This window comes from Lithobates pipiens, unplaced genomic scaffold (assembly GCF_037356315.1).
Source record: "Lithobates pipiens isolate NorthernLeopardFrog02 unplaced genomic scaffold, aLitPip1_a1.2 Scaffold_3, whole genome shotgun sequence".
Lineage (NCBI taxonomy): Eukaryota > Metazoa > Chordata > Amphibia > Anura > Ranidae > Lithobates > Lithobates pipiens.
Genome location: NW_027507790.1, coordinates 253,088,660 through 253,159,904, shown reverse-complemented (window position 1 = coordinate 253,159,904; position 71,245 = coordinate 253,088,660). Strand labels below are relative to the sequence as shown.

The 71,245-nt window shown below is 44.4% G+C and overlaps 1 protein-coding gene across 2 annotated transcripts; it reads left to right on the top strand.

Annotated features, from left to right (window-relative positions):
- Positions 1 to 10,820: 10,820 nt before the first annotated feature.
- Positions 10,821 to 51,898, top strand: SMAD7 (SMAD family member 7). 2 transcript variants are annotated; one of them, XM_077463044.1, is made up of 4 exons: positions 10,821 to 11,822; positions 16,345 to 16,398; positions 25,964 to 26,038; positions 47,683 to 51,898. In XM_077463044.1, the coding sequence occupies exons 1-4, from the start codon at positions 11,321 to 11,323 to the stop codon at positions 48,219 to 48,221; spliced, it is 1,170 nt and encodes a 389-aa protein (XP_077319170.1). In that variant the 5' UTR covers positions 10,821 to 11,320; the 3' UTR covers positions 48,222 to 51,898. The 2 variants fall into 2 exon arrangements, with proteins under 2 accessions (XP_077319170.1, XP_077319171.1); XM_077463045.1 differs by lacking the exon at positions 10,821 to 11,822 and adding an exon at positions 12,123 to 12,154.
- Positions 51,899 to 71,245: the final 19,347 nt, after the last annotated feature.

Below are 71,245 nucleotides of genomic sequence, written 5' to 3'. Positions count from 1 at the left end.
CAACTGTCTGTCAAGCACAACATTACAATGCAAATCAGCTGGGCCCCATTGTCTTCCTTGGCCCCTGAGAGCTGGCTGGAGCTATGGAGCTGGGTGCTCAGGGGCCAATAAAGACAGACATGGGGGGGGGGGGGCAGGTCAGCAGACAGCAACACCCCCCCCCCCCCAAAGACCAAACCAGCAATAGAGGACAAGGGTTCTCCGACAAGGGCCGGGCCCTATGGATCGTGCTCGGGGCCACATGCAGACATTAGTAAGCCGGTGTGACGATGACGCTTATCTTTCCTAATAAATGGTCAATCCACCAACAAGGGATATTTTACATATAGGTGGTGTCTGGTACGCAGAGGGTCCCCTGGAGCCCCTCTATGTCTTGGATGAGGCAAGATCTCCCCACCATAATAACCCACGTCCTGTCCTATTGGGAGTTATGGGGGCTCACCATTGTGTGCTCCAAGTCCTGCTCGTACATTCTCTATGCTATAAAATAAATACAAATCCAGCAAAGATGGTGGGAACCCCTCATAATGGGCACAGTGGGTGTACAGACCCAGGAACTCAGCACAGGGATGGTGGGAACCCCCCATAATGGGCACAGCGGGTGTACAGACCCAGGAACTCAGTACAGGGATGGTGGGGACCCCTCATAATGGGCACAGCGGGTGTACAGACCCAGGAACTCAGCACAGGGATGGTGGGAACCCCCCATAATGGGCACAGCGGGTGTACAGACCCAGGAACTCAGCACAGGGATGGTGGAAACCGCTCAAAATGGGCAGAGGAGGTGTACAGACCCGGGAACTAAGCACAGGGATGGTGGGAACCCATCATAATGGGCACAGCAGGTGTACAGACCCGGGAACTCAGCACAGGGATGGTGGGAAGCCTTTATAATGGGCACAGCGGGTGTACAGATCCAGAAACTCAGCACAGGGATGGTGGGAACTCCTCATAATGGGCACAGCAGGTGCACAGACCCGGGAACTCAGCACAGGGATGGTGGGAACCTCTCACAATGGGCACAGGAGGTGTACAGACCCGGGAACTCAGCACAGGGATGGTGGGAACCTCTCATAATGGGCACAGCGGGTGTACAGACCAGAAAAAAAACTCAGCACAGGGATGGTGGGAACCCTTTATAATGGGCACAGCGGGTGTACAGATCCAGAAACTCCACACAGGGATGGTGGGAACTCCTCATAATGGGCACAGCAGGTGTACAGACCCGGGAACTCAGCACAGGGATGGTGGGAACTCCTCATAATGGGCACAGCAGGTGCACAGACCCGGGAACTCAGCACAGGGATGGTGGGAACTCCTCATAATGGGCACAGCAGGTGCACAGACCCGGGAACTCAGCACAGGGATGGTGGGAACCTCTCACAATGGGCACAGGCGGTGTACAGACCCGGGAACTCAGCACAGGGATGGTGGGAACCCCTCATAATGAGCACAGGGGGTGTACAGACCCGGGAACTCAGCACAGGGATGGTGGGAACCCCTCATAATAGGCGCAGCAGATGTACAGACACAGAAACTCAGCACAGGGATGGTGGGAACCCCTCACGATGGACACAAGAACAAACATATCATTTAAAACATGTACAAAAGATTAAGGGCACAATTACATTTTTGTGTTGCATTAATGTGTGTTATGACACGTGTGTTAGGACAGTCCAATGATTTGAATAAAGACTACATGAGGCACCAAAGCGGGCGCATTACTGTGCGCTACAAATCATGTATGTCGGGTGTCAGGTACAATGTACGACAGATCGGAGTCACGATGTGCCGCTCGCTGTATATCGCGGTGTCACGATGTGCCGCTCGCTGTATATCGCGGTGTCACGATGTGCCGCTCGCTGTATATCGCGGTGTCACGATGTGCCGCTCGCTGTATATCGCGGTGTCACGATGTGCCGCTCGCTGTATATCGCGGTGTCACGATGTGCCGCTCGCTGTATATCGCGGTGTCACGATGTGCCGCTCGCTGTATATCGCGGTGTCACGATGTGCCGCTCGCTGTATATCGCGGTGTCACGATGTGCCGCTCGCTGTATATCGCGGTGTCTCGGCCCCTTTAGGTAGTTCTGACCTTATGTCAGCCTCTCTCTCCGGGCTCCATAGATTGCTCTGATCATATATCAGTATGTAGCAGTCAGTATGTTAAAGTCAGTACAATACAGTCAGTATATTAAGTACAATACAGTCAGTACATTAAAGTCAGTATATAGAAGTCAATATATTAAAGTCAGTATGTAGCAGTCAGTAATATGTAGCTGTCGGTGTCCCCGGCTCCATAGGTGGCTCCGATCCTATATGTGCAGTCGGTAGGTTGCAGGCGGTAGGTGGCCCCCATACACGGGACATAAAGGAGCTCTTCCAGTAATCTGATCTCTGGGAACACAATCAGTTTTTTTTTGTTTAAAGCGACAGAGTGTCTAGACACCCACGTGACGGGGCGCGCCACTGCACAGCGGAGGGGGGAGGGGCGGAGAGACACCCGGGAGAGGGGAGGAGACAGCCCGAGGGAGGGGGAGAGACAGCCTGAGAGAGGGGAGGGGGCTGAGAGACAGAGAGGGACAGCTCGGGGGATGGGGTGAGAGGCAGGTCAGGAGAGAGGAGAGGAGAGAGAGAGACTGCACAGGAGAGAAAGAGACTACATAGGGGGAGAGGAGAGAGAGAGAGACTACACAGGGGAGAGGAGAGAGACTACACTGGCGAGAGGAGAGAGACTACACAGAGGAGGGGAGAGAGACTACACAGAGGAGAGAGACTACACAGAGGAGAGGAGAGAGACTACACTGGCGAGAGGAGAGAGACTACACAGAGGAGGGGAGAGAGACTACACAGAGGAGAGAGACTACACAGGGGAGAGGAGAGAGACTACACTGGCGAGAGGAGAGAGACTACACAGAGGAGGGGAGAGAGACTACACAGAGGAGAGAGAGAGACTACACAGAGGAGGGGAGAGAGACTACACAGAGGAGAGAGAGAGACTACACAGAGGAGGGGAGAGAGACTACACAGAGGAGAGGAGAGAGACTACACAGAGGAGGGGAGAGAGAGAGAGAGAGACTACACAGAGGAGAGGAGAGAGAGAGACTACACAGAGGAGAGAGAGAGAGAGACTACACAGAGGAGAGAGAGAGAGAGACTACACAGAGGAGAGGAGAGAGAGACTACACAGAGGAGAGAGAGAGAGACTACACAGAGGAGAGGAGAGAGAGACTACACAGAGGAGAGAGAGAGAGACTACACAGAGGAGAGGAGAGAGAGAGACTACACAGAGGAGAGAGAGAGAGACTACACAGAGGAGAGAGAGAGAGAGACTACACAGAGGAGAGGAGAGAGAGACTACACAGAGGAGAGAGAGAGAGACTACACAGAGGAGAGGAGAGAGAGACTACACAGAGGAGAGAGAGAGAGACTACACAGAGGAGGGGAGAGAGAGAGACTACACAGAGGAGAGGAGAGAGAGAGACTACACAGAGGAGAGAGAGACTACACAGAGGAGGGGAGAGAGAGAGACTACACAGAGGAGAGGAGAGAGACTACACAGAGGAGAGAGACTACACAGAGGAGGGGAGAGAGACAGAGAGACTACACAGAGGAGGGGAGAGAGAGAGACTACACAGAGGAGAGAGAGAGAGACTACACAGAGGAGGGGAGAGAGACAGAGAGACTACACAGAGGAGGGGAGAGAGAGAGACTACACAGAGGAGAGGAGAGAGACTACACAGGGGAGAGGAGAGAGAGAGAGAGAGAGACTACACAGGGGAGAGGAGAGAGAGAGACTACACAGAGGAGAGGAGAGAGAGAGAGAGACTGCACAGAGGAGGGGAGAGAGAGTACACAGGGGAGAGGAGAGAGAGAGACTACACAGGGGAGAAGAGAGAGAGAGAAACTACACAGGGGAGAGGAGAGAGAGACTACACAGGGGAGAGGAGAGAGAGACTACACAGGGGAGAGGAGATAAAGAGAGACTACAAAGGGGAGAGGAGAGAGAGAGACTACACAGGGGAGAGGAGAGAGAGAGACTACACGGAGGAGGGGAGAGAGACTACACAGGGGAGAGGAGAGAGAGACTACACAGGAGAGAGAGAGACTACACAGGGGAGAGGAGAGAGAGACTGCACAGGAGATAAAGAGAGACTACAAAGGGGAGAGGAGAGAGAGAGAAACTACACAGAGGAGGGGAGAGAGACTACACAGGCGAGAGGAGAGAGGGAGACTACACAGGGGAGAGGAGAGAGAGAGACTACACAGGGGAGAGGAGAGAGAGAGACTACACAGGGGAGAGGAGAGAGAGACTACACAGGGGAGAGGAGAGAGGGAGACTACACAGGGGAGAGGAGAGAGAGACTACACAGGGGAGAGGAGAGAGAGACTACACAGGGGAGAGGAGAGAGAGACTACACGGGGGAGAGGAGAGAGACTACACAGGGGAGAGGAGAGAGAGACTACACAGGGGAGAGGAGAGAGAGAAACTACACAGAGGAGGGGAGAGGAGAGAGACTACACAGGGGAGAGGAGAGGAGATCACTGATGAACTGGCTGCCATGAGAGTGCCTGGGAAGTACAGGCAGACATGCAGTCTCTCCTGTAGTCCGGTGGAAATACAAAGAGACAGTCAGTGTGAGGACACACAGTCAGTCAGTGCAAGTCACAGAGACTGTCTATGAAAAGACAGAGTGGGCAGACACCAGAGCCTGCCATAGAAAGGGGACATGATGACTGTGGGCAAAGCCTGGAGAGGGGCATATGTGGCCGGGGCAGACCATAGAGGTGGAAGATATAGAGGGAGTAGAATGGCACAGAGGGCATGGTGACTGTCAGAGAAATCAAAGAAAAGGAAAATACTAAGACAGATAGTAATAGATATACCTAAAGTGAGTCTGGCATGGATAGGCTGGTACACACCCACCTAACAACTGTCCCTGAGCCACCCCCACATCAAATCATTTTCTGCAGCCATTACCTTTTGTACCACCCCCTCCCTTTAGAATGTAAGCTCTATGAGCAGGGCCCTCCTGTACCTATTGTATTGTACTGTAATTGTGTTGTTCCCCCCCCCCATACATTGTAAAGCTCTGCATAAACTGTTGGCGCTATATAAATCGTATATAATAATAATGATAAATAATACACAAAGATGGCATGTTGGTATGGTGTGGGGGAAGTATATAGTTTGGCATAGATAGGCATGCATGCTGGTAAAATGTGGAAAGGGGGAGGAGAGGTTATATAGCCTGACACAGATAATCAGGCATGCTAGTATAGTGTGGGGGAAGTGTACAGCTTGGCACTGATAAGCAGGCATGTTGGTATGGTGTAGATTACATTTATAGCCTGGCACAGATAAGCAGGTATGTTAGTATAGTATGGGGGAAGTTTATAGCCTAGCATAGATAAGTAGGCATACTGCTATAGTATGGGGAGAATGTGTAGCCTGGCACAGATAATTAGGCATGTTAGTTTAGTATGGGGGGGGGGGGAGGGGTATGTAGCCTGGCACAGATAAGCAGGCATGCTGGTTAAGGATGAGGGAATTGTATAGTCTGGTACAGATAAGCAGGCATGCTAGTATAGTATGGAGGAAATGTATAGGCTGTATAGCAAGCATTCTGGTATAGTATGGTGAAATGTATAGCCTGGTACAGATAAGCAGACATGCTAGTATAGTATGGGGAGGTTCATAGCCGGGCATAGATAAGCAAGCATGCTGGTATAGTATGGGGGGAATGTATAGCCTGGCACAGATAAGCAGGCGTGCTGATTTAGTATGAGGGAAATATATTGTCTGGCACAGATAAGCAGGCATCCTGGTTAAGGATGGGGAAATGTATAGCCTGGCACAGATAAGCAGGTATGCTGATATAGTATAGGGGGGATTGTATAGCCTGGCACAGATAAGAAGGCATGCTGGTATAGTATGGGGGAAATATCGAGCCTGGCACAGATAAGCAGGCATGCTGGTTAAGGATGGGGGAATTGTATAGCACAGATAAGAAGGCATGCTGGTATAGTTTAGGGGAATGTATAGCCCAGCACAGATAAGCAGACGTGCTGATTTAGTATGAGGGAAATATATTGCCTGGCACAGATAAGCAGGCATGCTGGTTAAGGATGGGAGAATTGTATAGCCTGGCACAGATAAGCAGGCATGCTGATACAGTTTAGGGGAATGTATAGCCCAGCACAGATAAGCAGAAGTGCTGGTATAGTATGGGGGAAATGTATAGCCTGGCACAGATAAGCAGGTATACTGGTATAGTATGGAGGAATGTAAAGCCAGACACAGATAAGCAGGCATGCTGGTATTGTATGGGGGAAGTTCATAGCCTGGCACAGATAAGCAGGCATGCTGGTATAGTATGAGGGAAATATATAGCCTTGCACAGATAAGCAGGTATGCTGATATAGTATGGGGGGATTGTATAGCCTGGCACAGATAAGAAGGCATGCTGGTATAGTATGGGGGAAATATCGAGCCTGGCACAGATAAGCAGGCTTGCTGGTTAAGGATGGGAGAATTGTATAGCCTGGCACAGATAAGCAGGCATGCTGATACAGTTTAGGGGAATGTATAGCCCAGCACAGATAAGCAGAAGTGCTGGTATAGTATGGAGGAAATGTATAGCCTGGCACAGATAAGCAGGTATACTGGTATAGTATGGAGGAATGTAAAGCCTGACACAGATAAGCAGGCATGCTGGTATTGTATGGGGGAAGTTCATAGCCTGGCACAGATAAGCAGGCATGCTGGTATAGTATGAGGGAAATATATAGCCTTGCACAGATAAGCAGGTATGCTGATATAGTATGGGGGGATTGTATAGCCTGGCACAGATAAGAAGGCATGCTGGTATAGTATGGGGGAAATATCGAGCCTGGCACAGATAAGCAGGCATGCTGGTTAAGGATGGGGGAATTGTATAGCACAGATAAGAAGGCATGCTGGTATAGTTTAGGGGAATGTATACCCTGGCACCGATAAGCAGGCATGCTGGTAACGCAAGAGCATGGCCCTCCTAACCCTGCTGTTCAATTGTATCGCAACTGTAATGTCTCCCTTTATAATGTAAAGCGATGTGCAAACTGTTGGTGCTATATAAATCCTGTATAATAATAGTAGTATGGTGGGAATATATAGCATGGCACAAAAAAAAAACAGGCATACAGGTAAAGTGTGGGGGAAAGTTACAGCCTGGCACATATGGCACAGGTAAGCAGGCATTATGTTACAAAAAGCAAGAAAGATCCTAACTAAAGTACAGACAGACAGGCAAGAGGATATAGGATGGCATATTCAGGCACATGTGATAACATAGGACTCAGCTTACCCTGGCACATATTGAACAGAGAGACACAAGGCATAGCCTGGCACAGGTGGAAAAGACAAGCTGATCTAGGCAAAGAAAGTGCAATCTTGGTATAGGAAAGCATAAACAGAAGGCGATCAGTTGGTATGCAGTACATACTGCAGACACTGGCATGTGTGGCAAAGTCAGCTGGTAAACACAGATGAAAGGTATACAGTAGACTGGCACATGTGATAACATCAGCTGGTACAAACAGAAGAGAGGATTACAATGGCAGAGGAAGGGTGGCATAGACAGGGTAATGGGGGTTTATTTACTAAAGCTGGATAGTGCAAAATCAGGCTCACTTCTGCATTGAAACCAATCAGCTTCCAGGTTGTATTGCCAAAGCTTAATTGAACCTGACTTTACCCTCTCCAGCTTTAGTAAATAACCCCCATAGTGACACAGACAGGGTAATGGGACATATAGTGACCTAGACAGAGTAGGGACATGTAGTGAGACAGACAGGGTAAAGAGATGCATTGTGTTAAAGTGATACAGAGTACGGAACATATAATGACACAGACGTGCATGTAGAAATATAGAGACACCAACATAAAGGGTAAGGGACATATAGTGACACTGACTGGGTAAAAACATGTAGTCCAGGTAAGGGACATATAGTGACATTAATATACAGGGTAAGGTACACATAGTGACACTGACATAGAGGGTAAGGGACATATAGTGACACTGACATCCAAGGGACATATAGTGACATGGGTGGGTTAAGGGACATATAGTGACACAGACAGGGTAAGGACATGTTGCCTAGGTAAGGGACATATAGTGACACTGATGAGGTAAGGGACATACATTGCGACACAGGCAGAGCAGAGGGATACATAGTGACACAAACAGGATAGGGACATATAGGGGGAGATTTACTATATTTAGAGACATACACAGGGTAGGGGACATACAGTGACATAGTCTGGATAGGGGACATATAGTGATATAGTCTGGATAGGGGACATATAGTGACATACACAGGGTAGGGTACATATAGTGACATAGTCTGGATAGGGGACATATAGTGACATACACAGGGTAGGGGACATATAGTGACATAGTCTGGATAGGGGACATATAGTGACATGCACAGGGTAGGGGACATATAGTGACATACACGGGGTAGGTGACATATAGTGACATACACAGGGTAGGGGACATATAGTGACATAGTCTGGATAGGGGACATATAGTGACATGCACAGGATAGGGGACATATAGTGACATACACGGGGTAGGGGACATATAAGTGACATACACAGGGTAGGGGACATATAGTGACATACACAGGGTAGGGGACATATAGTGACATACACAGGGTAGGGGACATACAGTGACATAGTCTGGATTGGGGATCTATACTAACAGAAACAAGATAAAGATATACATTGTGGCAAGTCTGGGCGGGGGACACAAAGGGGGTTATTTACAAAAGGCAAATCCTCTTTGCACTGAAAGTGCCCTTGGAAATGCAGTCATTCTAAATCTAAGGGGTAGATCCGAAATGAGGGGAAGCTCTGCTGATTTTATCATCCAATCATGTGCAAGCTAAATTGTTGTTTTTTTCTTTTTCATTTTCCTTGCATGTCCCCCTTGGATCTACAGCGACTGCACTTCCAAGTGCACTTGCAGTGCAAAGTGGATTTTCCTTTAGTAAATAACCCCCGTAGTGACACAGTGGTATAGTAAACTGATACATTGTGACACAGACAGGATAAAGGACAATTATAATGGCACAGGCAGGACAGGTGACACATAGTGACACAATCAGGGTAGGGGACATATAGAGACACAATATAATGACACAGTCCCGGTAATGATCTCTGTAGGGAGACAGTCCCGGTGACAGTTCCGGTGTTCTGTCAAAAACTGTCCGGCCATCGGATAGTGTCCACCCCGTACTGCACAGGCGCAGCGCTTGCGCAGTACGGAGGAGAAGGAGCTTCACTCGCCATGCTTCGGGCACGGCCTCGCCTCGCTCGCCAATTTTTTATTCTAACTCTATGTCCACTTGGATGGTGGGGTAGAACCTGGACTCAGTGCTCAGGCACCGTTCATCTTCAGAGAACTTTGGCGTCTCCTTGTCCTCCGTACTGCGCAAGCACAGTACAGGGAGGACACTATCCGATGGGGGACAGTATTCGACAGGACACCGACACATCTCTATGGGGAGAAGTCCCGGTAATAGTCCCGGTAATGATATGTATACGGAGACAGTCCCGGTATTAGTCCCGGTAATGATCTCTATGGGGAGACAATCCTGGTATTAGTCCCGGTAATGATCTCTATGGGGAGAAGTCCCGGTACTGATCTGTATGGGGAGAAGTCCCGGTATTAGTCCCGGTAATGATCTATAGGGAGAGAAGTTCCGGTATTAGTCCCGGTACTGATCTCTATGGGGAGAAGTGCCGGTATTAGTCCCGGTACTGATCTGTATAGGGAGAAGTCCCAGTAATGATCTCTATGGGGAGAAGTCCCGGTATTAGTCCTGGTAATGATCTCTATGGGGAGACAGTCCCGGTAATGATCTCTATGAGGAGAAGTCCCGGTAATAGTCCCGGTACTGATCAGTATGGGGAGAAGTCCCGGTAATAGTCCCGGTACTGATCTCTATGGGGAGAAGTCCCGGTATTAGTCCCGGTACTGATCTCTATGAGGAGAAGTCCCGGTATTAGTCCCAGTACTGATCTCTATGGGGAGACAGTCCCGGTACTGATCTCTATTTGGAGAAGTCCCAGCATTAGTCCCGGTACTGATCTTTATGGGGAGAAGTCCCGGTATTAGTCCTGGTACTGATCTCTATGGGAAGAAGTCCCGGTATTAGTCCTGGTACTGATCTCTATGGGAAGAAGTCCCGGTATTAGTCCCGGTACTGATCTCTATGGGGAGACAGTCCCGGTAATTGTCCCGGTACTGATCAGTATGGGGAGAAGTCCCGGCATTAGTCCCGGTACTGATCTCTGGGGAGACAGTCCCGGTAATTGTCCCGGTACTGATCAGTATGGGGAGAAGTGCCGGCATTAGTCCCGGTACTGATCTCTATGGGGAGACAGTCCCGGTAATTGTCCCGGTACTGATCAGTATGGGGAGAAGTGCCGGCATTAGTCCCGGTACTGATCTCTATGGGGAGACAGTCCCGGTAATTGTCCCGGTACTGATCAGTATGGGGAGAAGTCCCGGCATTAGTCCCGGTACTGATCTCTATGGGGAGACAGTCCCGGTAATTGTCCCGGTACTGATCAGTATGGGGAGAAGTCCCGGCATTAGTCCCGGTACTGATCTCTATGGGGAGACTCGGGCCAGCAGTGACAGTCAGGTGAAGTGACAGTGTGTAGCCGCTCTCAGTCCCCGCCCCCTGTCTGCCAGCCCCGCCCTCCATTTCCATAACACAGCGGAGGCCCCGCCCCCGGTCGGTAGGCCGGTCGGGGGAGGGGAGGAGGGAGTCTGCAGAGCCGCTTTATTTTTCTGCTCTTCTCCCCCCGGACAGGCGGATGAAGGTTCTTCTTGTGGATTAAGGAGAAGGAGAAGAAGCGGAGGACAGTGCTCGCCCCCCGGATATTATTATTATTATTGTTGTTATTGGTGGTCTGACCCCCGTGCCTCTCTCTCTCTCCCCCCCGGTGGCACCGTGTATGGTCGGATGGTGTCGGTCGGTGTCGCCGGGTGTCGGATGTTGTTGGTGTCGGGAGTTGTGTGATCGCAGCCCTGGCATGCGGTGCCGCCGTCGGCCGATCTGATCGGATCTGTGGCCCCCCGTCCCCCGGGATCCCCCCCTCTCCCCATAAAGACTGGCGCATGTTCCAGGGCGCCTTGGCTTGTCGGACCCCCGGTGCCCCCCGGGCTGCTGCTGCTTGTCTCTGGCCGGCCTCGGATCCAGGCTCCTTCATGATTTGCGGGCGTCATGCACGTTCTTTAGCCGGGAAGCCCTGCTGTCGTCCCGCATGTTCAGGACCAAACGATCGGTGCTCGTCCGGCGACTCTGGAGGAGCCGAGCGCCCGGAGATCCGGGGGAAGGAGCCGGGGAAGGAGGAGGAGGGGAGAGCCGGGCACCGGCGCCGCTCCATGGGGGCTGCTGTATGGGCAAGACGGGCAACAAGGGGCCCCGGGGGGCTCCGATGGGCTCCGACGCCGAACTGAAGGCGATCACCCACTCCGTGCTCAAGAGGCTGAAGGAGCGCCAGCTGGAGGGCTTACTGCAGGCGGTGGAGTCCCGGGGAGGGACCCGGAGTCCTTGTCTACTGCTACCGGCCGCCAAGCTCGACTCCTCCCGGCTCTGCCAGCAACCCTTCACCCTTCCCCTCCTCATCGCCAAGGTGTTCCGGTGGCCCGACCTCCGCCACTCCGCCGACCTCAAGAGACTTACCGTGTGTGACTCGTACGGCAAGAACAACCCCGACATCGTCTGCTGCAACCCGCACCACCTCAGCAGGCTCTGCGAGCTAGGTACACCCCACCTTAGGTCTACTTACCTCTGTAACCCCCCCCCATCTGTCTACCTCTGCACCCCCTAAATAGGTCTTCTTACCTCTGAACTCCCCCCCACACTTAGGTCTACTTCTGCACCCCCCATCTGTCTACTTACCCCTGCACCCCCCACTTAGGTCTACTTGCCTCTGCACCCCCTAAATGGGTCTAGTTACCTCTGAACCACCCCCCCTTAGGTCTACTTCTGCACCCCGAATTATGTATACTTACCTCTGCACCTCTACTTACCTCTGCACTCCAACATTTCTATGTCTGCAACCCGCACCACCTCAGCAGGCTCTGCGAGCTAGGTACACCCCAACATAGGTCTACTTACCTCTGCACCCCCCCCCCCATCTGTCTACTTTCTACTAACCTTTGCACTCCCCTTCTGTCTACTTGCCTCGGCACCCCCAACCATTCTATGTCTGCAAACTGACCTGTTCCACGCTGCACACCCCAACATTTGCCCGCACCCCGACATTTGGATCTCTCTGCTTTCCGTCCTCCTGCCCTAAACCCAACCCCAACATGTGTATGCCTGCACCCCGAAATGCGGATCTGTCGCCCCCCCTTTTGTATGCCTGCACCCCAACATTTTGGATCTGTCGGCTTTCCTCAACCCTGTACAGTGTGCCCTGTCCTACACGCTGCACCCCGAAATCTGGATCTGTCTGCTTCCCTCCCCCCATATACAATACATCCTGTCTTAGAGTGTGCATCCCGACATTTGTATGTCTACATCCCAACATCTGGATCTGTCCGATTACCCCTATAAGTTGTGTCCTGCCCTAGGATGTGCACCCCGACATCCTGTCCCAAACTCCGCACCCCAGAATCTGGGTGTCCCCCCCCCCCACATACAATGTCATAAGACTGTGTGCTCTAACATCTGTCTGCCCCCCAACATGTCCTGTCGTAGACTCTGCACCCCAACATCTGTTGGCCACCCCCATACAATGTGTCTTAGATTTTGGGATGCAGCCTATGTCTGCTCCCCACATATATGTTCTGCTCAACATCTGTATACCCCCCATTAAATGTGCTATGTGGACTGTGCACCCCAACATTTTTTTTTCTATCTGTACCCACCCCCCTTCATTATTGGACTCTGCCCTGTACAGTGTGTCCATATATAGTTTCCGAACCCCAGTATACCATGTGCCATATAGGCTCTGCACCCCAACATCTGCCCCTCAGTAGACCATGTGCCATTATATAGGCTATGCACCCCAACATATGTGTCATACCCTAACCCGATAATCTCACCCCTGTATACCAGGTACCTTTTTTTTTTTTTTTGTGCTCTGCACCTCAATGTGCTAGTTCATAGGTACCCTTACTAAGCTCAGCGCTTTTTTTGCGCCCCAATGTGTACTGCATGCCCCCCACCAGAATAATCTCAGTAGGACAGAGATGGCAATGCCAAGCCTGTCCCTCTGTGCCCTGTCATACATCGATGCCCCACAATATACTAGGCGTCCACTACGCATCCTCTACACCCCTTAAAAATGCGGTGTGCCCTGAGTTATAATCTGAAGGATTGTGTATGCCATGTACCCCCGAAGAGACCCCCTGTTCCCTTCACACACACTCTGCATTCTATAACGTACACCCCAAATATAGGAAACCCTCATTCATTTGCCCTGAATAATGAACTGCCTATCCGGATATCCTATATCTCTATTACTATATCATGTTCAAACTTCACCCAATGTACTCCCATCTCCAGACCGTTTCCCCTATGAACTGTACCCCAATAATATCTGTGTTATATGTGCAACTTTCACCCCCATGTGTGTGTCTTCATCCTCTATCTCTCGACTTGTTCTCTAAACTGTACCCCAATAATATTTGTTCTAACCATAGCATATCTGTGCAAGGTCCAACCATGCCTGATTCTTCTCCCTGCATCTCTAGAATGGTTGTCTATTAACTGTACCCCTATAATGTGCACCGTTCACCCCATGCCTGGTTCTTCTCCCTGCATCTCTGAAATGGTTCTCTATGGGCTGTACCCCTCCAAATATGTTTTATAACCATATTCTACCTGCACAAGCTTCACCCCCATGCCTGATTCTTCTCCCTGCATCTCTAGAACGGTTCTCTATTAACTATACCCCTATAATGTGCACCGTTCACCCCATGCCTGATTCTTCTCCCTGCATCTCTAGACTGGTTCTCTATGGACTGTACCCCTCCAAATATGTTTTATAATCATATTATACTCGCACAAGCTTCACCCCCCATGCCTGATTCTTCTCCCTGCATCTTTAGAATGGTTCTCTATTAACTGTACCCCAATATTGTGCATCGTTCACCCCATGTCTGTGTGTTCCCCATCCTCAGTCTTCTCTATGGACTGTACCCAAATTAATGTATGTTGAGCCTTCATTCTGTAATCCCTGTGCAGTTTGTCTATTGCTTTGATACATGTATGGACACCCCACTGGCGCCTATTCTCTTGTCTTTCTGGTAATGCCCCTTGATCCTTTCTGTGGGTAGGTGCCAGGATGGCTCCATGTCCTCTGTTGGCATTGCTTGGGTTGGCTTTTAGGGTGGCTGGCAAAGGAGGTTTTTTTAGTGACATGTGAACTGTTGCCCAGATGTTCATGTAATGGCAGTACTGGAGCCTCTGAGTCTCCCTCTGATTATCTTGCTCTATGTCTAGAGATTGTTAGCAGAATATAATGGTGCTTTTACAGGCATGTGTTAACTCTACAGGTCCCATTAGCTAACTTCCCAGTTTTATGAGCCTGTGGTATTTATTGGAGGAGCAGTCTGTGTGTTAAGCCTCTGCTAGTCACCCAGGACTTTTAGAGGGACTCTTGTCAACTCCTCAGACGCCCTGAGATGTGATAGCCCAGCCAGAGCTGGTGACATGCCTAAAAAAATGCCATTGGTCAGGGTTACAGCTGGCTCCTAGCTAAACCTAAAACCCAACAACTAAAACACATACGTTTGTATCACCCGACAATTGCATTTATTGCATCAACCTCATTACTGCTGTCAGATGACTCAAAGAAGTGTCACCAGTGGCAGGCTGCAAAGAGTTAATGACTCCATTGTCCTCCCTTTTTTTTTTTTTTTTTCTTTGGGTTTTTACTTTGTCACTTGGCTGTTTCTTTCTTATGACACATTTGCATTAAATGCCTTTTGTGTGTATCCGGCCCTCCTAGTAAACTGACTAGTTTGTTTCCAGGCTGCAATGAAGTGAAGTTGGATTGTATGAAAGTCTTTTATTTATTTTTGCATCCAATGCTGGAGGGGGCAACTTTGAGGGGAATAAAAAAAGTATCTGGTGTTTACAAGCAAAAAAACAAAATAAAACCACCCCTCTATATGTTTTGCTTGCAAACACCAGATGCCTTTTTATTATTTTTTTGTGTCTATGTATTTTAGGTCTGTTTGCAAAATAAATTATCAGCAAAGATGCAGCAGATAAGATAAAATAAATACATAAAGAATGACTGATTTAAAGCAAAATATTAGCAAATAATGTAAAGTTGCATCAGGGTGCAATGCAAAAATAATGCTAATAATAAATGGGGGGGAAATAAAAATAAAGAACCGTTGCAACAGATTGCAAGACAGAATAATAATTGTGCAAAGTGTGTATGTGTAATATGTATATATGTATATGTGTGTATGTATATATGTGTATGTGTGTGTATATATGTGTGTATATATATATATATATATATATATATATATATATATATATATATATATATATATATATGTATATATGTGTGTGTGTGTGTATTTTTTTGCATTATTGTACAATTTTTGTGTTTTTTTTCCTATCTTTTGATATTTGATATCTCTCAAAAAAAAAAGCAAATTTGCACAATAATGCAATGCAAAAAGTATTTTAAAGTGAAGAGTGCAATATAAAAAAAATATAACATGTTTTTTTATTTTTTGCAAAATAATTAGGCGAAAAGTGTAAGAGTGCAAAGCAATGAAAACATAAATATTTAAAAAGCAGGGGTGCAGCAGAGTGCATTGGACAAAAACATATTTAAAAGTACAAAAAAATTAATAAAGCAAAGGTGCAGTGCACTGGGGAAAAAAGTATTTAAGTGTAAAAAAACAAAACTAACAAATTTTACTTATCTATATCAAAGTTGCAGTTGAATGCAAAGTTTTTGGGGCAGTTGGGGGTCTTTGTAATGGTAGGGTGGTCAGTGTGTGTGTGTGTGTGAAATGTGGAACTGGTTGGGTTTATCAGGCTGTGCTGGCTTGCAGCAGACTCAGATCCCTGATCAGACAGCCAGAGGAGTTGATAGCAGGGAGCCTGGCGCCAGCTGTCCCTCTTTTGTTTATCAGACTGCTTAGTATCAAGGCAGTCGCCGCCCGCTGCCCCCTACTTCCAACCCCCAGAGCTTACACAAACAGTTTAGCTAAAAGAATGCCGCCCGCTGTTATCACAAGTCTCTATCTCCTTTTCTTTCTTTTTTTTTTTCTCATGGCTTTTTCTTTATTTTCTCTTTTGCAGAGTCCCCCCCACCTCCCTACTCCAGATACCCAATGGATATTCTCAAAACTTCTGGTGAGTTCTTCAAACTTTTTTTTTTTTTCTCTCTCTCCTTGAGTAAAAGTATCGTGCCTGCCTGTGATGTGTGTCACTGACAGCTCCCAGGACAGCCAATGTGTTCTAGCATGGGGAGCTCTGGACATCATGCATTTTCTCTGTGAGTTTTAGGTTACATTGAATTGAAGTCATGTGTTTTAATTATTGCTTATGGCTTATTATTTTCTTTGATCTAGGTTTTAACTTGTAACGTTTATCCCATGGATTTTTTTTTTCTTTTTTTTGGGGTTGTATTTTATGGACATATTTTTAATGAACATGTTAATGTTTGCATCATATTTAATATAAACGTTGTGGGGGAAAAAAAAAAATTATATATATATATATATATATATATATATATATATATATATATATATATATATATATATATATATATATATATATATATATATACACATACATATACATATACATTTTTTTTTTTTTTTTTTTTTTTTTTAACGAGCTACAGGGGAGCTTTTCTAGTCTTTCAAAGACCTGAGTTTGGATACACATGATTGGAGATGGCATTTTGGCTTGATCTGATGCAGTGTTGGTGAACTTTGTATTTTCTATACATATTTATGTTTGTATTTTTATACAAATCTTTGATGTTTAGAGACAAGGGGTTTGGCTTCATATGATCAAGTATTGATTGATGTGTGTGGGTTTTTTTTTTTATTTTTTTTTTTCTATGGGTTTTATGTCCACAAGTTTTATGTTTATATCTGTGATTTGGCTTATGTGATGTATTGATTTACATGGTTTTTGTATGGGGTGATGTATTATGTCATAAACATGTCTACAAATGTTTTCTGTTTTTTGAGATCTGTGATTTGGGCTGATATCACAGAGTATTGATTAGTTCTATGTTTGGGTTGTTGTATTATATATATTGTAGACATGCCTTTTATTAGATTGCTATGTGCTGTGCAAAAGTTCTATATATAGATCTATGGTTTGGCCCTATATGATGAAGTATTGATTAGTTCTATGTTTTGGTTTTGGGGTGTTTTGTATCATCATTGGCATGTCTATATTAGATGTTTGGGCATGGATATGTAATTTGCCCTGATGTGGAGTATTGATTAGTTCTTTGTTTTTTGAATGGAGTATTGTATCATCATTTTGTATTCAGTTGCTGCATATAATATAAATGTTTTATGTCTTTAGATCTGTGATTTTTGGCTTGATACGATGGAGTATTGATTAGTTGTAGGAGGTTGTGTGGGTTTATGACATTTTTTATTTTTTTCCCCCCTCTTTCTTGGGGGGGGGGGGGGGGGTTTGTATCATTTCATAGCTCTATCTACACTAGCTTGTTCTGCATATGATTGCAAATATTTCAATGCTAGTTTATCACTTAGTCTTTCCTTCTATTCTAATTCTTGCACAAGTGTTTTGCTCTGGTGTGTTCATTTGATTATAATGTATCCTTTTTTTTTTTTTTTTTTTTTTTTTTTTTAACATTTGGATATGTGATTTGATCCAAAGAAGTGTTGTGTATCTTTTTTTTTTAGCTCTTGTGTTTTGAGCTGCATCTGTACTTATAACTGGGGTTGTTGGGTGTTTTTTTTTTTTTTTTTTTATTGTGCTTTCTTTTTTTAAATTAGTGGACTCATTTGATTAGTGTCTGACAGCTGCAAATCAGAATCCATTCCCTGATGTGACTTTTGGGAAGGTGACATTGAGTTGGCACACCTGGGATCTTTGCCTGATTACCCAATCACCCCCCCCCCCCCTTTTTTTTTTTTTTTTATTTTTTTTTTTTTATGTTACTTTCTTGCAGTTTTTGGTCCTTTTTTATGATCATGGCACATGTGGTGCTCTTGTATGGAAAATGCGCAGTATGAAGTTTTGAATACCATCAAAAATGTGGGGCTAGTGGCTCGATTTTTTTTTAAATTATTATAATTTTTTTTTCCAGCAATGAACTAAATCTCCTTTTGGCACTCCTGTTGCTTTTAATGAACGGGCTGCCTGCCAGAGCAAAAGCCCATTTTCAGCTGGCATCGGTGATATTGAGTCGCCTTTCTGAACCTGGCTGGCATTTTGCTCACCTTTTTTAGCTAGATAAATAGGACTGACGTTGTGGTGGAAGCAAGGAAAGTCTGGAGATGTGTGTTTGGGGTACAGCTTGGATAGCAGTCAGTTGCCCCATTTGTCGCTTGGAAAGTAGGGTTATGTGACATCCAGTCCACTTATTACTAGCCCTGCTCCTTTTTTTATTTTATTTTTTTACCAATCAGTATCCTTTTATTGACTTTATCCCTATACTGCAAGCTGATGAATAACAAGGACCACTGGAGCACGTTGGGATTTAAAAATTTTTTATTTTTTTTTTTCATGATCAGTTGCCATAGGTTTCATTGCTATGCATCCTATTCTGTACAGTAATGTACTACTGTACTCTGAAGCCTAAAATATGTATTATTGTTGCTGTCATTGTGTTCTGGTTGCAGTAGGTAAGGGGGTGTGTGATTTTATGTATGTATGTATGTATGTATGGGTTTTTTTTTTTTTTTTTTTTTTTTTTTTTTTTCCTCTGGACACTGAACCACGTATGAGTGGATCTTAAAGGGGCAGTGGCTTCTGGGTAATGATCTACATTCATTATGTTAAAGGCCCTCTTTTGTGTTTCTTGACTTTTTGTAGAGGAAGTAAAGATGACTAGCAATAGTTGGTGATGAGGCATTTATTTCACTTTGGCATAGAGATTGTGATATATTCCGTAACAATGTAGACCTTACAGCATAGGTTCTCAACCTGTGACCCTCCAGCTGTTGCAAAACTACAATTCCCATCATGCCTCTGCATTTGGGAGTCATGCCTGTAACTATCAGCAGCTTGCAATGCCTCATGGGACTTGTAGTTTTTGCAACAGCTGGTGGCCCACAGGTTGAGCACCCATGCCTTACAGCATCAATTGGCAGCTTTGTGGAGGGGGGGGGGGCTTCCATCAGGAGGGGGAAGCATTAAAGTGTTTGCTAAACCCAGGATCTGCTTAATACCTTTTTCTCATCAGCAGTATATAGCAGTCTTGTGACTTCTAATCAGTGTCTGATTAAAGCTTTGTAGGACGATTTTTCATTCCCCTCCGATTGTCCTATCCGGCTGCAGGACCCCTGACCCTCTGGCTAGTGCTGATGGGCTCTGTGCTGATCACATGCACCCTCCCAAGAGAGGAAAAAACCCCCAACAAACTCCAGCAATACACGCCAAACTGAGCAGGTACAGCTTTTGCCCCCCGAGGCTCTGTTCTACTAGCGGTTAGATTGGGGACTGTGGAAGAAGGGGAGGGGTGGCCCCATTGCTTGCTTTTATTTCATCCAATAAAACCAGCAATGGGGCATAACCCCCCCCCCCCCCCACCCCAGTAAAAGGGCACAATTCCTCCCACTGACACCAAAGATAGGGCATTGTTGCTTTCCCCTCTGACGTCAGGACTTTTTATTTTTTTACTCTGAAAAGTCAGTCTGGACCCCTAAAGTCTCGGACAGTAAACCAGCCCCCTTGTGTGCAGACCCCTGGGCTAGAAGAAATGTATTCTGTAGTCCACAGAGAGACCTGGGAACAGTAATCACTGGTTCCCCATGAGTAAGCTCTGAGGGGCTGAGCGACACACATTGGGGTCGTGGCCTAGCTGGAGGTCCAGCCTGAGGTTGCCACTTAGACTCATTTTAGGGGACCACATGGACGTGTGTTCACAGGGAGTACTTTTCTAACATCTAATTGATACCAGTGGAGGCAAAGGGCAACATTTCTGGCAGGATCAAGGGTTTTTTTTTATTTTATTTTTATTTTTTTTTGACTTGTAGAAAAGAAATGGAGCAAATAAAAGGTCATTGTTTGGGTTTATATACACTTTTTAAGTATTGGTGAACTTTGCATTTAAAAAACAAAAAAAAAAACAGTGATGTATAACATCAACCAATAGCAACCCAACATGGTTTTAGAATGCTGAACGCATATTAGTGTAAGATGGCTTCTGATTGGATGTGAAGGATGACTGCCTGTTGCTTTCATCCTTGCTGTGCCTGGAAGCTTTGTAATAGATGACATCTGTTGGTATCTCATGTCGAATGACTGGTTCTGATTGTCGGCTATGGAGAGTCTTGGGTAAAGCGCTTTCAGCACTGAGCTTCTGTCTGGTCCCACGCTCCCCGCAGGGGTTTTATGCTCTCGTGCAGAAGAGAAATTTTGGAATTTTTCTTTTTTGGGCAAGCGGTGCAGTGTGTTCCTTCTGTTTATTTTGTGTTTCTAGGTGAGAAACAGGAACGCAGTTCTGTAATGGAACACTGTGAAGTCATACCTAGTTTAACAAGAGGAGTGCAATTGCCCTCCTTGTTCTTGCTGATTAAAAAAAGGGGGGGGGGGGGCAGAAATGGCTCATGGGACGGGCTATTGGTTTTAACACATGGCAACCACCCCGACCTATAACTGGCCTTTGTAGTAAGGAGCACATGGCTTTTTCTTTGGTTATAGCGACTTAAAAAATTGGTAAAATATAGGATGATGTCTTGGTAATATGGAAAGGCATGGACCTTTCCAAAAACACTGCTGTTTTTGGTTTGAGAGAAAAAAAAATGACTGGTGAGCTTATACATCCATAGAATTTATAGACCCCCCCCCCCCCCATTTTTCTCCATTGAAGATGCACCAAAAGGGAATTTGGGATGGCCTGAGGATTAAAGTAACAATTGTATATGATGATGATCGCTTTTTATGCAAGTTGTATCAGCACCCTTTCCAGTGATAACTTACATTACATTCATGGGTAGCAATGTGTCAAGTGACTCACAATTTATGCAAATAGAATAGATGCATGCAAATTTTGTGCATTGTGCAATTGTGGCCAAGAAAATTTATGAATCACAACGGCTGGCGTTTCGTAATTGTATGATTCTTAAGCCTCATACACACGGTCGGACTTTGTACAAACTTTTCCGTGGACTTTTGTACAAAGGGCGTGGTCCACAAGTTTGTATTGCATACACACGGTCGGACTTTTTGACAACAAACACAAACGTAGTGACGTCACAACGTACTGACGCCGCTTCAAAAGAGGACGTTCAATGACTCCAGTGCCACCTTTGGTCAACTTCTGTATTGTAGTCTGATCTTTTGCATTGGTTCTGAGCATGCGTGTTTGTACCTTGTACAAAAGTCCGATGCTTTTGCGTACACACGGTCGGACTTTGCTCCATCGGACTTTTGTTGCCAGAAAGTTTGTCCGTTCGCACAGCCAACAAAAGTCTGATGAAAACAGAAAAAGTTTGTCCGATGGAGCGTACACACAGTCGGATGTTACTCCAAAACAGCTAATTTGCATGTTTGTTGTCAAAAAAGTCAGACCGTGTGTACGGGCCTTTAGACTTAAATTTGAGTTCCCATTCAGGTGATTTGGTAATTTTAGTAGATCGACAAGTTTCTTGACTCGATCCTCTATTTATAGGCCTCCTAAGAGTTGGAACAGAATTGGTTAGTGTTATGGTTGAAAAAACCTTCAGCTCCCATGATGCAGTAAAACAGTCTCTCTGAACATTTTTATCTCTAGAGGAAGCCTTCAAACATATATTTCAGGACTTGGGGGACCTCTTCTAAAATTCAGTGGCGGTCAGAGTGAAGAATGCCATCCTATTGGACAGCTATAAGGTCATTGGTTTCATGCTGCTAGCTCTGCCTAATGGTGTTGGCCCCAGAACTATGTAGGCACCATTGGATGGGGAAGTCAATTAGCCAGAGCTCAAGGGACTCCTAGCAACCTTTGGAGGAACTCAAGGATTCCATTGAGCTCCAGTTGAGACTGGTCAACTGGGCTTCCCTTTCTAAGCTTTAATGTAGGTGCTTTTAATCTTGGGCAGGCTTTTAAAGTAATCCATAAGATTAAAAGCGCCTACATTAAGGCTTAGAAGGGGGAAGTCCAGTTGACCATTCTCGGGCAGGGTTCTATGGAATCTTAGTGTTCCACCAGAAGATGCTAGTAGTCCCTTCAGCTATAGCTGACCGGCTCATCTCCCCATGGTAGTCTCTCCTAGATATGGATGACTTTAAAAGCCAGCCTATCTAGGAAAGACTATCATGGGGAGATGTGCCAGCCAGCAATAGCTGAAGGGACTACTAGCATCTTCTGGAGGAACCCCTAAGATTCCACAGAACCCTGCCTGAGAATGGTCAACTGGACTTCCCCTTCTAAGCCTTGATGTAGATGCTGAAATCTTATGGATGTTGTTAGAAGCCTGCTTATCTAGGAAAGACTATCATGGAGAGGTGAGCCAGTCGGCCAAAGCTCAAAAGAACTTGCAACTTCTGGAAGAACCCTAAGATTCCACAGGACCTTGCCTGATGATGGTCATCTGGGCTTCCCCTTCTTCTAAGCCATGATATAGATGCTGAAATCTCACGGATGACTTTACACGCTCTATATGTGAAGAGCAATCATGAGGCGATGAGCCATGAGCTATTTCGCAACAGTGTAAAAAATTATTCTTAGTTATTGCTATTGATGCTTAGAATGTTCACATTGATGGCGCAAGTCTCTTTGTATCCATGTGAAATACATTCATAAGGGTAATGTTTCCCTTTAATTACAGAGAGGATTTAACAGGGTGTAAACTAGTAATGAAGTTGTATGTGATCTTTGGTGGACTCATTGTTGAAGTGTCTAGGCAAAATAACAAAACGCGTCACGTCTCTCGGCCCATGTTTTTATTCCTTTTCTGAAGTCTGCAAGTACAGAAAGATACCCACCGATCCTTCCAGAAATCCAGTGAGCTACTATCTCCTATTATTTATTTATTTTTAAATGTGAGCTGACAACACTGCTTTTGCTGCCCTGAAATTCCCAACAGTGCTGACAGCCCTGCCTAAGGTTTCCTTGGACTACAGAACACCTCCATAACATAAGGTGGCAGTTATGTTCTGTAGTCCAGCAGGGGAGAACTCTGCCTGGGATTTTAAGCAGTGTAGGGCCAAAAAAGTGTAGGTGCTTGCTGGATTTCTGGCAGATCAACAGGTGTGGTGTGTTTTTTTTTTTTTTTCCTGTATTTGCAAGGTCTTTAAAGAGATGAAACCAGGGAAGATGTGTATGCATTGCAGGGATGTGCTGCATATGTTTCTTATGCTGGCCCAGACACTTTAAACAGTGCTTTTGTCTGGAACCTCCTGGTCCCTTGCCAGCCTTAAATATTTGCTCCAAGCTATTTAAAAATGGCTGACAGCATATTCCTAGCTGGAGGAGGAGCCGAAAGTTTTTGGGTTCTTCTCTTTCAAGGTAAACATCTTGGCACAGAACTGAAAGAAGGCAGTCCCAGTTATTTCCTGAGATGACAAAAGAAAATGTCCCTTAGATTTTTTTATTTTTTTCTGTTGTTCCCCTGCCAAGTTCCTGCATAACCCGAGGCGGCGTCTTACGTGGGAGTGCAGCGCTTTGCGTCGTCTATGGTCTGAAGTGTGTCGTACTGAATGTTGGCACTGGCACAGGCTTGCCATTTAGTCTTCCTCCTGTAATGTATACAACCTTCTTGCGTAATTAACCTAACTGGTGAGGAAGGGGTGAAAAATCAACTATTTCCTTTAGGATATTTAGGGGACAGAACAAAAAAAAATTCTTAAGACATTGAGAAAGTGCACACTATTACACAAGTGTCTACCCTTCCTGTCTCCTCTATTGTTTGAAGTTTGATTAAGTGCTTCCTGTTAAACCGTATATTCCTGCTATGGCTCATACTTTGCCCCAATTAAACTGTTAGTGGACTTGAATTGGCTTCTTTTTTTTTTTTTTTTTTTTTTTTTTTTCCTTCTGTTCCCAAATTGCATCATCATCATCTTGGTTATGCTTAGTACATCCAGCAGCGGCAGTGCCAAGTCAACCAAAATTTATATCTCCTCCTTTTTTTAGGGGTAGATGACGACAAGTTGAGTTAAGCAATACATGGCTGGAATGTTGAGCCGATTTTATGTAAATCATTCCAAACTTTGAGAAATTTAATGGCAGTGGGTTGAATTAAATCGGCCATACGTGGCTGGGATTTCATCAACTTTTTATAAATTGATGAAAATTTGAGCCATGGGTAGCCCTGCTGACCCCCAACCATTGAGAAATTGATGGAACCGAGCAGAAAAAAAGTTCACCAAACCGTAACTGCATCCAATCCGATTGAATGACTCTTTGGGTATTCTGACAGCCACGGTTGCTGGCTGTCAGACTGCAATAGCTGACAATGGTGTCTAGTGTGGATTGGAGCAGTGGCAGAGCAAGGTCATCCAGTGCCCAGGGCAAAGATGACAAACGGTGCCCTTCTCCCTGGTTCATGGTGTGCAAGTTTAGGGGATCCTATGTCCAGCAGTCACTCCTGCGTGTCTGTGTACACCAGTGCTAGCTTCTGAATATAGGAGCACTGCACTTGCAGGAAGGAGGGGCTGGGGGAGAGAGAGAGAACACAGCCTGCACTGCCTCCCAGCCCTCTCCTCCTCTGCTTCCATAATTGGGCTGACAGAAGGGGGGGGGGGAGAACACAGCCTGCACTGCCTTCCAGCCCTCTGCTTCCATCATTGGGCTTATAGGTGTAGTAATGTCACTGTCACTACTCCTATCAGTCTTGTAATAGAAAAAAGGTCACCCCCCCCCCCCCCCAATACACTAAAGCATTGAACACAGGGCAGCTGTCCCTCCTGACCACCCCTTGCCCTAGCCCTGGATGGGCGAATCTTTAGATTGAGGCCTCATGCATGATGCCTCATGCAGGCTAGTTGCTCTTTAATATTTGTCCTACCCACATCTTTCACAGTTCATGTTATCTTACTGCAGACCATATAAGAAGGTTCTGCAGCCTCCAGCTAGTGGCCCCCAGGGGCCCCTGGTCTTTGTGTGGGGTGTTTTATTTATTTTTTCCTTTTTTTTCTTTCTTTTTTCTTTTGCTCGGGATCTCATTAATGCAGAAAAGACATAGCAACATATGGTTTATATTGCTGCTTCTCCAGGATTCATTAACTGTGTTCTGTTTCATGTTTCCATGAAAACCAGAGGTTCTTATACCATCCTTCTTTTTTTTTTTTTTTTTTTAAGTGGCTATAGACCGAACACTTGCCACTAATCCCAGATGCGCTTGTTGGCAGTTACATCAATGGCACATGATTGGTGTGGAATGCCCTGAATGCCTTTTTGTGTTACTTGTTTTAAATTACCAATAGTCGTCATTTTTACAAATTTGGGGGTGCAAGAAGAAGGTTTAGCTTTTATATAAAGCTAGCGCAAGCATCCAAATTTGTTTTCCTGCCAATGTTGTCAGTCTAGCACTGGGTACTTGCTGACGGGGATGTGCAGAATGAATACATATCGCTCCTTTACTGTCGGTAGGCTGGGTGGAGGTCACAGATCTGGGTATACCTTGTGGAAAGGATAACAAAACTGACTGTAGAATTCTAATATTTTTGGCTGGTAAAAGTTTACATATATTATATGCCATATCGTTAGCGTGAATTCTGAGGTTTCCGTTAATATTCATTAACAAGCTTTTTTTTTTTTTTTTCCCTCTTTCAGCGGATTGTCCAGACTTCGTGCCTTCCTCTACAGAGACAGGGGGATCTAATTATTTGGCCCCTGAGGGGCTTTCAGGTGAGATATCTGCCCAGTTCCTTTACCTCTAAATTACGTTTTTCTTATTGAAATCTATTTTATTTTATATCCTTTGGAGTTTTGTGCTGGTGTGGTGTCCACACCTGAAAAGCTGGTTGTGTTGTTGCTTGGCTCGCATGGAAGGAGGGTGGACCCCATCTCTCTTTGCTCGCCCTAAATGCGTTTTTGTGGGTACGCTAAAAAAAAGTCTTGCACATTTACTAGGCAAACATACCTTCATGCTATCGAACTGAAGGTTGTTAAAGTTGAACTGAATAGTACTTAATTGGGCTGTTATAGCCAAGCAGACCCTCATCTGTAAAGGGAAGGGGGAGGAGGAGTAGGGGGGGAGAAAAATGAAAAACAGAAATCAACAGTAAATTCTTCTCAAGTCTTCATTAAGGATTTTGCCAGGAGGCCCCAGCAGTCTATATATTTTCAGTTCCAGATGTCAGCGCTGAGGAGGAAGCACAAAAAAATGCTTGAAATATAGTTTTATACAAGTAGGAGCAGGCCGCAGTGCATTGTGGGAACAGGCATGGCCACAGAGCCCCATATTGGATGTGCCATACTAAGCAGAATCTGGCCTAGTCTATTTATTCCTCCTTTAGGTTACATTTTCTAGCTTTCTGTATAGTACGGTGGCATAGGCCAAAATGTTTGTTTTTGTTGTCTAGGGAGGTTTCTCTTTACTTCCTGTCCCACAGACCATCTCAGATCTCCCAGACTTGGGGGGAATTCATCTCTTTGCCACAATTTGTACTCGAGCGTGAGCGTTTTCAGGTTATTTTGTAAAGTTTTTTTTTTTTTTGCATATGCTCTGTTTTTTTTGTTTTTTTTTCAAGTTGGGGTGTCTTTTGTTTTGGACAATGGAAAGTGATAGCCATATGTTCTTGTATCGACTTCCTGTTTTATCTCTGTGGTGATGTTGTGTCTTTTGCTATTGGAGCTCTTTAGCCATGTCCTCCGTGCCCTATGACACTTGCCATTGTTCTGGTAAGGGGTACCACTGGGCTCTCATAAACGTTCAGGTTGGCCCTCACCAGATGGATAAAGGTCTACACATCCACCATGGACACTCCTGAATCCTTCATTTGATTTGCTGGCCTTGAGACTTGGAGAACTAGGGAGTGTCCATGCTGGATGTGAAGACTTTCATCTGCTTGTTGAGGACCTCTTAGCATCCTCACTGGGGCCATCAAAACTCTTGAGGACCATACAAGAACCTCCTATGGCCCCAGTGAAGATGCTAGGAGACCAGTTGTTGGGTCCAAAAAAGTGTGGGTGTTTTTTGTGTGTGTTCAGAACTAGCTAAGGCATGCTCAGCTGGCATAAACTGGCAGGTAGAAGCATGGAAAGCACCCAGTGCTGGATTTGCACTAATGGAGCCTGAAAGCCTGCTTTCATTCCTGATCCTGGTTCCCACCCTGCAGTTGACTTTACAAAGGGATTGGGATGCTTGTCACATTAAACTAATATGGCTATAGAAGGTCAGTGTCATCGACCAAATATGACCATGTGGCCATATTGAGTCAGTGATGTCAGGAGCATCCCAGACCCTTTGTAACGTTAGCTGTGGGTCAAGTAGCCCCCTTCACAACTCGTTAAGCCAGAAATTATGGCTTCTGGGTTTGGACCTCAACCCAGTTCCAAACAAACTCCAACCCAGCTTAGAATACAATGCATTTGTAAAAAAGCTTATATGAGATGACTGTATTTTTATTGATCATAGACAAGTGTGTCCAGTCACAGTATAGAAGAAAAGCTGCCCCTTTGCCTCTGTCCCCTATAGGCAGAAGCCCTCTTATACCTATTTTTCTATCTGGCGACGCAGTAAAAATGTTGTTCACCAGAAATGTTTGCGCATAATAAGGATCCGTTGCTTCCATCCTTATTTGTTGATTGTGTGGATGTTCTAGATCCCCTGGTCATACCACTACACAAGCTAGGACTTGTAGTTCAACAAGCGCTTCCCCCAATAAAGATAGGCTATGCCTGCCCTGAGGGTTCCTCAACAGATTATTCAAGATGCCAGCTTGTGATAACTCTTAAAGCAAGCCCTGCTTGTTGGTGGGGTTTCTTTTTTTTTTTTTTTTTTTTTTATCCCACATGAAACGAGCGAGGGGACCGCCCTGGGTTTAGGTTGAAAGTTCTGCCTGGACGATAACATCTCTGTCTGGGCTGCCAGTGGAGGGGAAGAAAGGAGGGGATTGAGATGCAGGAAATAGCAGAGCCAGTCTACAAATACCTCCTTAAGGGGAGAGCTGGCTCTCTTGTGCAGCTTAATCTGGAGGCCTGGGCTGCTGAAACCAATATCTCTTATTTCATGCCTCCTGACTTTTTTTTTTTTTTTTTTTTTTTATTATTTTTTTTTTTTTTTTTCCTTCCTTTCTCTCATTTTTGAATTTTACTTTTGCATTTTTTATTTAATGTGGTTCGGTGTGTGTGTGTGGGGTATAACTTGTGAAAAGCAACAAAGCCTTTTAGTGAGAACTTGGAGTCAAACCTTTTCAAGGCCTTATGCCCAACCTACGGCCCATGGTTCGCATGCAGCCCTTCTGCATTTTGTGCTTTTCAATACCCAGTTGCTTACTCAAGCCAGTAAAGGAAAAGTATTCCTTAGACTGGGTTCTAGTATTGAAATGGTTTTGGTTTGTCTTTGACCTTTTTACTTAAGTCTTGTGTAGTAGGTCTCCTGAGCATGTCCCCAGTCTCCCAACACCTAAAACATGTTTGATCATGCATTGTCTATGGCAGTTATGGCGAACCTTGGCACCCCAGATGTTTTGGAACTACATTTCCCATGATGCTCTGGCACTCTGCAGTGTAGTGGAGCATCATGGGAAATGTAGTTCCAAAACATCTGGGGTGCCGAGGTTCGCCATCACTGGTCTATGGTGAACTGCTGTAGCATATCTGCAGTCACTGACCATCTCATGTAGCATGTCCATAGTCACTGACCACTTCCTGAGCATGTCTGCATCTTTAGAACATTTCTTGTAGTATGTCCTTAGTCTCTCCCCATCTTTTAGCATCTCTGGCCATCTTGTAGCATATCTGCAGTCTCTTACTATTCTTGTTGCATGTTTTTAAGGCTCTGACCATCTCTTGCAGTATGTCTTCAGTCTTTTGCCGCTTTCTGTAGCATCTCATTCATTGAATTTGGTCATTTTCAGGGCCTGTACTTGAGCCCTTCAGAGTACATTGATCATCACTGCCCTAAGATTTTTGTACCGACCAGTCCTTTAAAGGTGACAACCCTAGGTCAAAAGACTGTAAAGTTCCCACATTTTGGCCTATAACTAGAAGAAAAAACACCTTTAGGGATTCAGTTGACTTTTTTTGCCTTTTTGATAAATAGCTTTTGGAAGCGAGGCCTCCCACTATTTCCCGCAAATGCCGCCAGGGGTGTTGCTCCAGTAGTTGGCTGCCATTATTGATTCGATCTGATTAATCTGGTTTCCAAAGTTAATCCCATCCTGGCATCGCAGCCATTTAAAATATGTGCTTTGCTAAATTTGGCGTCAGACATCTTCGGTTTTTCTACTTCTATCAACTATGGAGATAAGAAATGTTGCCGTTTTTTTTTTTTTATCTACCCTGATGTTTTTCTTTTACTTCCAAACCCTCCCCCCTCCTAGAAAGAAGAAGAAAAAAAAAAAAAAAAGTTGTGTGTGTAACTTCAGCTCTCCCTCCTAATGAGGTCCTGATAAGTGTTGATTCATGAAGAATGGAGCTAGCTCAGCTATGCAGGCCATGAATCCGAGCCAAGCGCCTCCACATGAAAAACCATTTGTTTTGCATTAGGTCTGATTTTACTAGTGGCCTTGTTTTGCGTTCTAAAGTATTTCTTTAATGTCCGGCCCCGTGAGCGGAGGGCCGAGGCTCCGGGAGGGAGGAAGAGGAGATGAACACAGTGTCACATTACAGCCATCTTGGTTTTTGCCGTTTTTCTAGTGGCTTTTAAATTGTTTTGCTGATCGTTTTTAGTGCAGTGGAATTCTGTGCTAGCCTCTGGAAAAGCTTAGGGAACTAGAAGGCTCAGCCTGGTGTGAATGTGTTTTTATGTGTTGGGGTTGATGTGTAGAAGGATCGCTAACCACTTGGCGTTAGATTGACCTAATGTCGACTAATACCAGAGGACCCGTAAACTGATCCCTGCTAAATCGGATCAGAACCGAAATGAGTGTCACTTCGGTGTCTGTTTCAATTACGTAACATTGTTTTCTAACTTTTAATGAAGGAAAAATGTACCCATGTAATCCATATGGTGGTTGGATGTACGTGAATGTCCATTCAGGTCAACAAAAGCTTACCTGGATCCAAACTCATTGTGTTCAGTCCAATGAACCCATATAAACCCAGATGTAAAAGGATGGGCATCTGCTTGCATTCAGAATCCATAACTCCTTTTTCTATCTTGCAATGGAGGAAAAATTAACCCATTTAATACATATAGTGGTTGGATGTGCCTATATTTGCCAACGTCTCATTCAGGTCTGCAGAGTTGAAATCTGGACTGTAGGCCTACACTTTGCATTATATCTGTTGCATCTTTAAGTATTTTTTGTTCTAAAATATGTTCCAAAATCCACCTAAAAGGCATAATAAATGGCCAAAGGCACGTCAAATTGAAAATTATGAATGGGGCCTTCAAAAAAAACAATTAGTAGCTTAGCAGGTGATAATGAAATGTGACATCTTTCCCAAACTCTCCTTTTTTGTTGTGCTTTTGAGAGTATGCAGTAAGGGGGGGGGGGGGTGTGGGGGTGTTCCCCCCCCCCCTTTCTTTTTCCTTCAAGGTCTCAGAGCTTTTTCTGTGCAGTGTGTATGTGTGTGTATATGTGTGTGTGTGTGTGTGTGTGTGTGTGTGTGTGTGTGTGTGTGTGTGTGTGTATGTATGTGTATGTGTATATATATATATATATAAATATATATATTTTTACACACACGTTTTTTTTATTCTTCCTCACCCCCCCCCCCCCCTGCTCCCAGCTTGGGCCTCACTGTAGTGAGCTGGCTTAATGAATGGGGCACAGTTCAGGGGGGGTAGTGGCATAAAGGTCGGGACTTGGGAGGCTGGAGCCAGAGATTTGATTCCTTTGGCAGAGGAAGAAAAAATGTAAATGCAAAAAAAAAAATTGAATCCCCAGAGGGCCCCCTCACAAAAGAGCTGGTTCCTCCTGCAAAGCATGGAGATGACCTTTAATTCACATGAGCTGCCCTTTCATGTTGTATGTGGAACTCGTCTCTTCCCCCTCCTCCCCCCCCCCCTTTTTCTTTTAAGGAAAAAAAAATCTATCTTGGCACAGAAACACATATTTGTGGGCAATTTTTCTTAATGACCCCTCCTGTGGTTCGTCTCCCTTATCAGAAACAGCACAGCGTGTTCCCTGGGGTAACGCAGACCAAACTTGGTTCAGTTTTTAGCCAAACTCTTTCTGGAGGCCTTTTATTAACCATGTGCAAAACAAGAGGGGTTGTATTTTCGTGTATTATACAGGTCAGAATGGACTTTTGTGGAAATCCAAAAAGTAATTCATTTGTGTGTGGGCTTTTTTTTTTTTTTTTCTCCATAGAATCTTGGGCTTCTTTATTGCATCCCATGTCCCCTTTCGAAAATATTTCCCTAATTTCCTGTGTGGTCAACAGGACAGGAAGTGAGTTGGATCTCTCCTATGGAGACAAAGATGGCAATAAAAGCATAACTTTGTTTTGTATCGTCGGGATAAGGTTTATAGCTTTGGACAGTCTTTTATTCATATCTGTGATGTGGTTTGGTAGAATCCCCTTTTGTGTGGTCACCAGAAAGTGAGGTGAAACGTCTCCCAAAAAATGACCAGAGGTTCTAACCTTTTTCCACCCTATGCAAAAAGGATTACATCAACTTGTAATTCCTTAGCGGCAAAAGGGCCTCTGCTTGAGCAAATGTTGGTAGAATACGATGTGGGTGTAGACCTTTACCATATGACTAGTGATTTCTTCATAGGTTATGGGGGCATTTCCAAGTAACTGTTAAGATTTATGAAAGGTTCAGTTCCAAGCTCCAGAACGTCTACAAAGAAGGGCTCTTGATGTAGAGAAGAACGATGGTCCCCAACAAGGATGGAGGAATTGGGAACGTGGGTTGGGAGATTTTGCCACTAGAGCTTCTAGGAGATTTACAAGGCATAACTGAAATTTTTTAGATTTGGGTGGACTAACCCTTTTAATGTAGATCGACAGCTGAAACGTTTGTGCACACAACAGGAAGTGAGAGCTAATCCCTTTAAGGTGAGGGCAATCCCTTCCTAGACAGTTCACAACAAGTATCTCCATTGGAAGGTGTCGCCTTTTTATTCCAGTTCTTCCTCCCAACATTTTGAAATTTCACTTTTCAGGCCGAGAGGTGGGGTGAATTTCCCCAGCAGGGACAGCAGTAAAGAACCCATCCCAGGTTCTTATCTTACAGAGGAAAAAAAAAAATTAAAAATGGGGTTGGCTTTATCTATTTCGAGACTGGAATACAGAAATCGTACAAGACTTTTGTGTGTTGTGGTGTTTTTGTTACAAGCTGTGTTGTCAGACTGTAACTAATAACTAATTGTAGTTAATATTTTGAGTCTGCTTGATGGTGTGAAAATCCATTTTCCTAAGTACAACCCTTTTCTGAGAAGAGCGATGTGCCTCGGAGTTCAGTGCTTGGTTCCTGCTTACTACAAAAGCCCCGATGACTGCCTGACTGGAGTTTCATTATGGCATAGCATACAAGCCAGGAATGTTTTGTTGCGTCTTTTGATCATGCTGGTATCTCACAAAGTCACAGAGAACTATATTATTCAATCTGTGCATTTTACAGTACGGTGACAATTTTGGATACCAATGCTGTTTAAGTCTCTAGGCAAATATATATACAATAAAAAAGTGTGTGTGTGTGTGTGTGTGGTTCCTTGTGCTGATGGGAGAAAGCGGAGTGAGCGCATCACTGTGCTACTTCTACTTTCACTGTCCATGATGATCTGGGCTCAGAGTATGTGGGTTGAATTATGCTGGGCACCAGACTGAGGACATCTAGTGGCAGGAGAAATTTCTGAATTGAAGCTGAAATTGCAACGAAAGGTGGTTGTGGTGTTTTTTAATCTTTTTAATGGGCTGTTTGTTTTTATCTTGTTTTTTGGCTGGAGTTCTGCATTTAAATCTTATACTTCACTCTAAGTTTTGATAACGGCTTTGGGCACTTTGTATAGCATTGCAGAACCTATGTTTTGCAGCTAGAGTGAACTAAATGGTATTTTGTGGCATCCATCGTAAAACGATTAGTTGCTGTGAGTACCTAAAGTTTCTAGAGCCATTTGGCAAGTTCAAAAGGGATATATTTTTCCTCCGAGGCCTAACTTTTTTTTTTTTTTTTTTTTTTAATTTATTTTTGCCTTAAGCCCGTCACACAGTTAGTTTGGTTGTGTTCCGATTGAACTCTTGTGGATTAACAATGGCTACCTTGCGTTGCGACGATTGGTTGCTGCGACTTTTGTTTGAAATTTTGGGAAATCTATCCTTTTTTTTTTTTTTGGCCTTGGCGCGAGGCGGAAAGGGTGCGACCCTGAGTGCGAGCTTATCCTGGTATGTCTTTGGCAGCTAAGGAGCATGCTAATGAAAGATTACGTGAGCAGAGCCCGTGTAGGGGCCTTGCAAAGTGAGGTTATCGTCAGGGGTTAATAGCAAGACGACAGCGTAAAGGCTTTGGATGAGACTAGGCCGCCTGCCAGACTGGGTGTACTGCTATAAAGTACACATCATCTGACCGTGCCTGTAAGAGGCCAGGCCGGTGAAGTGGAGGGAAACTGGGACTTGGCAGAGACCCATGTAGCTTTTGGCCTGTGACACTTTTTCTTCTGTCGGCCTCTTTCCTGGCAGAAAGCTCATTCAAACAGCTAGGGTGGGCTACGTGGGATTGAGGGGGTCTATTGATCTGACCCAAACAGCAAGACTTAAATTTTTTTTTTTTATCCCTTGTAGTTTAGATGGTATCCCCCTTCTTTTTTTTTTTTTTTTTTTTTCTCCCCGTTATCACCTTTTTATGCCTTGTGTTGCGGTGACTTGTTGCCTTTCAGTCTTTGTTTTGCTCCTCGGCAGCCATCTTTTATCGGCTCCAATACATTCTTGCGAGCTTGGGGTTGTTGTCATTCCAAACATCACAAGAACTTATGGTGCCACTCAGGGGAGAGCTGTCTGGGTGCATTGCTCTCTCTGTGCAATTAATGTTCCCTGGCTTGACGGTATCTGCCTGTCGCCTCCATTATCAGCTACGTGACTGCACAGTTCTGAAAGTGAACATTGAATTCCTGCTGGTGCCGGCTCCCAATGACCTGAGAATGAGCCGTCTAGGAGAATACTGTAACAGGGCCACGCCGAGGTCACTGCCAACACAACCATCTTTCTTAAGCGGGATTAAATAACCCACACTGCAGTCTGGCTGACTGCCTACTGTCACCGAGCGGCTTCCTAAGAGTTTATTTTCAGCTGCAAAGATTTGGGCTTCTGATCCACAGCCTCAATTTAGTCGTGACACACAAATAAAACCTGAGTGAACATTCACACTGGAGGCTAGGTGGCTCTTCAGCTCCAGAAGGGCCCGGTTTTAAAGGTCTTTTGCTAGAGAACATTTGGTTGGCTGCTGAGGGACTAAAAGGTTCAGCCAGGATGATGCGCCCCTTAAGAAAAATTTCCCAGATGTTTGTATGTCTGTAATATTTTTAAAGTGACCCTGTAGTGAAAGCTTGTGTGGGTTCCTTTTTAATGACCTTTTCTTTGAGAATATTAGTTCTGTGCTGTGATCTGAAACAAATGTATGTGGTTTCTAGGATTTGGACCTCTGGTTAGTCATCTGACTGTGTCTTTTAGAATTTTGGCTTCGGGGGGTGGGTTTGGTAGCTGATTGTGGCTTCTGGGGTTTAGGTCTCTGGTTGTAGTTGACTGTGTATCTCCTAGGTTTTTGCTAGCAGTTGACTATGGCTTCTAAGATTTAATCCTCTAGTAAATTGAGCGACTTCTAGGATGTATCCCTCTGGTTGTAGCTGACTGTGGCTTCTAGGATTTAGGCCTCTAGTAATAGTTGACTGTAAGGCTGGGGTCACACTACAGATATCAGTGGCTCACAGCAGGAGTCCGGTGCGTCACCATTTACCTTTTTTCAGGCTGAATTCTGGGAGGCTTTCAGACCTGAAACTGACCAAAAGACACGCAGGACACCTGTGCAATTTGCACGGGAGCCGCTGCGGAGATGTGTGAACCGACTCACAATCTCCTGCTATGTGAATTGGATGCGGAGAAAACCTGCATCCAATTCGCAATAGTGTGAACTAGGCTTCTGGTGGTAGCTGACTGCGGCTCCTAGGGTTTGGGCTTTTGGTGGTAGCCAACCGTGGCCTCCTAGGGTTGGTTTGGGCTTCTGGTGGTAGCCAACCGTGGCCTCCTAGGGTTGGTTTGGGCTTCTGGTGGTAGCCAACTGTGGCCTCCTAGGGTTGGTTTGGGCTTCTGGTGGTAGCCAACTGTGGCCTCCTAGGGTTGGTTTGGGCTTCTGGTCGTAGCCAACTGTGGCCTCCTAGGGTTGGTTTGGGCTTCTGGTCGTAGCCAACTGTGGCCTCCTAGGGTTGGTTTGGGCTTCTTTGGTTGATTTCTGTTGCTGGTTTAACAGGAAATGCCCAGCAAGGGGAGGAAACCGCATCATCAATGTTATGAAAGTGTTGCCAAAAATTATATTAATTTCTCAGAATTCTTTTGAATGCTCATCGAAAAAGTATGCAGATGGATTCATTGTTTGATTTAACGTAATACACGTTTCTTGGGAGGGGGGGGGGGCTATTTATTTATTTTTTTCTCTTCTTTTTCCTCAGTTGAAAAATTCATGACTTTTTCTTCCTTCCCTAAGCAACGGGGCCAAGGAGTTTGCTGGCAGCAGCTAATTTTGGTTTTGGCGGCTCTGCTCTCACACGGATCCCCACCCAATGTCATTATCTTGAGTTTAACTTATAAAAAGTAAACTTCTTCTTCTTCTTTTTTTTTTTTTTTTTTTTTTTTTTTTCTTCTAATGGTTTGCACTGCCTTTTAGCCTTTTCACCTGCGTTATTCTAGTATAGTGTGGGTTTTTTTTTTTTTTTTTATTTTTTTTAAGGCAGCCTTTTTTCTAAAGGATATATAGGAAATCCTGGTAGAAATGTAATTCATTGGTGTTGTGTGCATATAACATTCTTGTTGATGTGTCTGAAGTTTGCCAAAGATTCCTAGTGCTTACAAAATCTTAGGCAGAACAGCAGGATTTTACTATAGGTTGTGAATTCCTTCTGTATTTCCATTGCAGTGTTTTGTCTATATGGGTGTGAGGCTGATCACTATGAACTTTTTATCTTATTTTTGTCTGGTTGTGGAAGCCATTTTGTATGCTCACTATTAATGTTGCCTTAATGTTGTTTTTGAGCAGTTCCTGGAGGATGCGTAGGCCTCATTCTCTTAGAATTCACTTTGGTCCCTTAAGGCCTAACTTAACTGTTCTACCTCCTAGACATTCCACAATTCCAAATCCGCATTCTGTAATTTAAAAGCTGGTTGGTGTAAAATGACTCTTCACCCAAACTTTTTTTTTATTTATTTTTTTGTGGTGGGTCAATATTTTTGATCAAATATGGCTGTTTTATATGTATTTTGCAGAAATCAGTAACTCTGAACCAATACAAGTGACATTTCATCCTGTATAAATAGGTTGTATCCTTTTCAAGGCATGCCAGGGTGGTTGATGCTAGTACAAAAGCACAACAGACCCCCATGTTCAATGCATGTTCAATGCATGTTCATTTCTTTTCGAAGGCAAGAGCTGCCTGCTAGTAGAGACTGTTTGCTGCTCTGCAAGACTATTGATGGGATAATGGAGTTCAACCGGAGACCACGTGCCTTGGATAAGAAAAGAGCCTATTTAACCTGGTAACCTTACTGCAAAGAGATTATGAGGCTGGGTTTTGTTCCTGAGATACAACAAGCTCTCGGTTGTATTTGTGTCTCCATTTGTGTTGGTGTGCCATATTGTTGCCATTGTGAGAGTCCAGTTAGCCCCTACACAATGAAAACATTGGCGGATCATCTATAAAACCAGATACTACAAACAATAGGATGGCTGCCTACAGACAGCCAATTGGTTTTTACTTTTCTTATCAGCACTGGGGAAATAGCAGCTTGGATCTGATTGGTTGTAGTGGGCAGCTGCTCCAGTTTCCTTTGTTCTTATTTGTATAATTGAACCCTTGTGTCTTAGAACAGTCGCTTGCCTAGGTTTTTCTTTGTATCTGCTAATAGAGAAGGGGGAGGGAAACCAAATACACTTGAATTAGGCAAGTAATGTACTGCCTAATGTTCACTTCACTTCATGGACCAAAAATGTGGACGTGCCATGAAAAATGTGGACAAGGTATGCTTCATGTGAGGTTTAGACCTGATGCCATTAAAACCTAGGATCTTTAAAGCTACTGAATATGTTTGAGTTGTATGCTGAAATGTGTTGGAGACCTAGATTTTAGGTGCACCTGTCACTCATTACTTTGTGGGCAAGAGAAATATTCAGGTAGTCATGCGGTCAACAGTGCCTGTCTGAGTGATGTCACCAATTCTTTGTTAATAGATGGCCTCCTTCAATAGCGTCTGCCGCTGATCGCCTGCCAGTATTTGACAATGATGTCTCCACTGTAACTCTTGTCACTGTGATTTCATCTGTGTCATGCGGATGACAATTTAACCTGCTCGATAAGGTCTTGACAGATCCTGATTCATCTTTGCCTTCCAACATTTTTAGCCTTTGTGCAGCATTGCCTGTAGTTATAGGAAGTCATTACGACCGATAGTCTACGTTGCGGTTTTGCAACCAGTCATTCCGACTGTTTTATGGTGGTAGTGTAACACCCCTATCATGGGCGGCGATCTCCATTTATAAAAGTTGTCTGAGTTGCGTTAATCTAGCAGACGGGAAGAGTTCAATAGAGCATATTACCCAGTTCACTGGTTGTACTTTAACCTGGCCACTGACGTCTTAGCTGGTTAGACATTTATCAGCCTTCTACAGTGTTTCTGACCTGGTGTCTCGGGAATATTACTGTTTTTTAATAAGAAAGGTTATTACCCCCCCCCCCCCGGCACAGAGTAATTCTTGGTGCATGCGAGTGGCCCTTCGTATTGCTTTATCCATGTTGAATTCTGTGACTGCTCTCAACTTGGATGATGGATGTTCAATGGAAATGTATATTCTAGGTGACTTCTTACTAGCTGTACATTGTCAAGACTTTTTTTTTATTATTTTTGTCCCTAATTTTTGGTGCCAGGGGTTGAATTTACATTGGTCAACAAGCTTGGCTACGTCAAGCTCATGGTATGAAGTATACGTCTTTAGCTAGGTAGACATTTTATCAGCCGTCTACAGTGTCTCTGTCCTGGTTGTGGTGTCTCAGGAATATTACTGTTTTAATAAGAGGCCATTGCTTCCGCCATGTTGAATTCTGCTGTTCTCAACGTAGATGATAGACGTTCAGTAGAAATGTACATTCTAGGTTACTTATTACTAGCTGTACACCGTGAACCATGGGTTGAACTTGCATCAGTCAACAAACCTTGGCTTCTTCTTACTCGTAACGTATAAGCTTTAGGTAAAAAAATTGAAAGGGAGAAATCACAAATCTTGGCTTGATTCTGTATCATGACACCAGTATTTGTCTTTGTAATGGCCGTAACAGTTGGAGGGCAAGATATGTCCACTACATATCCCACTAGAATTCAGTTTCTCCAAAGGTATAGGAAACCAGTTTATTGTCACTGGCAACCAAGCAAAGCTAGAAATTAAACTTTTGGGTCAATTTGGCCTGAAACGTAACTTGTAAGCTTTTACAGTTTTCTGTGATTTGGACTGAGTCCTTCCCTTTCCACATGGTTTATGGTGTAATTTACACCAAAGGCAATGCAAAGTGTAAATCGCACCAACTTTTTGGGGTGCATGTGTGTATATTCTTTTTTTTTTTTTTTTACTTTTTCTATCTAACACATGCGTCTGTAGTTTTCCAGGCAGAAAGTATTAGTGTGCGTGAGATGTGAGTTTAGCATGTGCTGAGGAGACATGATTAGATTATGAAGGCAGACAGAAGTAATGATTAACTTTTTCAGTCTGCACACTGTCTCCAACCTGGCTGCGGCTGCTGGTGATGTTTGTGTGTTTTTCTTTCTCTTCTACTAAGTACTGGAATGGTGTGATGGCCTAGGATTGCAGTGAGAAACACAATGATGACAGTACAAAGACGAAAGTTGGGGGGGGGGGGAATAAAAAGGGTTTTGTCTTCCATTTCTTTCTACTCATCGGAGCCAGCAGTGGAATCCAGTAAAAATGCTACAAAAGGTCCACGCATGCAAACTGTTTGTTTTTATTTCTTATACATCCCAAGGGCGAATAAGCAGGCGCCTCCTTTGGGTTCATGCTTCAATGGCTTGACAATTGGGTTTGCAGGTTGGGTTCCTCTAAACCAGGGGTCTCCACACCTTCTAAACAAAGGATCAGCTTATCACCTGTCCTTCAGGCTTTAGAGGGGCAAGACTGTGGCTGGTGAGAGTAGATAATGCCATGCTGTCAGGAGTAAGCAAAACCCCATCGTTGGTTTTAATGGGAGGAATAGTGCCCCATTTTTGGTATCAGCTGCAGTAGTAATGCCCCATTGTTAGTATCAGTGGGCGAAATAGTACCCCATTGTTGGTGTCCTTGAGAGGAATGGCACCCCAAGGGCTGAAGAATAAAGGCAAACAAAGGGCCACAGTTTGGAGACCACTGCTCTAAACCAATGCAAAGTGCGTCTGATGCCCATATAGAATTCAGTTGATAAAAGGCTCAGGTTCATCTTGTTCAATCTAAACTAAAAAACAAACGAAATCCTCAGAACCCTAAACTTCCAAGTGATCTAGTGAAAGGCCAAAAACCCTTTGTTAAGAACACTAGCACAAAGGATTGCCAATGTAGGGCTCCGATTTCTTTTCATGACAAGTTGGAGGACCATTTGTAGACATGTAAGGGTTGACTTGCTAAAACTGGAGAATGCTAAATCTGGTGCGACTCTGCATATAAATCTTTCAGGTTTTGTCAAAGCTTAATTGAACAAGCTGAAGTTAGAAGATGATTGGCTACCATTCACAACTGCACCAGATTTTGCGCTCTCCAGTTTAAGTAAATCGACCTGTAATGTCCTCTAAGCCTTTTATTTCAATTTGTAGAAGAAACATTTGGGTACCTGTAGCAGCCAAATACTAGATCTATCTTCATTTTTAATTTTTTGCCCCCTTTTCTTGACTTTTCTCTATCCATTGTTCAGACCAGGAAGCTGAAAGTTCCCGAAAGAGCCAATTTCACATTAGCATTTTCCAGTTTTTTTTGTCTTTTGCAGAAATTGAGGTTACCATGCATTTTTTTAGTGCAGACAGTTTGTACTTTGAGGGCCTTTTATATGCTGAAATTGTCTTTAAACAACTAACCACACTGGCACAATAATATACATTTTACTGCTTATTTAGATTTGAGGTACAACAGAGTCTCCTTTCCGAATGAAAGAGTTTAACCGCAGGCTGAGCACCGCAATAAAAAAAAAAACTTGTTTTTTCCTTTTTTTGGTATTCCTCCATTTTTGTATTCCTCAACATTTTTTGCACTAGAGTTCTTTCTCCCACCCCCGCCCCCCCGGGGGTGGGAGAAAGACAATGGGAGTAACCTTTACAGTATATACAGGGGCCAGCTTCCATCTTCTTTTGACTCCGGCACCGCCATTAGCTTGGTCATGAGATGAGGCTCTCTAAGGAATGCATTATAATGCGCTGCAGTTTATTTATGTTTTTGTTGTATGGCGGCCTCGCACTTTTTTTTTTTTTTTTTTTTTTCTTTTTGCAGCTTTTGTGTGGTTTCTATTCTGGGTCTTTTGTTAGTTGTACTAGTGTAGAAATAAAGGCACTAAGGCAGGGGTCTCCAAACTTTATAAACAAAGGGTCAGTTTACTGTCATTCAGACTTTTGGGGGACTGGACTATGGCCATGGAGTAGAAAAGGTCCCGATGTCAGTGGGGAAAAAAAATGCTCCCTCTTTGGTGTTTATTGGGAGGAATTTTGCCCCATTATTGGTGTCATTGGGAGGAATTGCACCCCGTCAGTTTCGATGCACCCCATGTTTCTTTTGGCCATTTTTTTTATTTTTTATTTTTTTAAATCCATGCCGTATATGGAAACCATGGAATCCTATGGAGTAGAGTTTTGGACCCAACGAGAAAGTATAACCATATGGGTTATGGTGAAAAAAGATGAAATAAATCAAAAGCCCTTAGCCAAATCAGTACCTAACAACAAAGTATAGTCTTCTTTTAGTTCCATCACATATCCCAAAAATAAGAGTAATTGGTTAATAGAAAAAGCCAAAATAAGAGTTTGGAGGGTGAAGGGGGTCAACAGATCCATTTTCTGTATTCAGTCACCAAGCGAAGCTGTTGTACCCAACTAATTGTTAGAAGAAAAAAAAAATACAACTTCCTACAACGCAGCTGATTTTGAACATCGTAATACTGTCCGTGATCGCCCATATGACACATACGCAATAAAATTGTTGTGCCGCAAAGCAGGCATTTTTTAATTGCATGTGTGGGCAATCAAGAGATCGCCAGTGCAGCTCAGATGTTTTGTGACTTGCAGGCACAAATATATCTCTTGTCAGATCCTGAAAGATGTCTTCATAGGGAAATCGGCTTCTTGCCCGAGGCCGCACTCTGACATAAAAGGGTTAAACAAACACTAAGCATCGCACACTGTAAATAATACAATGTGAATGGGTTTTGGCCTCCCTAGAAAAAACCCACCCTTCCTCTAAGGCATTTTGCTATTAAGCTAAGCTTTAACTCCAGCCTACAAAGGACACTCTATAATTTGCATGGCTGATGAGACTCCATTCTGGGCTGGGGATTTTTTTTCTCCCCCCCCCCCCCCCCCCAACCACTGGAGTCAGACAAGATTTTTGTTTTCTGCTTGAATTTTCTTTCCATATTTATTTATTTTCCTGTGTGGCAGCAGCAAAAGGAATGGTAGCATTTAGTGAGAAGGTGAATAGGTTCATTTTATGGCCTTTATACCGTATGTCCTTGGAGCATGGATGAATGGCTTGGTATTATATATTTAAAAATTTTTTTTTTCTATTTCCCTTTTTATTTTATTTTTTTTATTTTGTGCCATACAGAGAGGTTCTTAACAGACTGCTGTAGATCTAAATGATTGACCAAAATCTAACCTGATGGGTTTGATTTCAACCAAGGGCATCTCCTTTTATTTAAAAGCTCACCTAACGTTGCCCCACGAGGTCTTATTGGGTACCTTGTGGTAGACATCATATTATCTTATACCGTATAAGGCTATTCATGGTTCTTTATGAAATCGGCAAACCACCCTCCCTCCCCTGTGTTTGGTTGGTCGACGGCTGTGGCTATGACCAATGATAATGGACAACTGTTGTACTTGTGGTCCTCAAGTTGCATGAAAGTCAGACCAAAGTAGTTGGCATGAGCATGAACTACTTTAAAGTTGCTGCAACTTTAAGTCGCACATATATGAATGGTTATTGGAAAACATGGGGAACAACTATGTCCAAAGTTGCATTTAGGCTCCATCACACTTGTGTGCTTGTTATGCATTTGTGCAAAACATTTCATATAGGCCCAGACCTGATTTTAAATTTTTCCACAGGTAGCAGACCAAAGCCACCGCCTTTTTTATATTTTTTTTATTTTTTTGTATGTCATAAAACATCCCCATTTTCAGATTGTTTTGGAGAAAAAATACACGTGAAACGAAAGTTTGTAGTTCTTAAAAGTGGTGCCTGCTGCTGGCTGTTGGGGGCGATGTTGCCAGTGTTTGTTTTTTTTTTTTTTTTTTCTCCCTTTCTGCCTCCTTTTAAACATCCGGCCCCACGAACGCCCAGCAGGCATAAATTTATAGCTGTATGTTAATATATAACGAAGAGTATATTTTCCTTAAGGAAACAAATCACAGTCCCATCATTGTTATAGATTTAATGACTAGACATCCCGTCAACACCGCTGTCCCTTAAAACGGAACTTAGTCGACATATTTTATAGTGTACCTTGGCTTGAAACCATTAATAAGTTTGGCAAATTACCTTTTAAAAAAAAAAAAATAATAAAATTCAAGAAAAAAAAAATCCTTGGAGCTCGATGTCATTGAAGAAGCTGGTAAGATTCATTCATGAACTCGAGCCGTACTTCCCATAACTGGGTCGTTCATCGCAAGCCAGGATGGTCCGTTTTATACACACTGCCAATTAAATGGGCCTTTGTATGAGGCAGTGAGCGGCCTGTTATGTGGTATTCACGAACGCATACACAAACACACAAGACTTGTCTAGCTCAACCCCCCCCCCCCCCCCTTCATCCTTCCTGGAAGGGACTCTTTCATGTTGGGGTGTAGAAAAAAGGAAATAAAAATAAACAAAAAAGGGGGTAAAAAAAATCTAATTTCTATCTATTGCTATGCTTCAAACGTTCCTCCAAAGCTTTAATGTAAGAGTTTGTAGTATACAAGCTATGCCGCGTCAAAAAAAAAAAATGTATGGGTTTTTTTTTTTTTTTTTTTTTTTTTAAAGTTCTCTCACAAAATTAACTCTTTACTAACTTCCCAAAGTTCATTCTCTGAACCCCTTCTTTTTTTTTTGTCTGTAAACTCAAACAATCAATATCTATTTGCCCCCTTCTGGCCTATTAAATATACCATTGAAAATAGTATAAAGTCTGTTTTTGAGTTCTTTATTTTGTAGCTGGTGTTTTTGTGTATATACCATTTACCAAATGGGAGAAATATACATGTTGCTAGTGCTGTCTTGTGGGGTAGAAGGGGCACCTGCTCTGGGCACAGTGTGTATTGTAGGGAGGGATGGGTGCGCTGCAAGTTCCTTCTACTATAAGGCTGAGAAGAGGTGCCGGCTGTGCGCTCTCCCCCTTCTATTCATAAGCTATGGGGCGCAATTTGGCATCTTTGCTCTGGGCACTGGATGATCTGGTCCCAGCACTGCCGCTCCTGACAAATAAAATGGATCTATAACAATGATGGGACTGTTGATCCTGCCTAAAATTCCAGTGCTGTCTTGTGCACACTGGGAATGTAGAAGGGCATGTCTACCCACTGGCCACTGTGGTTCCTTATGGTGATCCCCTACATCACTTTTGAGTCCTGCAATGAACAGGGGTCAGCAGGAGAAAACCAGTGGGTAGACATACTCTTCTACATTTATTCCCTGTGTGCACAAGACAGCACTGGATTTCAAGCAGGATCAACAGTCCCATCATGGTTATAGATTTAGTGTTTATTTGTTATAGGCCTATTTGACCAATGGAGGGGTCCAACTGGATCAGTGTCTGGAGCACTGCTACAGAGTAAAGTTGGCAAACGGGCCAACATGTGTAATGCTACTTTCTGCACCGGTTAGCATCTTTCTTGCTGACCAATTGACGGGGTCATTTTACGGCCTCAAAATTTAGACGCAATAGAAATGCAAGTAAATCTTAGGGTTTAATCTTTAGAGTTTAACTTCAGTTCTGTATATTTTATTTATTTTGTAATTTGCTCAATTTAAAAATCCTGTTTTTATTGGTATGAAGATCAAGGTACCCAAGTTCCAAAAACCCTTTGCCATTTCATTCAAAAGATCTTTGTAAATTGGTCCTCTCATTCTGTGCTTTTGTTCCTTATGACAGCAGGGGGCGTCTGCTGCCAAACACCAACCAGCCCCCCCCCCCCCCCCCCAGGGGCATGAAAACGCAAACGATGCTCGGGGCTTGTGCTCTAGAAATGTCATCTTGGACCACTCAAACCTTGGCGTGGCTATTCTTCCCCCTAGATTTTTTTTTTTTTTCACTTCCAACCGTAGACGTCTTCTTCCCTAATTTATTTTATTTTTTTCCTGCTGGGAGGGGCCAGGAGACGCCTCTCAGCCAGCGAAGGGGTTAAGCGGAGAGTAGCTCTACTCACCAAGCCTGCAATTTATTTGGACTAGGTAATTACCATAATCTGAGAAACGTCTCTTTACTGACGTCTGTCTTAAAATTGCTGGGTGTACTGGCGGGGCTCTTGAGATGAAAGGGAAAAATGCAGTCTTGAGGATTTTCTTTCACGCAACAGGGTGGCTACAGAGCTTCATTTTACAGATGTTTCCTGACCTTCATTTTTTTTTTTTTTTTTTTTATTAGTTTCTGAAAAAAAAAAAATTGTATTGGGAGTCAAGATTCTCCTTTTTGTGTGTAATAAATGTTTTTAAAAAGTTTCTCGGTGCAAAATACAAGCAAGGCATCCGCCTTTTCCACTTAAATAAAAATCTTTATTTTTATATTTTATTTTTTTTATTTTTTTTTTTTTTACTTTTCTATAAAACGTCTCTAATGGTTTTCCTCCGCCAATGTTTTTTGATTGCTCCCCCCCCCCCCCTTCCTTTTCAACAAATACTTTTCTGAGTTTCTGCATGAACGTACTGTAGTTTGCAGAGGTTAGGTGAAAGGTAATTTGATCAGTTTCCTAACTTCCCTCCCTCACCGTTGCGCCCCCCCCCCTTCTTTTTCTTTTTTTTTTTTTCCCCCCAGCTAGCTGCCTTTTTTGGTACCAGGTTTCAGACGGATAGAGATATTTGAGCAAAGTATTGTGAGGCACCATGAAAGGGGGAAACGCGAGCAACTAAGTGCACCTAGAGTGTGTGTGTGTGTGTGTGTATGTATGTATGTATGTGTGTGTATATATATATATATATATATATATATATATATATATATATATATATATATATATATATATATATATATATATATATATATATATATATTATTTATATTGTACACCACCTCCTTGATAGACTTCTGTTCCTCCTTTTCCCAAACAATAAAAAAAAAAAATTCTAGAAGATCAGCTTACTGGATTTCAAACTTCTGGAAAAAAAAAAAAGTTTTTCTTTCAAAGCTAATGATATGGAATTAAATTGACGGTCGTGACTCATGCCCTCCCCTCCTCCCCCTCCATTCCACTGCGAGACGCTGTTTTAATAAGGGTTTTTGTAGCGATTTTATGCAAACTCTCTTCTTCCCTTTTTTTTTTTTGGTCCTGTTTACCCCCCCCCCCCCCCCCACCCCTCTCATAGATGTGCCTGGGAGGTGTGCTGTCAGTACAAACAAACTCCCTTTTGCGAGCGGTGGTGGGTGGCAGTTGCGATTGTTTAGCAGAAAAAAAAGTTAATGCTTCAGTGCAAGACTTCCGGTCCCCACCCTGCAACGCCACAAAACCCACAGATTGATGAGCTGGGTAGAGATTGTTACCCAAGCCGCTTACTTTATTACAAAGCCTCCATGCAGTCGTGAAAAAAAAAAAAAAATAGCTGCGTCTCATTTACTCCCTTTCATTCCAACGGTCTACACACATAGCGATGCTTAAAGCTGACCTTTTTGGGGCAGGTAAAAGTAAATTAAAATTAAAGTTGTAGATCACATGTATTTTGAGTGCCTGGATTTGCAAAACTGCACTCGGGACAGGCAGTGGGAGCCAATCGGGAGAGAACAGTGAGCAGAGGGTTGGCCTTGTAGATCTGCTTCTGCTCTTTAATTATTGGCTTCCCCCAGGCAAGGGAGGCTGATCCCGCCAGGAGAAGACCAAGATTACTGCTAGGCTATAGTAGCCACTAGCGATGATTGCAAGTAAATCCGGCAGGCTGGTTGTACTCAAGTTGATCAATCGGCAGTTAGCCTGCCCATACACGGTTTGAATCTCATCCGGTTCCTGCTGAACCAGCCCAGATTTGAACGGTCTATGGCAAGCCTTAGTTCTGGACCATTTGCACTTGCAGAGTCTATATGCCTTTTTAGTCAGTCAACTCCAAAGTATAGTGAAGCATTTTTGGGAGATTGGCAATGGTATTCTCTATCGGTGGGTGTCCAAACTGGCCCTTTGCTTGCCTTTATGTGGCCCTTTGTGGCAATATTCCTCCCAGTGACTCCAACAGAGGGGCATAATTGCCACTAAAGCCAATAATGGTACACCAATGATGTGGCACTATTCCTTCTAATGACACCAATGGGGCACTATTGTTCCCCCATTTAAACCAATGGATAGTACTCCCACTAACACCAAGGATAGAACAACTATCCTACGTGCTCCCACTGATGCCAGGATATTTTCTACTCCCACTGTTTGGCTCCCTTTAAAATTTTGAAGAACCGTAAACTGGCCCTTTTGGTTAGAAAGTCTGAAGACCCCCCCCCCCCCCCCCTGCTCTATATCGCTCTCAATTACTTTACAAGGCTCAAATGAATTGCTTAGTTGAAGGTTAATTCTAAAGTCTAAAACGTTTTTGGTTGGTTGTATGTAGTAGCTGTCCTTGGCCTTTTGGGAGGCACTGTTGCAAAATGGTTATGGCAATAGGAAAGGGCTACATGCACTTGGTCTCCTAGGGTATTCAACATGTTGTTTTCAGTAATGAAGTTGCATCTTCTTTAATATCTGTACCAATTGCTCCACATTTGTGTGCTACAATGTAGATCAAGCTCAAATCTTGATGTTTCTTTGTCTTCTTCTCTTTGCAGATTCCCAACTTCTTCAGGAGTCTGGGGACCCGTCCCATTGGTGCGTGGTAGCATACTGGGAAGAAAAAACGCGGGTGGGTCGTTTGTATTCTGTCCAAGAACCTTCCCTGGATATCTTTTATGATCTACCTCAGGGGAACGGCTTCTGCATAGGACAACTGAACTCGGACAACAGAAGCCAGCTGGTACAAAAAGTGCGCAGCAAAATCGGCTATGGCATCCAGCTCACCAAGGAAGTGGACGGCGTCTGGGTTTACAACCGCAGCAGCTATCCCATTTTCATCAAGTCGGCCACACTGGACAACCCCGATTCTAGGACGTTATTGGTCCATAAAGTGTTTCCTGGATTCTCCATCAAAGCTTTTGACTATGAGAAGGCTTACAGTTTGCAAAGGCCCAACGACCACGAGTTTATGCAACAGCCCTGGACTGGCTACACTGTACAGATAAGCTTTGTGAAAGGCTGGGGACAGTGCTACACGAGACAGTTTATCAGTAGTTGTCCCTGCTGGTTAGAGGTGATATTCAATAACCGATGACTCGGAAACAAGTGGACTTCGGGACTTTACTACTTGCTGCTAAAATTTTCCTTCCGAGTGCTTTCTTCTTTGTGCATACTTCCCTCCCCTCTACAGATATTTGTGTTTGTTTTTGAGAAATGGCTTATGTCAAGGATTTCTTCTTCTTCCCTTTTTTTTTTTTTTTTCTTTTTCAAAAACTTTTCTGACAAGTGTGAATGAGGTCGGTAGGTTGGGGGTGAAGGACGGGTCCCCCACCTTGTAACGTTGTCCTGTCTCATTGCAACATATTTTATTTAAAGCATGGGGAGAGACATCAGTATTTATTTTTTCTACAGTATAGAGGTGAATCCCCCCTGCTCTACCTTCTCTAGGATGTTTGGGTACAGAAAGGCAAACCGCCATAACAATGGATAAAGCCGTATGTGGGGGGGCTGAGGTTGGGCAGCAGCTAGAGATGTCCACCATTTTGGTCCTACACCGGCCACATTCAATTGCGGTGCATGTACTTAAAGTGGAAGTAAACCCATTGATTTTAAGTTTTTAAAAAAAGTTTCATTCCTGACATGTGACGGGAATGTAACAGTCACCTTTTGTTGTGCTCTCAACCAAACTGTCAAACCATCCAATGGCTGGTGCCAATGGCTGCAGCATCATGGCAGTTAAAGATCAAACGGAGGCCAAGATGGCAGCTTCCTTGGCTAAAAACAATAGGAGGGTTTACGTCCACTTTAAGTAAGAGCGTAAGTTGCTGTAACCTTTAGTGACCAATCGTACATTGGCCTAAAAACTCAAGTGGAATCTGGATAATGAGAGCTTTTCTCCGATTGGCTGTTATTGACTACTGCACCTTAACGCTCTTCGCATCAAGGTGGCCTTTAAGCCCTGTGATGACCATTTACTGCAGTCCGTAAACTCTTGCACACAAAACAGACTTGAAGGAAGGAGTGCACTTTTAAACCCCCCCCCCCATAGCTGATCTGATCACTCTATTCCCCCCCCCCTCCCCCAATCAACACAGTCAGTGTTGATGGAGGAATCCCTCCCATGGAGCTATTGTGTTCTCCTGGTGGTGGAGAGCCGTCCCGACTGGGAGAACACTGGTTTTTGTTTGCTATGAAAAATAGCAACAAGCTGAGTTGCACCCAAGTTGGGTACATTCAGCCTGCCCATACATAGTTCAAATCTTGGCCGGTTCTGCCGAACCGGCCAAGATTTGAACAGTCGCCAGCTTAGGCAAGGCAAGCAGGTTTGCAATTATGACTTCACATCTTCTTTTTTTTTTTTTTTTTTTTTTTTTCTCTCTGTCTTTCTTGTGCTACTGCGAGTTGTATGTTTATCCTCAAGGGCCCCATCAGCTCAACTATCACTTCATTTGTTGATAATGTCTTCTAGTGAAAGAAAGATATGGATACAGTGGTCACTATTCCCTCTTCTTTTTATTTTCTTTTTTTCTTCCCCCTGAGCACCTCTTTTACTTCTATACATGGTTCTAGGCACTTTGTTGAAGGCATGCACTGTAGAGTACAAAATTCCGCAGCTGCATGCATTGAGTTGGCCATGTTTGAGGGACAACATAACTAATTCTTTTTTATTTTTTTAAATAAAGTGCACTTGTTCTTTTAAGTCTGCTTTTGTGGATGTGGTTGAAATCCTCTAAAAACCCAGAGTTGAGGGCTACCATAAAGGTAGAAGATTTATCAGTCAAAGCAAGGCCCATGCATCTCCTCTTCAGGACTGGTGAATTTTGCCTTTGCTGTGGCTTGTTTGGCACAGCCTTGCTGATGTTGCACTCAAGATATATACAGAGAAATATGTGCTTGAGTCTGGAGTGTAGTGATTGTGCTTCATTTTTGACAAAGACCAAACCAAAAACTGCCGAACTGCCTAGCCGACCCCCCCCCCCCCCCACCCCCACCCTCCATAATGCAGATTGTCAAACACAATTTTTTTTAAAAAGGGGCAGTGCATGTGGTTTGTTGTTTTAAATAAGCCAATGCAATAAAAAAAGCTGACTTTTCTAAGAAAATAAAATAGCTCACAGACTGACAAATTCACTTTATGTATGTCTAATGTAAATTTATACCTATATGATATTCAAGAGCCGCGATGGTCAATGGTTTAGGGATATGTTTTCCTGAATAAGCGCCCGAGCTGTGCAAAAAGTATTGTTTTTAAGTTTGTTTTTTTTGTTTTTTTCCTATTCCGTGACTGCCAGTGAGTATTGGAACTTTCAGTGGCAACAAAGTGTTTTGTACTGTGGCCTCTCATTGTCCTTTTTTTTTTTTTTTAAGGAGAAAACCAAGAAATTAGGTGATTTTTAGGATTTTGAATATACGCTATTCCTGGCTCTCTCATTGGCTGCAGGGGGCCTTGAATGCATCATTTCTAAATTCTAGTTCTGTCATAATTGTGGTCAAAAATCTGATTTATTTTAAAGCTTTTTACAATGGGCGCTGAGGCGCAGTGCATAAACACTCTGAATATGCCCTTTGCCATAGGGCAAATTCCAACCAAATCTGGTATTTACATCTTGAGCCGGCACTGGTGGGTTGGATCCGCCTATTGGCTTCTTATATCTCCAACAGAATCCAGTCTTTGACTTTCCCCAACATATTTGTGACTCCGGTTCCTCCTACAAGGCCATATTGAAGGTGTCGCCCTCTCGTAGCTGCATTATGAAGAATCCATCTAAGGGGTTGTGGTTTCCATCATTTGACCTTGTAATGTCTACCGGTTGAGGAAAGAAAGAGAACATTCTGGTGGAGATCTCTCTGCTCTGGAGACCCCAAGAGTAGAAATCAAGCCAAGAAGTAGTTCAGCTTGCCCAAACCACACAAGGCTAAAATATCATATTTGGGTGGGTTTAAGGCAGCCAGGTTGGGAGCCAAACCAATGTGTGTTTGAATGGAGCCTAGCAGGCCACAAAAAGTTGCACACCACAAACCTGATGCTCTTCGCAAGTTGACCTTCTCATACACATTGGTCCAAACTGGAAGCCTCTGAGAGGCAACCTCTGAACTCTGTTCCATCTGCGGCTATGTATCTGAAAACATACAGTATTTGCTCAATTTTTCCTCCCTTTTTTTTTTTTTTTTTTTTTAAGGTACAAGTTATGCACAGAGAACCTTTTTTTTTCTTCTATATATCATACGTGGCGTATGACACGTTAACATTGGTTATTGCTCAATGAGCATGTTTAAACATAAGCTATTTTTCTAGATAACGAAATTTAGATGAACAAGAGGGTAAGCACTCTTTGGAACTTAAAGCAATGTAGTGCTTTGAAAAAAGGCAAAAGAAAAAAAAAAAAAAAACAGACAGAAACAAAAACGGACTCTTTAAAAAAAAGAAAAAAAAAATCAGATTTATTAAAGAAAAATGTATTTTATGTTATATATAAATATATTATTACTTGTAAATATAAAAGACGTTTTATAAGCCTCATTATTTATGTATTGTGCAATGTGTATAAACGAGAAAAATTTAAAAGATGCACTTTGCTTAATATAAATGCAAATAACAAATGCCAAATTAAAAAAAAAATCAAAAATTTAACTTTGTCTTGTTTTTAATTGTATTATTATCAAAGTGAATATTTCAAGCATTTTGAAAACATTGAAGCTTACCTGCTTGTGTCCTATAGATGGTAACATAGGCCTAAAAGTTGAGGGCTGTGTAGGATTTTCTGCCTTTTTGATCATGTGATAAGTTTTTTTAGATCTTCATTGGTTGTTGGTGAACCTTCGTTGCGCTTTATGGTGAATGTAGCTTGGTGCAGGAGATGTCAGAGGACATAAAAACAAGGTCTGTAGATGTCCAGAACTCAAATTCGCACTCTCCCGAGGGCACTCCTAAGAAATGCTGCTGCCCCATCATACCTTTTTTTTATATGTGCAGCAGTGCTGGGACAAGGTCATCCAGGGCAGAGATTCCAAACTGCTGCCCCTCCCCCGCTCATGATGTGCAAGCTTTAGGGGATCCTACACCCAGCAGTCACTTGCTTGTCAAAATCCACTGCTGCTGTCAGCCTTGCAATAGAAGAGAGGCGCCCAAAGTAAACCATTGCGCCTAGGGCAGCTGACCCTCCCGCCCACCCCTTGTCCCGGCCCTGATGTTCAGAACTGTTAAACCCACCTCATCAAAAATGAAACTCCATTTGAAGACGATCCTCGGAATTTTGGTTCTGAGCTCTGTCAAGAGCTGTTCAAAAGTTAACAGATCCTAATAAGAACAATTTTTCATATGGTCACCTCTTTCTATTTAAAATCTTACTCCATCCAAAACATTTTGTTGTATTGGCTTTGAAGGAAGTTGGGAAGGTTTTGGTGATGTGTGGGGTTTTTATTGCTCCCTCAGATTTTGTTTGGTTATTTTATCCCTGTGACACCAGGGTTGAAAAATTGGGCAAATGGGGATCACTGGAACAGTAAGGCACTGACTGCAATAAATTGACAGAGGTTTGCCCAGATAGAGAAAATAATATTTATGGCACTGGCCTCATTGGTGGATTGCAGAGGGCACGCTTGCTTAATCTGGTGGCCTCCAGTGTAAGCCTCCATTTGGGGCAAAGCCCATGGGCTGAATCCATTAGCTGCTACACTTAAAATCCTGCTACACAGAGAACCCAGTAAGGGCCCCCATTAACACTACTGCACTGAACTAACAAATGTATTGTACCACCTATTAAAGCTAAGTGTGGTGGCATTTATCTGAACAGTGCCCAGCATGCAACAAAAATCCTGCAGGTCCACTCAAATTTCTGTTGAGTTATATTACCGCAACCTATGGTAAAGTGTCTGGTAAACAGCCAAGGGTTTCACTACAAGAGACGTGTGTGTGTGTGTGTGTGTGTGTGTGTGTGCGCGCGCACGCACGCATTTTATTTTTTAACTTTCCTCTCCAAGGGCCTATGTCTCAACTTCCCTCTGCTTCAGTGCTGCAGTTCCAAGATTGTCAGATGCCTGTGGTCCTCACCCCAATGAAAATGTCACTTTTTGCAATCGTTTCTGTCAACAAAAACCCAACTTGTTGAAGTTTAATATGTTGAAAGCATAAAAAATGGGCAAACGGAAGGATTTGAGCAATTTTGACAAGGGCCAAATTTTAATGGCTAGATGACTGGGTCAGAGCATCCTCAAAACTGCAGCTCTTGTGTGGATGTTCCTGGTCTGCAGTGGTCAGCACCGACTAAAAGCGTTCCAAGGAAGGAAAACCTCATATAAGGGTCTTGGGTGGCCAAGGCTTATTGATTCACATGGGGAGAGGAGGCTGCCTTGTATAGTCCGATCCAATAGAAGAGCTGCTGTAGATCAAATTGCTGAAAAAAGTTAATGCTGGTTTCTATAGAAAGGTGTCGGAACACACAGTGCATAAGTTTGTTGCAGGGGCGGCCCATCCATAAGGGGCGCCACCCCCCTAATCTCCATGCAGGGCACCAGATGCAGAGAGTTCTATGGGTTGTTTTTTTTTATTTTTTTTTGTGAAGCACGTGATTAGAGCCAGGGGCTCTAATTTGCTTCAAAAAAAGGTGGGCTCAGGATGCAGAGTACTGCGCCCTGAGCCCACCCGCTTATGGCAATAGCAAATCAACATTTACTATTGGCTTCCTGCTTCTTCCTCTCCCAGCCAATCGGGACAGGAAGTGGGTCCTGAGACCGGATTGGCTGGGATGAGAAGCCGCCAGGACCTGGATGTGCTGTGGGGCTGCCGATCTGGCAAACGGGGCTGCTAAGTGGGGCTGGTGGAGGGTCGATTGGGAGGGTCGTTTACCAAACCCCCCCTAAAAAAAAAAAAAAAAAAAAAAAACCGAGCACCAGCCACCACTGGTTTATGTATGGGGCTGTGTAGTCGCACACTGGTCAAGGAAGGTGCCCATGCTGATCTGTGTCCACAGCCAAAAGCACTTACAATGGGCATGTGCACTGGACCACAGAGCAATGGAAGAAGGTGGGGGCAGTCTCATGACTTCAAGAATGGTTTGAGAAACACAAGTTTGAGGTGTAGGCTTCCAAATTCCCCAGATCTCGATCCAATAGAGCATTTTGTAGGATGTGCTGGAAAGCAAGTCCAATCCATGGAGGGCCCCACCTTGCAACCTACGGGACTTATATGATTTTCAATTGATGACTTGGTGTCCGATTTATCACAGCGTCCCTTCGGAGGTCTAGTGTAGTCCATGCCTCAATGGGTAATGGTGGGTGGTCATAAAGTTGTTACTGGTCTGTGTGTGTAAAAAGCATTTGAAACTTCCTCTATCGCAGTCTTCCACGTCGCTGGGTGTGATGTCACCGCCCTTCCAGGAACATTCCCGTTGAATGCAGATCAGGTGAAATCTCACAGAAGACACTCCAGGCCATTGAGCATTTGCTCACCAAAACTTTGGTGGCTTGGTATTTCCCAGGATCTAGATAAAAGGAGACGTCATATGTGCAACAAAGTTGTAGCAACTTGAAAGTAGTTCAGACACTGCTTTGGTCTGATTTTCATGCAACTTGAGTGCCATAGACTTCAATGTTAATCCTCAAAAGTCGCATGAAATTCGTGCCTGAATGTTATACAATGCAACCTGTGTGCAACAGGTGTCAATTATCACTGGTCAAAGCCGTACAAGTGTGAATGGAGTCTGAACCGTGATTGTTGCCCTTTAGGCTGGGTTCACACCTATGTGAATTGGATGCGGCTTACACCGCATCCAATTCGCAGAACATTTTAAAATCTTAGTTTCAATCAGTTTGGTTCACATATGTGCGTTGCATTCGCACTACCCATTGCCCCAAAAACGTGTGCGTTTTCTAGGCAATACGGTGCGAATTGCAGGCACATATTCTTTTATGGGCGCACATCTGATTTGCAGATGCGTTCCGTTGTGAACAGGTATTCTCTCCCCCCACTGCCCCCCTCCCCCCCCGGCTCAGCTGATCCGCAGATACAACGGAGAGGCACCACTGAACAGCGTTTTTTTCTCTGCAAACGGAGCTGGAAATCGCACCGCACATGTGTGAACCCAGACTTAAGGTTCCATTCACACTTGTATGACTTTGGAGTGCAACTTTGATGCCCCTTTGGATGGGTGCGACTTGAATGCAAGTTTGGTTTTGACCAATTATAATGCACCGCTACCGTCTGTATAACATTCAGGTGCAACTTTCATGCAACTCTTGAGGGTTTACATTGTATTCTACAGCACTCAAGTCGGCCCAAAGTAGTGCAGGAACCCTTTTTAAAGTCGATGTGATATTTTTATTTATTTTATTTAAGTAATGGCGGTGATCAGCGACTTATAGTGGGACTGCGATATTGCAGCGGACAAATCAGACACCTAACTGACATTTTTTACACTTTTTTTGGGGACCAGTGACATTATTACAGTGATCACTGCTAAAAATATGCACTTTCACTGTACTAATGATACTGGCTGGGAAGGGGTTAACATCTAGGGCAGTGATGGCGAACCTTGGCACCCCAGATGTTTTGGAACTGCATTTCCCATGATGCTCATCCACTCTGCAGTGTACTTGAGCATCATGGGAAATGTAGTTCCAAAACACCTGGGGTGCCAAGGTTCGCCATCACTGATCTAGGGTGATCAATGGGTTAAATGTGTTCCTAGCCTGTGTTTCAGTGTAGTGGGGGAGGTGCTTTTACTAGGGGATCACATAGTCATGTCCCTGCTTTACAGGAGCACATGATCCATGCCTTCCCTTCTGACAGAACAACAATCTGCCTTGTTTACATAGGCAGACTGTCATTCTGTCAGTGTAACGAGCAATCGGCGAGTCCCGGGGGACAGTGGGTCCGTGGGACTCGCTGATCAGCTCCCGCTGTGTGAAATCTAAAATATAGGCAGATTAAAGCTCAGCTTTAATTCGAAGGCCTGGCACTGGCCCCCTATCCCTGCTGCCCTAGGCAGTGGCCCACATGTGCCATCATGGTGAATAGGACCACAGACCCCAACAGGAAATATTATGAATCCTAATAAAATGGTAGCCGATGAAAGTGGAGCTTTTTTTTCTTTTCTAAGCGTGTTTCCCTTTAAAGTGGATGATATCACCCCGTGCAGGGTGTCGCTCAGCACATTTATAATGTGACAGTTGCCATGACAACGCCGTGCAGAGACACAATAGAAACACAAGCTCACCATTCTTTGAATTCTGAGACGGAATCTGTGTAAAGATGACAATCTGCGATAGAGGAGACGCTGAGAGGAGCACGTCCCTCTGCATGGCGGGAGAGGGAGGCCAGCAGGAGGGCCAGCATGGCCCGGGAGAGGGCAACCGGGCTTCCGGATCTGTGGAAGGATAAAAATAGAGGGGAAGAAATCACCGCCACAGTCTGCTTAGAGCATTACTTTTAACCTCTTGTCACCCGGGTAACACGTAGAGCAGCGGGGGGCAACCTGACACCCTAGAGGGCTGCACAATAGCTGAGAATTTTCCCACCTCAACTCCCAAACATTTTGGTCCTGGTGTATTTTTCTGCAGTATATTGCAATGTACACTGAAGAAGTTGGAGTACAATAACAACCCCAACATTGCTGTCAGTGAGTGCATTAATACCCCCCAGCAATGGTTTCAGTGAGTGCAATAATAACCCCTAGCAATAGTGTCAGTGAGTGCAATAATAACCCCCAGCAATAGTGTCAGTGAGTGCAATAATAACCCCCAGCAATAGTGTCAGTGAGTGCAATAATAACCCCCAGCAATAGTGTCAGTGAGTGCAATAACAACCCTCAGCATTGATGTCAATCAGTGCAAAAACACCAAGCATTGGTGGCAATGAGTGAAACAATAACCCCCAACATTGGTGTCAGTCAATGCAATAACCCACAGCATTGGTGTCAATAAGTGTGATAATAACCCTCAGCATTGGTGTCATTGAGTGCAAAAATAACCCCCAGCATGGGTGTGAGTACAATAATAACCCCCAGCATTTGTGTCAGTAAGTGCAATAATAACCCCCGGCATTGGTGTCAGTGAGTGCAATCATAACCCCCAACATTGGTGTCAGTCAATGCAATAATCCCCAGCATTGGTGTTAATAAATGTAATAATAACCCCCAGCATTGGTGTCAGTGAGTGCAATAATAATCCCCAGTATTGGTGTCAGTCAGTGCACTAATAACCCCCAGCATTGGTGTCAGTCACTGCAATAATAACCCACAGTGTTGATATCAATAAGTGCGATAATAACCCTCAGCATTGGTGTCATTGAGTGCAAAAATAACCCAAGCATTGGTGTCAGTGAGTGCAATAATAACCCCCAGCATTGGTGTCAGTCAATGCAATAACCCCCAGCATTGGTGTCAGTGAGTCCAATAATAACCCCCAGCATTGGTGTCAGTCAATGCAATAACCCCCAGCATTGGTGTCAGTGAGTGCAATAATAACCCCCAGCATTGGTGTCAGTCAATGCAATAACCCCCAGCATTGGTGTCAGTGAGTGCAATAATAACCCCCAGCATTGGTGTCAGTCAATGCAATAACCCCCAGCATTGGTGTCAATAAGTGCAATAATAACCCCCAGCATTAGTGTCAGTCACTGCAATAATAACCCTCAGCATTGATATCAATAAGTGCAAAAACACCAAGCATTGGTGACAATGAGTGAAACAATAACCCCCAACATTGGTGTCAGTCAATGCAATAACCCCCAACATTGGTGTCATTGAGTGCAATAATAACCCCCAGCATTGGTGTCAGTGGGCGCATTAACGTTCCCAGCATTGTTATCAGTGAGTGCAAAATTAACCCCCACATTGGTTTCAGTAAATGCCTTAATAATGTCAGTGAACCCAGTAATACCGTAACTCCCAACATTGGTAGCAGTTACTGCAATAAGACCCCTTTCACACTGGGGTGTTTTTCAGGTGCTTTTGGGCTAAAAATAGAGCCTGAAAAGTGCCTCCCCTGCAGTCCCAGTTTGAAAGCCTGAGTGTTTTCACACGGGGGCGGTGCGCTGGCAGAAAGTTAGAAAAAGTCCTGCAGGCAGCATCTTTGGGGCAGTGGAGGAGCGGTGTATACCCCCAACATTAGTGTAGGAGGGGTGTATACACTGCTCCTCCTCCTCACCTGCCCATTGAAATGAATGGGGAGCGCTGCGGAAGCACCTGAAAGGGGCTTCGGCAGTGTCGCTTTTCAGGTGCATTTAACCCTTTCTTCAGCTGCTAGCGAAAAGTGCCGCTAAAACGTCAATGAAGCGCCGCTAAAACTAGTGGCTGACAGCCAGTGTTAAAGGGCTCTGATAAGTCCTAGCATTCACATGATTGCTTAGTCCTTCCCAAACCCACCCCCCAAACGTAAACACCCTGTTAAAAAGATGTCGGGGTGGGGCAGGTAGGGGTTGAATGTTCTCAATCGCACCATGTGGCCTGTGATTATCTGCACAGAAGGCAGGCCAGTCAGAACACACTTGTGCTCTATGGGCCCAATCACTCCAGAGCAGAGAAAATGCTCAGATTGTAGGGGGGAAGGTGTGGAATGACGGAAAGCAGGGGGTCAGGATTAAAATCCACTTGAAAAACTATTCACAATCCCCTTTAATGTTGATTTTCTTTTTGTAGTTAAGCCACTGTGTGGCAGAATTCATTTCTATTGGTTGGATTTGCATTTAGAAGATATCCAAAAGCTCTCCCATTGTGGAGATTTGCCTTCACTTCCTGTCCTATAGGCGAGGTGTCACAAGTACAGGAAGTGGTGAGATATCTCCAGGGCCGTCTTTAATATTGATTGGACCCTGGGCAAAACTTTTCTTGGGACCCCCCCCATGCAGTTTTCCAGCCCATCCCTTCTGCAAAAGCAAACTGTCCAGCAATCTCTGTTCCTGGGGTCCCTTCTGCAAGAGAAATAAGCTCAAACCCTAGCCATAATTCTATCCCTAGCCTAACCATAACCCTAGCCTAATCCTAGCCATAACCCTAACCCTAGCCATAATTTGAACCCTAGCCTACTCCTAACCCTTGCCTAACCCTAACCCTAGCTGTAATTCGAACCCTAGCCTAACTATAACCCTAGCCTAATCCTAGCCATAAGCCTTACAATAGTCATAACCCTAACCCTAGCCATAACTCAAAACCTAGCCATAACCCTAACCCTAGCCATAACCCTGACCATAACTCTAAACCTAGCCATAACCCTAATCTTAGTCTAACCTTAGCCATAACCCTAATCCTAGCCTAACCCTAACTCTAGCCTAACCCTAATCCTAGCCTAACCCTAATCCTAGCCTAACCCTATCTCTAGCCTAACCCTAATCCTAGCCTAACCCTAATCCTAGCCTAACCCTATCTCTAGCCATAACTCTAACCATAACCCTAACCCTAGCCATAACCCTAACCCTAACCTACCCAAATCATAACCCAGCGACATGCAGTCAGGGGAGGCAGGCTATGCAAGGAGGCCTGTATCTCCGGAACCATAGGTCATAGCTCGATTTATTTTTTGTTTTTATTTTTTTATGTGCATGGCAGGTGAGGCCCTGGCCCTGATATAGATAAATAATACATTGTTATATTATAAAATATAGCATAATAATATATGATTTAGCTTGTACCTTTTCAGCAGGCAGCAGATTCTCATTCTCCTAAGCCACCTGCTTGTGAACCGATTTGGAAAATATAGTAAATTACCTTAAAAACAACATAAAATAATTATTTGTACATTGCTTACTTATGGTAATTAACCCCAATGCCACCTAGGTCAATTCTGACACTTCTAACCTACATGTAAAAATCATAATTTTTTTGCTAGAATATTACTCAGAACCCCTAAACATTATATATATTGTTTTAGCAGACACCCTAGGGAATAAAATGGTGGTCATTGCAACTTTTTATGGCAGACAGCATTTGCACAGTCATTTTTTTAAATGTGGTTTTTTTTGGGGAAAAAAAACTGTTTCATGAATAAAAAAAAACACTAACACTAAAGTTAGCTCGATTTTTTTGTATACTATGAAAGATAATGTTATGCCGAGTAAATAGATACCTAACATGTCACACTTTAAAATTGCACACGCTTGTAGAATGGCGCCAAACTTCAGTACTTATAAATCTCCATAGAAGACACTTTTACATTTTTTACAGGTTACATGTTTAGAGTTACAGAGGAGGTCTAGTGCTAGAATTATTGCTCTCGCTCTAAGATTCGCAGTGTACGTAACCTGTGTGTATCTCACCAGCCACTGGCCTCACCACACGTCCCTGCCATAACCCTAACATTAGCCTAACCCTATCCATAATCCTAACCCTAGTCTAACCCTAGCCATATCCCTAATCCTAGCCTAACCCTATTCATAACCCTAACCCTAGTCTAACCCTAGCCATCCCTGTGGCAGGAAAAGGAATTGTGTCATCTCATGTATGTTATCATTGGCCAAATCCAAAGTCACAACAAAGTCACATCAAAATCGCGGCAGGTCGCACTGTAAAGTTGCAATGGAAATCACATGATTTTAAAGTCACAAAAGTGTGAATGGAGTATAAAAGTCCGGTCAAATACCTGCCAAAGGATTTGTATTTCTATCTGTCCAGTTCAGCATTTCCGCCCATTGATGCTTGAATCAAATCAAGGTGAGACCCTGAGGCTACAGTGCCCATACCAGACACTCCATCCTCACTGCAGCTCAGTAATATTGTCCTGTATGCAGACAGCAGGGTTACTCAGCTGGTTACTAGGATATAGGCACCGCCAGCACCATAATAACCAATAACACTGTGTGGCCCAGCCGCTGGCACCTAGCAACCAATGACACACATGCTACACAGTGTCACTGGTTGCTTTAGCATCGTCCTAGAAACCACAATAGGGAGAAACAGCCAAAATGGCCACATTGGGGTGGCATCCAGAGTGTCCATGGGACACAGAATAGTGGGATCACCAGAAACATTTAAAGCCAGTATGATGTTTCTGCTGGACTGTAGAAGGACGGTAATGGGAAAAGCCTGAGATCATACTGACTTTTGTTATGTTTCTGAGGGGTTCAATTAAAATAGAACAAAAGGTAAAACTTTTTTTTTTCAATTTGGATAGAGTAAGAGGGGGCATATAAACCCTCTCAGGTTTTGTTTTTTCATCTGTGTCTCATTGGGGAGATTTCCCTTCACTTCCTCTCCCATAGACTAAACAGGAAGTGAGAGAAAATCCCTCCAAACTGAGTTTTCACCAGAAACGCCCATTGGAAGATTTCCCCTCTATTCCTGTTCTGGTGACAACCCAAAATTTCGGATTATCTTCCACTTTCATTCTCGGTGATAACGGTAAACAGGACAAATAGGGTTAACCTCCTTAAAGCGGGAGTCCACCGGGACTCCGCGTTTTTTTTTTTTTTTTAAAAGCCAGCAGCTACAAATACTGCAGCTGCTGACTTTTAAAATAGTGACACTTACCTGTCCAGCGCGCCCGCGATGTCGGCACCCGAAGCCGATCTCTAGATCGACACTCGAGTGCTGCCGCCGCCATCTTGGGTATGGGAATCAGGAAATGGAGCCTTTCGGCTTCATTTCCCGGTTCCCTACTGCGCATGCGCGAGCCGCGCTGCGCAATGAGGATGGTCCCCGCTGCCTCTGGGATCTGTGTGTTTCCCAGCAGGCAGCGGGGCACTTGCGGGAAGGGACGGGCACTTGCGGAAAGGGGCGTAAGTTACGCCCCTTTCCGCAGAGAGCTATCCCGGAAGTGGGTGCAGTTACCTGGATTATCCAGGTAACTGCACCCCCCTCCCCCCTGAAAGGTGCCGATTGTGGCACCGGAGGGGGGGAGGGTTCCGATGAGCGGAAGGTCCACTTTTGGGTGGACCTCCGCTTTAATGGAGGCACACACAGCAATAAACAACCTGAACAGTGTTCTAATTCCTCCCTACTCTACCCAAAACCCCCCAAAAAAGTTTTGCCTTTAGCTATACTTTAACATTGAGTTCTATTAACATTATTTTGTCCTTTTTGCAGAAGTTTCGCTTTCAGTTGCATGTTTCCTCCCCACCACTGGGAGTATGCTATAGGCCCCCTAACCTGAGGGAGGAGGCAGAGGTGGACCTCCTATCACAATTTGGATTAGCAGCAAGGATAGGAAGTGTTATCATAATGGGAGATTTTAATTATCTAGACATAGACTGGGCAGGGAGAACCGCGCATTTATCTAATGCCACGTACACACGATCGGACTTTCCGGCAGACTAGGTCCGGCAGCCCGGAATCAGTTGGACTATTCAATCGTGTGTGGGCTTCAGCTGACTTTTTTTTCTGACGGACATAGAAATAAAACATGTTTGAAATCTTTCCAACGGACTCAAGTCCAGCCGAAAAATCAGTTTGTCTGTATGCTAGTCTGACGGACAAAAACTGATGCTATGGCAGATAATGGCTACTGGCTATGAACTTCATTATTCTAGTCCTCATCATCACGTTCGAATCCATCGGACTTTGGTGTGCTTGTGTGTTGCCAAGTCATTTGTTTGGAAAGTCCGTCGCAACTCTGCCGAAAGTCAGTCGGGAAGACCGTTGGTCGTGTGTACGCCGCATTAGGCTTGCCAGTTCCTAAATGTCAGGACAATTTCATGGTTCAGATGGTAGGCGCACCAAGTAGAAATAAAGCGTTATTGGATCTACTGATTACCAACAATACAGACCTGATCATGGATATGGAAATACGGGGCAATTTAGGAAACAACGATCACAGGTCAATTGGCTTCTGTATAAATCACACAAATAGGAAACATAAGGGGAATACAAAGACACAGAATTTCAAAAGAGCCAACTACCCTAAACTACGAACTTTGCTAGAAGGCACAAAGAACACAGAGGAGAGATGGGTTTGCTTTAAAAGCATATTAAATAAGGGCATTAGCCAATGCATCACATTAGGTAATACGTTTAAAAGAGGGAACAAAAGTCCTGGATGGCTTAACGCCAAGGAGAAGGCCTTCAAAAAATACAAGGTTGTGGGGTGGGACAGGATGTCAACCTGATCGTGTGAGGAGAGAGCTTCTGCCATAACACTGAGTATACCGCTCTTGCCTCCTCCACCTCAATTTCCTCTCCACACAACCCCCCAGAGCTTCCCAGCCTGTCAGTGCACCACCCAAACACAGCATCGCGCTGCTCTCTGCCCCCCCATAGCTGTCATGGCTCCAGCATAAGGTGTAGCGGCCATCTTGCTCGACCTGGACTTGGCACTAGCACACATTCCTAGCCGCAGCTCACCCCTTCCTCAGCCACTGGAGTGGCCTGGAGTATCACACCACTGCCTGCAATATATACACCGGAACTCCCCTGCTCCTAAGACTGCCTGGAAGAAAGACAGGCCACAGTTGCAGTCCTGGGAGCGGCAGCCATCTTGCTTCACCTGGACACGGTGCCAGCACTAACCGCAGCTCACCACTTCCTTAGCCACTGGAGCTGCCTCAACTGCCACACTGCTGCCCGCACTATCTAAAATGGCACCCCCTGCTCCTACATCCGCCTAGAAGAGGGACTGATCGTGGCTTCAGTCCTGGAGCGGCGGCCATCTTGCTACACCCCAGCAGACATGCATGGCCCTCTGACTCCTCTGTGGCTGACCCCCTACATCTTTAGTCACTGGAGCTCCCTAATCTGTCAGTGCCTGTGGCACAGGTCGCACTAGCTGCTTTACTATTTCACTTGTGGGGGCGCATGGCTGACAATGGGTGGCTGTAGACATGTACCGCTGAGCTCTGCGCTCTCCTGACAACTGCAGGCTGTGTTCCCAGCTAACTTTGCCGACAGCCGCGAAGCACTATATGACGCTACCTGCTACGTACAACCTCACAGGACCCCTGTATTGGGAAAGAAAAACTGGCGAGCAGCCAAACTCCAGGCACACCCAAGCCTCCTCCCTTGAATGCAGCAGCTTCCTCTTCGAGCAGGGATACCTCAGGTGAGCACCCAGCTTCTCCGATGGACCCTCCAGTTCCCCTAACCGGATCTGCACTGTTCCCTACCTCAAACGCAGACACTGTCCTAGCAGAGCTACTTCCCCCAGCCTCAGAAGGAGCTCCAGGCCACATCTCCACTGCCCTGCTCTCTGCCTTCTGGGCTGACTTTGAATCCTAGGCTTCCAAGATGGAAACGTCTCTCCACGTTGAACTGAATGCCCTCAAAACAACGGGTTTCGACATCAGAAACGGCAGATTCTGCCCTGGCTACCACCCATGAAGACCACACAGCCCGTATAGCGGCACTTGAAACTGCATCTACGTCTCATCTCTACAGTTTATGGCAACACCAACTCCCAATGGAGGATTGTGAAAATCGGAGCTGCAGAAACAACATCAGGTTGCAAGGTGTCCTGGAGGCAACCTCAGGTACTGAACTTAAACCCACCATCATCTCCATACTCAATACACCTATATCCAGATCAAGTGGTCAGCGAGTGGTCCGCCCACTGCTGGATTTGATTTGCCAAGTCGGTGGAACCTACACTTGGGGCCACCCATTCAGCATCAAAGTAACCCAGGATGATAACCACAAATTTGTCCTGTCAAATCCAGACCAACTTCCTGCCTTCTTCCTCTACCTGGACCAAGACCCTATCACCGTCCCAAACTGGTTGGACCCTCCGGACAAACACCAGAGGCTGCTAGGCCTGGGCCCTCCCCCGCAATGCCATAGACACCCAAGATCTAGATCGGTATCCTCCGATCATGCGGTGACCCATGTCACTGGAAGACTGACCCAAATTCCTTCAAATAAGACCTGAACTGGTTCTTTTTTCCATGTCTTCCTCTCTGCAAGGAGGTTATGGTTCATGTCTGGACTTCGGCCAGGTTTGCCTTAACTATATTTTTTCTATTTTATGTTTCCCTCCTACTGCCTCCTGCTCATTGTTGCAATGAAATGCTATTGATGTTTTAGCTGTCTTGCTTGGCTCAGGAATTCTTTCATTACCCTCAGCTGGAGTGGTTGTGCTTGCTGGGGCTCTGGGCGGGATGTTAGTAATGTTGCTATTGCTTAATTATTTACAGGGGACCCGTTTGGCACCAGACCGCCCAGGTCTTCACCATATTATCACACCATATTGATTACACTGATAGCATCGTGACTGCTATGTGTGTTTACATACACCTGGAGCCTTCTCTTATCAGTTGAGTTTTCACTACCTCAGATTTTTTATTTTTTTGAGGGGTACGCGGTCTGGGCCCAAACTGAGACAACTATTGATTCTCATGGGACTGTTCCTATTGTCGCTATGTTTTCTCAATGCATTGGACCTGCAGACTGACTTGGTGTTTCCCGACTACGGTCCATTGGCTTGTCCTGGGGATTTTCCTCTGTACCGGACCTAAATTTCCCTGTAGCTTAGGATTAGTAGACCTTCTCAATAGTACCTAATGTGCGTTAATATTGCTACAGGAGTTAAACTATGATGGCGATTGTAGATAATTCTGTTATAGATGGAGTATTGGTGAATTCAATCTACGCATTACCACTTAGGAATACTTGTGCCTTTATTTTGTCTCCAGTTTGCTCATATCCTGTTCTTTACCGATTTTATTTTCTATATAACTTTACAATATTTATTATACCCAAGGGTACCAATGGCAATAAATGATTATGTTAGGGCACCCGCAGTGTTTATCCGCAATATGACTAAGGTATACACTGTGCTCCTTAGTAACTAAGATTTTAAGCAATAGATGCCATGGTCAATGGGTGTGCTACATTTACGTTATATGTGCCTACTGAGTTGTTGGCATCACAAATCAGCTATTCTAATTTCATCCTTTCTCCCTAAATAGGATTGACACGGTTTGTGCCTACCACGTGGTAGTTCACGAAGTGTTATGCTTTTGCAGGCGCTTTAGTATTTTTTGAGCCACCATACCCAGGTGTTCTCTCTGACCAACCTCTTTCCCACTACTCTTCTTTCTCCTACTCCACTTTCTCCAAAGCAGGCATAGTAGTAGCAATAGTAGTAGACAAAGCCATGTCCATAACTTCAGGAGTAGATTCTCTGACCCGGGAGGAAACAATGTTCTTTTCCAAGGCACCGGCAACAGTGGATGAAGCTGAAACTGTAGGCCTCACAGCCGGAGCGTAAACTATAGACTCCTCGGTAGCCACGCCCATGGCGCAGTCCATATGGTAGGCCCGAGGCGATTCTGTAGGCTGCTCCACCTTGAAAATGTAATCTCCACATCTCCGACACCTGACAAATGGCCGGGACTTGGGATCAGTCCCTCACATCCTCCGCAAAGCATGCCGAAGGCCTTGATGTCCCCGGTGGTGTAGAGGATAAACCGCCCCTGCGGCAGCAGGCAGATCCCCGTGTCAGTCAATACGGTACCAGGCATCTGCACACTCATGGGACCCCTCACCGATGGCATCCTGGGTCCTGGAACAGATGATGTACCCGGAACACAGAGCATCTTTACTTCTGAAATTTTTTTCCTCTCCACACAGCAAACACAACTGGCTTCACTCTCCTCCTATGACACACTCACACGGTGCCTCGTGTAGGAAGACGAAACAGGCGCAGACTTCTCCCACTGGTTCCTCTGGTTGCGCAACTTCGCAGGCTTTTTCCAGGGCTTCTCCCATGCTTACGCACCAACAGTGAATGTCTTTTGCCTTTCTTCCACCCTCTATTCCATAAACTCACATGTACAGTTCTTTCCACTGCGAGAGGTAATGGTAAATCCCGGACGAGCCCCCACTCTTTACGTCTAGAGGAAAAGAGATTTCATCTCCAAATACGGAAAGGCTTCTTAACAGTAAGAGCTGTGAAAATGTGGAATAGACTCCCTGCAGAGGTGGTTCTGGCCAGCTCAGTAGATTGCTTTAAGAATGGCCTGGATTATATCCTAAGTGTACATAATATAACTGGGTACTAACATTTATAGGTAAAGTTGATCCAGGGAAAATCCGATTGCCTCTCGGGGGATCAGGAAGGAATTTTTTCCCCTGCTTTAGCAAATTGGATCATGCTCTGCTGGGGTTTTTTGCCTTCCTCTGGATCAACTGTGAGTATAGAATTGGGTATATGGGAGTGTATGATATTATAATTATTATTATTTTTTTTTTTTGTGGTTGAACTAGATGGACTTGTGTCTTTTTTCAACCTGACTAACTATGTAACTATGTGTAGCACTGACCCCCGAAGGAACGGCTGGTTTTGCTGGGCTTACCGGATACCTTCTGCACCTCATTCTTGTCTAGGGGTTCCCGAGGTTGATGGCCCAATAACTGCAGAGACCGACACTTGAATCCCTTTTTAGGAATTTTTATTTGCATAAAACGTTGAACAGAACACAGTCCCTCAGTTGGGAATAGAGGGTATGGGTAGTAAAGCTCTGGTACTTTTTGGAAACTGCTGACACTTGAAATGTCTCTCTCTAGATGATCCAGGGAATAGCCATTCGCAACTGGATACTTCAACTATCGGATAAATCCCTGTTTGTGGATTTAACAGCCGACAGGTGATTTAAGATTAACAAAGTCTCTGCCCCAGACTTGATTGTAGAACTTTTAGTTAGCACAGAAACTTAGGTGTAACCGAAGGATGAAATTATGAACTTTCTTACAGTACCAGTATCTTGCAGCCGGTCCAGCGGTACTGTAAGAATGCGGATTCGCTTGGTGTCCTTTCAGCTCAGCTTTCAGGCTCTTACCAAGCAGCCAGCCTCGTGCGTGGCCCTCTTCTGAAGAGTCCTCCCCTGGTAGCGTTTGGAGTTGCTGGGCCTCTCCAAACCCGAGACAGCACCGGACCACCTTGAAATCCTCCTTCCAGTTACTGTGCCTCGGACTAGCCAGTCCCGAGACTCGGAAATGGATGGATCCTCACTAAGATGTTCAACTCTTTATGAGAGGGCTCAGTGTTCCCTCCACAAACACCCAAGACTCATATATCCCTCATCCTAAAGCTGGAAGAGGACCCGATATCTTTACTAAAATCCTGGCCAATAGGTTACAACCATTGCTACCCGGGTTAATCCACCTAGATCAAGTAGGCTTTGTGAGTGGCTGTGAAGCTAGGGACAATACTCTAAAGACCTTTCTAACTAACTATGCCCGGACTCACGATATTCCATTATGCCTCTTAACAGTCAGTGCAGAGAAGGCATTCAACTGAGTAGACTGGCAGTTCCTTTAGACTGGCAGTTGCTTTTCCTATCTTTGATCATTATAGGGATGGAAACATTTGACCTTACCAGGTAATTGTTTCATTTAAAGTCCCAGGGGATGGAAATAGGTGGCCTTACCAGGCCATAATTTCGTTAAAGTCCCCAAACCTTCTCCTCATTAATTAGAAGAAAAGAGGTTGAACCTTAAACTACGTAGAGCGTTCTTTACTGAAAGAGCAGCAAGGATGTGGAATTCCTTTCCACAGGCGGTGGTCTCAGCGGGGAGCATCGATAGTTTCAAAAAAGCGCCTGAACGACCACAACATACAAGGATATACAATATAATACTTACATATAATCACACACATAGGTTGGACTTGATGGACTTGTGTCTTTTTTCAACCTTACCTACTATGTATGTAACTATGTACCCTGCTACTGAACAATGGAAGGAGAAGCAGCACACTGAGGAGCTTATCTATGTCACTCTGCTCTCTCCTCCCATCAGCATGCTCCTTGCACTGCAAAACACCTGATTGGCTTCTTGTACTGCTTCTCCCTCCCACAGTCTGAGCTTTGCTGTATAGGGATTGCAAAGAAAGTGGATACAAGTCAAATGGATTTAATTAAATACAAGATGACCTAATGTTAAATGAGGAAGGGAGAACCAGCAACCAAGTATCACCCAGCCATACCTTATCTACATTAAATCGTCATAAAAGCAAGTATAATTTAACTCTTTATACCTGGGTTTGGGGTGGGTTATAAAGCCATAGAGCCTTTTTCTTTAACAAATTCAGCACTCGGTATTTTTCAGGATAATTCTTTGTGGGGGCAACAATGACATTTTGCACTCCATATTTCAGGCGACACATTTCCAGAGAGGCAAAGATGGCCACCGGGCTGAATATTTACTTTGGCAAATTCCTTTCCTCAGAGTGTTGGAGGCATCTTGTAATACTCAGAGTACATGGAGGGGAGAAGCAAACCAGAAATTTGAACTGCAGGCCAAGGCCCCTCCGACACCTGCTGCATGGCCCTCCAGAATATACACTTCACCTCTACTGTGGACGCTGTCCTGGGTTATGTCTCTGGTATATTAATATATATATATATATATATATATATATATATATATATATATATATACACTCACCTGACACTTTATTAGGTCCACCTAGGTAATACTGGGTTGGACCCCCTTTTGCCATCATTCTTGGTGGCATAGATTCAACGAGGTGTTGGAAACATTCCTCAGAGATTTTGGTCCATAGTGGCATGATAGCATCACACCCGTTCCTCTACATCCATCTGGTGAGTGTGGAGGCCATTGGAATACAGAGACCTCATTGTCCAGTGGTGAGATGATCGGAGATTTGTGACATGGTGCATTATCCTGCTGGAAGGAGCCATCAGAAGATGGGGACACTGGAGTCATAAAGGGATGGACATGGTCATCAACAATACTCAGGTAGGTTGTGGTGTTTAAACGATGCTCAATTGGTACTAAGGGGCCCAAAGTGTGCCAAGAAAATATTCCCCACACCATTACACCACCACCAGCCTGAACCGGTGATACAAGGATGGATCCATGCTTTCATGTTGTTTACACCAAATTTTGACCCAACCATCTGATTGTCACAGCTGAAATCGGGACTCATCAGACCAGGCAACATTTTTCCAATCTTCTATTGTTCAATTTTGGTGAGGCTGTGCAAACTATAGCCTCAGTTTCCTGTTCTTAGCTGATAGGAGCGGCACTCAGTGTGGTCTTCTGCTGCTGTAACCCATCTGCTTCAAGATTCGATGTGTTGTGCGTTCAGAGATGGTATTCTGCATACTTTGGTTGTAACAAGTGGTTATTTTAGTTACTGTTCTATCATCTGGAATGAGTCTGCCCATTCTTCTCTGACCACTGACATCAACAAGGCATTTTTCTCCACACAATTGCCGCTCACTCGATATTTTCTCTTTTTTGCAGAATTCTCTGTAAACCAGATCGATAGATGTGCATGAAAATCCCAGTAGATCAGCATTTTTCTAAAGATTCAGACCAACCCCGTGTGCCACCAACAATCATGCCACGTCAAAGTCACTTAAATCCCTTTCTTCCCCATTCTGATGTTCGGTTTAAACTTCAGCAAGTTGTCTTCACCACGTCTAGATGCCTAAATGCATTGAGTTGCTGCCATGTGATTGGCCGATTAGCAATTTGTGTTACCAACCAATTGAACAGGTGTACCTAATAAAGTGGTGGGTATGGATGTATATATACTCTTAGGCCGCGTACACACGGGCGGACTGTCTGACGGACTTGGTCCGCTGAAACGTGTTTCAGCGGACAGTCCGCTCGTGTGTGGGCTTCAGCTGACTTTTTCAGCGGACAGTCTGGCGGACTAAGTCTTTCGGAATTTCCGTAATATTGTCCGTCCAACTTTGGTTTCAGCGGACAGTCCGCTCGTGAGTAGGCAAGTTTGACGGACTAAGTATGGCGCATGCTCAGAAAGGATTTACACGGCCGAAGGTTGCATTGCTGTGTATTGGACGTCGTATTTCTAGTCCAGTCGTACGTGCTGTACACGTCATCGCGCAAGCTTTCAGCGGACTGTCTGTTCATCGTGTGTGGTCAAGTCCGTTCATTCAAAAGTAGGACGGACTGTCTGTCGGATTGTCTGACGGACTTAGTTGGCCAGACAGTCCGCCCGTGTGTACGCGGCCTTACACTATTTTTAAGTGTTTTTGAAGATTTATCTGCCTATACTTTGCCCCCCCATCCCCATCAACATGTAAATTTAATTTATAAATAAAAACATTTTCATTACATATCTAATTTTAGACCCAGGGATGCTATCCCTGGGTCTCTGTGCTTCTATATGTAATGCAGGCAGATCATAGCTGGTAGGAGGGTGTTGTACATAAGTTCCTGAATACATCACAGCACCCTGCCTCAGTACTCTCAAGAGTCCTCAGCT

Excerpts from the sequence above, each read along its gene's own strand:
- SMAD7 (XM_077463044.1), top strand. The coding sequence starts at position 11,321 with ATGTTCAGGACCAAACGATCGGTGCTCGTCCGGCGACTCTGGAGGAGC. Across the intron at positions 11,823-16,344 it reads CAGCAGGCTCTGCGAGCTAG|AGTCCCCCCCACCTCCCTAC; the intron begins GTACACCCCACC and ends TCTCTTTTGCAG. Across the intron at positions 26,039-47,682 it reads GGCCCCTGAGGGGCTTTCAG|ATTCCCAACTTCTTCAGGAG; the intron begins GTGAGATATCTG and ends TTCTCTTTGCAG.